Here is a 72089-nt window from a genome sequence, read left to right as displayed (position 1 = left end):
GCGCATGTTGGTTAAGCCGGGCATCTTAGGATGGCCAAACTGACATGCACATATGGATGTGTCCAGGCTGCTGCTTGGAGATATCATCAGGCTTCAGGAGCACAGGCTCCTAGTCCCTGCTGGAGCGTGAAACCAGCCCGCTCCGCCCAATTCCGATGCTTTCACCATGCTGGGTAATACCAGCATGAGCGCAGCGCCTGGATGGGTGCAGGGGAGTTTAGGAGCGTGTGTGCATCACCAGAAGTTGCAGAGGTGGCGAGTCGGCAGGCTGCAGGTAAGTTTTATTTTCCTTCGTTTTGTCCCTCATGCTGCCCCGCCACTTTTCTTTGCTAGCGGCTGCCACTGAACATTCCTTGTTGGAAATGAGGCGTTGTGCTTTAGGGGGTTGATCGAAGGCAATTGTGTCCAAGAAGGCCCATGTACTGCATTCCACGACACTTGTATTATGAGGCAAAACTAGTATTCAAATACCATAAAACTCAAGAAGAGATAAGATGGAGATTTTAAAAAAATAAGTGGAGGAAAAGAGTTTCTTCCCCATTTACTTCTTTTGAAGAGAACCCATTTTTAAGTAGGATAAACATAAATTCAAGCCATTTGTAAATTGTGAAATCCTCAGGATCCTTTCTGAAGTGGGGGTGTTGGCATGTTTGCAAACAGCTGAAGAATCATCAACCTCAGCAGACTCATAAGCATACATTTGATGTCGATGTACATCGCATCAACATTCAAGATTCAATGCATTTTTTTCGACAACGTGAGCAGAGGCCTAAATGAATATGAGGAGGTCACCAGGGGGATGTATGACGTTACAACGCACACTTTTACAACGCATACCTTTACAACGCATTTTTTACACCACAACATCCATTACAACGCACACCATTACAACGCATACCATTACAACGAATTCTTAGAAACTACCTTTACAACGCATTCCATTACAACGCATACTACATTTACAACGCATACCATTACAACGCATTACATTACATTGCATATAAGGTAAGTGTTGGATAGTGTAGGGTTTAAAATTACTATTCTAACTCCAGGGGGTGCAACAGTAGGGAAAGTTTTGGATAGTGTAGGGGTTAAAATTACTATTCTAACTCCAGGGGGTGCAACAGTAGGGTAAGTGTTGGATGGTAAGTTTTGCGTTGTAATGGTATGCATTGTAATGACTGCGTTGTAATGGTATGCGTTGTAGTGGTGTGCGTTGTAGTGTCATGCGTTGTAATGACTGCGTTGTAAATGTATGCGTTGTAATAGATTTTGCATTGTAAACGTTTCGTTGTAATGGTAGTGCGTTGTAAAAGTTGCGTTGTAAAGGTTGTATACCCACCAGACAAATGGCAGCTCTGCAGAGTGTGTAACTCAATGGCCTGGCTAGCCATCGATGCGCACTCTTTACTTATTTATACACCTGCGATTACAGCAATTTGTAACCTTGAATGTATTATAAATTTCAATTGTTTCCGATGAAAATGTATTTTGCATTATCTGTGCATTCTAGGTTAATATTTAACAACAGTTACATTTGTACTTGTTTGTTTTAATTGTGGATGTACATCGACATCAATGTATGCTTATTTGTTTATTGTGCACACCTTCCAATTTGTTATAATCTGTGTCATGTTTATGAAAAATCTTTATTGTGCACACCGTGTCTTTTTTGTCATAATCTGTGCCACGTTTATCAACCTAGGCCAGAGGTCTTCAATCTTTTGTAGCTTGAGCCCCCCCAGCTGATTTTTTTTAGATGTTGGGCCCCCCCACCACTTGACAGAAATTTCTGGACTCGACCGCCACGCGCACATTCAGGGCCTATTTAGCTCATGTCCCGGTTTATGGAGAGGGTCGACTAAAAACAGGGGGAGGTGTTTTTTAGGTTTTACAAAGCAGGGATAGTTAGCAGTTGTACCTGATTAACAATCCACTGTGGGCGGACCATTTCCCACTGGGCGATACACATTTGATATTCTTCAAATATTTTCTGTAAATCCGAGCTCCCTATTCTGGTTAATGCCTTTAAGAGGGGCGGTGGTGTGTGTTCTTCCCAAAGTTGCTGCCAAGGTCTCCTCAGATGTAAAGACCTGTTGGCATTCGATCGCCCCCCTCCCGCCTCGGTCAGGCCAACCCATGGTCTCTTCACCCATGTGCCCAGAGCTGATAATCTAAGTAACCGGGGCCCACAGCTCTGCCACTAGCCAGATCGGACCCCCTCTGCTGCTGGGTGCTAGGGTTGCATCTTTAGTAATGGTGCCCTGCGCAGGGTTGCCTTACCATCTGAACCGGTCCCTCCCATTGAGGTGAGGTGGTCTTGCTGGACACAGTCCTTAAGCCCAGTGCGGTGCCTCCTGCCAGTCTTCACGCAGTGGTCTCATGTCTGTCCAGATCTGTGCATCCCAAACTGCCCACAGCCTCTCTCCACCCAGGCGTGCCAAAGATTCTCCCCATTTCAGCCCCGCAGTCTCCTCTCAGGCTGGCACCGCTCCGCATTTCAGCCCCGCAGTCTCCTCTCAGGCTGGCACAGCTCTGCATTTCAGCCCCGCAGTCTCCTCTCAGGCTGGCACAGCTCTGCATTTCAGCCCCGCAGTCTCCTCTCAGGCTGGCACCGCTCCGCATTTCAGCCCCGCAGTCTCCTCTCAGGCTGGCACAGCTCTGCATTTCAGCCCCGCAGTCTCCTCTCAGGCTGGCACCGCTCCGCATTTCAGCCCCGCAGTCCCCTCTCAGGCTGGCACCGCTCCGCATTTCAGCCCCGCAGTCTCCTCTCAGGCTGGCACCGCTCCGCATTTCAGCCCCGCAGTCCCCTCTCAGGCTGGCACCGCTCCGCATTTCAGCCCCGCAGTCTCCTCTCAGGCTGGCACCGCTCCGCATTTCAGCCCCGCAGTCTCCTCTCAGGCTGGCACCGCTCCGCATTTCAGCCCCGCAGTCCCCTCTCAGGCTGGCACCGCTCCGCATTTCACCCCCGCCGTCTCCTCTCAGGCTGGCACCGCTCCGCATTTCAGCCCCGCAGTCTCCTCTCAGGCTGGCACAGCTCTGCATTTCAGCCCCGCAGTCTCCTCTCAGGCTGGCACCGCTCCGCATTTCAGCCCCGCAGTCTCCTCTCAGGCTGGCACAGCTCTGCATTTCAGCCCCGCAGTCTCCTCTCAGGCTGGCACAGCTCTGCATTTCAGCTCCACATTCTCCTTGCGCTGGCTCAGCTCTGCATTTCAGCCCCGCAGTCTCCTCTCAGGCTGGCACAGCTCTGCATTTCAGCTCCACATTCTCCTTGCGCTGGCTCAGCTCTGCATTTCAGCCCCGCAGTCTCCTCTCAGGCTGGCACAGCTCCGCATTTCAGCTCCACATTCTCCTTGCGCTGGCTCAGCTCTGCATTTCAGCCCCGCAGTCTCCTCTCAGGCTGGCACCGCTCCGCATTTCAGCTCCACATTCTCCTTGCGCTGGCTCAGCTCCGCATTTCAGCCCCGCAGTCTCCTCCCAGGCTGGCACAGCTCCGCATTTCAGCCCCGCAGTCTCCTCTCAGGCTGGCACAGCTCTGCATTTCAGCCCCGCAGTCTCCTCTCAGGCTGGCACCGCTCCGCATTTCAGCTCCACATTCTCCTTGCGCTGGCTCAGCTCCGCATTTCAGCCCCGCAGTCTCCTCCCAGGCTGGCACAGCTCTGCATTTCAGCCCCGCAGTCTCCTCTCAGGCTGGCACCGCTCCGCATTTCAGCTCCACATTCTCCTTGCGCTGGCTCAGCTCCGCATTTCAGCCCCGCAGTCTCCTCCCAGGCTGGCACAGCTCTGCATTTCAGCCCCGCAGTCTCCTCTCAGGCTGGCACCGCTCCGCATTTCAGCTCCACATTCTCCTTGCGCTGGCTCAGCTCCGCATTTCAGCCCCGCAGTCTCCTCCCAGGCTGGCACAGCTCTGCATTTCAGCCCCGCAGTCTCCTCTCAGGCTGGCACCGCTCCGCATTTCAGCTCCACATTCTCCTTGCGCTGGCTCAGCTCTGCATTTCAGCCCCGCAGTCTCCTCTCAGGCTGGCACCGCTCCGCATTTCAGCCCCGCAGTCTCCTCTCAGCCTGGCACAGCTCTGCATTTCAGCCCCGCAGTCTCCTCTCAGACTGGCACAGCTCTGCATTTCAGCCCCGCAGTCTCCTCTCAGGCTGGCACCGCTCCGCATTTCAGCCCCGCAGTCTCCTCTCAGGCTGGCACCGCTCCGCATTTCAGCTCCACATTCTCCTCTCAGGCTGGCACCGCTCCGCATTTCAGCTCCACATTCTCCTTGCGCTGGCTCAGCTCTGCATTTCAGCCCCGCAGTCTCCTCTCAGGCTGGCACCGCTCCGCATTTCAGTCCCGCAGTCTCCTCTCAGGCTGGCACAGCTCTGCATTTCAGCCCCGCAGTCTCCTCTCAGCCTGGCACAGCTCTGCATTTCAGCCCCGCAGTCTCCTCTCAGCCTGGCACAGCTCTGCATTTCAGCCCCGCAGTCTCCTCTGAGGCTGGCACAGCTCTGCATTTCAGCCCCGCAGTCTCCTCTCAGGCTGGCACCGCTCCGCATTTCAGCCCCGCAGTCTCCTCTCAGGCTGGCACAGCTCTGCATTTCAGCCCCGCAGTCTCCTCTCAGCCTGGCACAGCTCTGCATTTCAGCCCCGCAGTCCCCTCTCAGGCTGGCACCGCTCTGCATTTCAGCCCCGCAGTCTCCTCTCAGGCTGGCACAGCTCTGCATTTCAGCCCCGCAGTCTCCTCTCAGGCTGGCACCGCTCCGCATTTCAGCCCCGCAGTCTCCTCTCAGGCTGGCACAGCTCTGCATTTCAGCCCCGCAGTCTCCTCTCAGGCTGGCACCGCTCCGCATTTCAGCCCCGCAGTCTCCTCTCAGACTGGCACAGCTCTGCATTTCAGCCCCGCAGTCTCCTCTCAGGCTGGCACCGCTCCGCATTTCAGCCCCGCAGTCTCCTCTCAGACTGGCACAGCTCTGCATTAGAGCCCCGCAGTCTCCTCTCAGGCTGGCACCGCTCCGCATTTCAGCCCCGCAGTCTCCTTGCGCTGGCTCAGCTCTGCATTTCAGCCCCGCAGTCTCCTCTCAGGCTGGCACCGCTCCGCATTTCAGCTCCACATTCTCCTTGCGCTGGCTCAGCTCCGCATTTCAGCCCCGCAGTCTCCTCCCAGGCTGGCACAGCTCTGCATTTCAGCCCCGCAGTCTCCTCTCAGGCTGGCACCGCTCCGCATTTCAGCCCCGCAGTCTCCTTGCGCTGGCTCAGCTCTGCATTTCAGCCCCGCAGTCTCCTCTCAGACTGGCACAGCTCTGCATTTCAGCCCCGCAGTCTCCTCTCAGGCTGGCACCGCTCCGCATTTCAGCCCCGCAGTCTCCTCTCAGACTGGCACAGCTCTGCATTAGAGCCCCGCAGTCTCCTCTCAGGCTGGCACCGCTCCGCATTTCAGCCCCGCAGTCTCCTTGCGCTGGCTCAGCTCTGCATTTCAGCCCCGCAGTCTCCTTGCGCTGGCTCAGCTCTGCATTTCAGCCCCGCAGTCTCCTCTCAGGCTGGCACAGCTCTGCATTTCAGCCCCGCAGTCTCCTCTCAGGCTGGCACCGCTCCACATTTCAGCTCCACATTCTCCTTGCGCTGGCTCAGCTCTGCATTTCAGCCCCGCAGTCTCCTCTCAGGCTGGCACCGCTCCGCATTTCAGCCCCGCAGTCTCCTCTCAGCCTGGCACAGCTCTGCATTTCAGCCCCGCAGTCTCCTCTCAGACTGGCACAGCTCCGCATTTCAGCCCCGCAGTCTCCTCTCAGGCTGGCACCGCTCCGCATTTCAGCCCCGCAGTCTCCTCTCAGCCTGGCACCGCTCCGCATTTCAGCCCCGCAGTCTCCTCTCAGCCTGGCACAGCTCTGCATTTCAGCCCCGCAGTCTCCTCTCAGACTGGCACCGCTCCGCATTTCAGCCCCGCAGTCTCCTCTCAGCCTGGCACAGCTCTGCATTTCAGCCCCGCAGTCTCCTCTCAGACTGGCACAGCTCTGCATTTCAGCCCCGCAGTCTCCTCTCAGGCTGGCACCGCTCCGCATTTCAGCCCCGCAGTCTCCTCTCAGGCTGGCACCGCTCCGCATTTCAGCCCCGCAGTCTCCTTGCGCTGGCTCAGCTCTGCATTTCAGCCCCGCAGTCTCCTTGCGCTGGCTCCGCCTGGCCCTCTCCTTATGGCATTACCTGGCCCTGTTCTTATTTGAGTCCCTGGGTCTCCTCACGCTGGCCCTCCTCCTTATTTCAGGCAGCTGTCCCCCCAAGCTTCTTCTTCATTGCCATTCCCCTTGGATGGAATCTACATGGCATTTATGAGGGTTTCCCCAGTCTGTTGCTGTTAATAACCTTGATTGTCCACTTACAACAGTACACATTCGGGGACTTCAGTGCCCTTTTAAATTCAAGCCACACTATTGTCCTCTTGAACTACCAACCATCTCCTCCCTTGTACTTTTGGCTTCATGCTGAGAGAAAAGAATTGAGCTGTGTGAATTGGCGCATTCAGAAGTAGTCAGAACACGTCCGAGCAGCCTGAACACGTGGCATTTATGTACCAGGCTCTCAAAATCTTAACTTATGCTTCGCAAGTTATATTCCAGTTCCATTGCCTGTGGCTTGGAACAGCCCCCATAAATCTTAAAGATGTGGAGTTTGGACTTAATTCCAGGCAAGTTTGAAGCGTACCTTGTACTATTTGGAACGGCCTTAGGTGTCCTTCTGAAGGATTGAGTGGCAACATTTGTTTATCTTTGGATCCCTCTTGGAGCAGATGGGGTACATGCAGATACACTTTCTCCCATAATGGGTTCTCTGCAGCCCTGGCTGGGAGAAAATGCAGCATAATATAGTGACATTTGTGATCTTTCTCCCTGTCTGTGGGTGCTTTTCTGGTCCCTTATTTCGTTTCTTTGCTGCCACTGGTGAGGCTTACCAGTCTCTCAGTAGCCAGTTTCAGTGCACATATGTAGACCCATCAAGCTACTTAAATCAAAGACTGGTCTATGGCATTGGTGTCTATTACTATCCCTGTGTCCGAGTAGCATCCCTCTGATACTTTGACCTAATCTGCGTGTGTTGACTCTGTATTAGTCTTGTCACCTGATTCTTTAGCCACTTGTTTTTGTTAGGCGCAGGGAGATTAAGTGATGTGCCCAGAATCACAGGATGTTGAGCGTCATTGCCGAGACTCAAACTCTGGAAACTGTCTCCGTTTTGGAAAGAGCTAACTCTCCCAGGAGGGGGTTAATTCAGCTGCAGTGGGAGGCAGGATGTCTCCCCTGCTAAAACCGAAAGCAAACAAACAGACACGCTTTCAGTTTTAGCAGAGGAGACCCCTCGCCTCCCACTGCAGCTGAAGCTGTCAGCTCGTTGAATTAACCCCCTCCTGGGAGAGTTAACAGGACAAAAGAACGGGCACCTCCTGCCCCATCGATCTCCCCTCCCTCCCCCTTCCACATACCGGAGTCTTCTTGCACGGACGCAGGGAACAAAGGTGAGATTGAAGTGGAGTGCGCGCCCCCCCTGGGAAGGTGTCGCGCCCCCCCAGAGGGACCCGCCCCACAGATTGAAGAACACTGACCTAGGCGATGGTGGGTTACGAAGGTCTCAACCGGGGGGGGGGGACTTCTATTTTGATACATGCAAGCAGCTCCTGTAGGCTTATACACGATGCGGAAGTCGGCATACTCGTGTTTTGAGACGCCGTCCCGTTACACGCTGTCCCACTTTGGTGTGAGGTTTAGGAGTCGTACGGAGACGTGAGCCGGTTCTGGAAGAATTTAGGCAAGTACGCTCTATGGGACTGGATAATGATAATAGTGCACCCTGATTTTGGTAGTCTTATGAATTTGGCTAAATAGGGTGTTTTTTATCTCATGTTTCCCTAGAACTGAACAGGAAACACGTCCACCATCCCTGCCATTTACTGCCTTCGGGTCTTTTCTATATAAATATACTGACCCGGTGAGTCTCTTTCTTGTTAAGATGTCACGTGATACTATGTGAGTGGTTTGGTGCAGCCGTCTTTTGAGTTCTTTTTGTAATAATTATGCTTCCCCTATTCTTTTTGCATTGTAGTGTTTGGAATTAAGTTCCTCGTTTAAAGGTACCTCGCAATTGATAGCTGTCCCTCTTTTATGTGACGAGCGCTAGGAGTTAACTTGAGTCGGTTTTGTGAAGAATCCAGGCAGGTACGCTCATTGGGGTTGTGTTATGATACCATTAGACCCTTAATTCATCAATTTGGGCTAATAGGATGCTGTATACCTTATGTTTTCCCTAGAATCAACCAGTAACCCCTTCATCATCCCTGTCATTAATTGCCTTCGGGTGTTCTCAGTACAAACACACTGACCCGGTGAGTTTTCTCTCTCTTGTTTGGATGTCACATGACACTATGTGAGCAATCTGGTGCAATTATTTTTTGTAGTTCTCTTCGTAATAATTATGTTTTTTGATTTTGTTTGTATTGTAGTGTGTGGAATTAAGTTCCTGTGTTGGATGCACCTCGCCATTGATAGATCGAGGATATTTAATATTTTTATATTCACTTTGTGGGTGGAGTTCATCATTTATTGGTGAGTTCCTCACTTTCCCTCATTATTTGTAAGGAGTACTGGATGTAATCGCCTTTAGTGCCATCGCTTGAATGTTGGCGCTTAGCCCGTTTTGCGTTTTGTCTATCTTTAGGTAGCTCACCTACGTGAGGCGCTGCCTTTCCTCAATTTAGGTAATGTACCCCACCCATCTTTTGGGCAACTTTTTAATAAATAGTTTTATTTCTTATAGATCTGTGGTCTGATATTCTATTCGTTTTTATCCCAGGTTCCCTTGCCCATTCCCTGTCCTGATGAAGACCCGCAGCTGAGGTGTTAATTCTCCCACCAATGCGCCAGGGTCAAAACGTCGACAATTCCCCCCTCCCCTTTTTGTGAAGCCTGAATACCCTTCTCTCCCCTCACCGCCCCCCCCACTGTGCTATTCTGAACAATAATTTGTTCTGATTAAGATTGGGGGTCAGGTTTCGTTTATAAGGAATTGTACCTTACTTTTGTTATTTGAATCATTTGACTCTTCTACTACTATCCCCTTTTACACGAGCACTCTTTTCTGCACCTGGCAGTATCTCTTCTTTTGACATTTGTACAAAGTTTTTTATGAATTTGTAAATATCAAAATAAATGAGTATGTTCATAGTGAACATTATGTTTTTGAACTATTGATGGGTATATTCTCTTTGTGTGTGTAGACAAACGCATTGGGCTCTTCCTTTCTGTATGTATCTCGCTAAGGATTCATTCCCCAAAAAGTATTATTTGATTCATTTTTTTGAACATAAAGTATAGGTCTTGGATGAATAATTGATCACAGCAGTTTCCGCTCCATCTACTTGGCCTCATTTACCTGGAGATGAATCATCAATCACAGCAGACTCCACTTCATCGACCTGGAAATGAATCATCAATGAAGGCAGACTCCACTTCATGTATGACTCTGTTTCATCTATCTGGAGTGAATACTCAGCCACAGCAGGCTCTTCATCCATTGGGAGGCACATCAACAACAGAGCAGGCTCAGCTTCATCAATGGGTGATGTGAATAATCAACCACAGCAGTCTGCACATCATTTACCTGGAGATGGATTATCCATCACAGCAGACTCTGCATCATCGATGATAGATGAATCATCAATGACAGCAGACTCTGCTTCATCAAAAGGAGATGAATCATCAATGACAGCAGACTCTGCATCATCGATGGAAGATGAATCATCAGCCACAACAGACTCTGCATCATCGATGGAAGATGAATCATCAGTCACAGCAGACTCTGATTCATCTACAGGAGATGAATCATCAGTCACAGCAGACTCTGATTCATCTACAGGAGATGAATCATCAGTCACAGCAGACTCTGCTTCATCTACAGGAGATGAATCATCAGTCACAGCAGACTCTGCTTCATCTACGGGAGATGAATCATCAGTCACAGCAGACTCTGCTTCATCGATGGTAGATGAATCATCAGTCACAGCAGACTCTGCTTCATCTACAGGGAGATGAATCATCAGTCACAGCAGACTCTGCTTCATCTACGGGAGATGAATCATCAGTCACAGCAGACTCTGCTTCATCTACGGGAGATGAATCATCAGTCACAGCAGACTCTGCTTCATCTCAGGGAGATGAATCATCAACCACAAGAGACTCGCTTCATATTTGACTCTGTTTCATCTACCTGGAAATACATCGCCAGTCACAGCAGACTCTGCTGCATCCACAGGAGATGACTCATCAGTCACAGCAGACTCTGCTTCATCTACGAGAGATGAATCATCAGCCACAGCAGAGTCTAGAAACCTGTACATAAAGAGAGGGGACCTTTAGCCCCTGAAACTCTATGTATTCTGGTGTTCTTAGAAATGAATCCTGAGAAGTAGGACCCCTTTCGATGCTGTTGATGGATGGGTAATTCAGTACAGGGTAAATCATGTGATCTACGGAATAGTTCTTTCAAACAATTTGAGTATGAAATGGTAAATAATGGTAAATTGTTAGAAGGTGGTGCTGACACAATGGGTCGCCTGGATTCTTTGCTTATTAAGCACCGAATTGTTGAGCTTTTACTGTGGGGGAGCCCCATAAATTGGAACTCAACCACAGTGAACTCAGGATGTTAGAGACTGCACAGGGATTTACTGGTGTCCCCCTGACTTGACCAGGCCACTGCGCAGCAGCTAGAGTAAGGGACACTGGGCTGGTTACATGCAGACACATGTGTACATCCACGTGCACAGGTGTAGGGGCTGCGCAGGGGAGATTCCTAGCGTGTGCAGTCCACGAGCAGCTACAAGATGAAGGGTGTGGCAGGACTTGTGCAGAATTGGGTGGTGAGATGGAATAGGCTTCATACACTGGGAAGGAACATGCCAGGGAAAGTCAGTGTGTTTGACTGTTTTTCACTTCATTATTCCCCTAGGGGGATGTGGAGCCCATGAGCTAGATTAACTTCCATAAGGCCTACAGATTCCAGACACGCACTAAAGTCCACTGTGGCGGATGTGAAAAGAAGTGTTCTACAGAGTCCAAAGTCATATTTGTACTTCTTTTGGGTCATCCAGAAATGTCACATTGCTCTGAGTCAGTCATTACCAGGGCCAGGCTGAGGGCTGACCTCAGCTGGATGGATTGATAACCTTTCTTCCACAAGCTAGGGCCTCCTCTCCACGAAGAGAAGATGGGTGGGGCTACAGGCTCGTCCATCAGCAGCTATCACTGGGTGCAGGCACCAGACTGCACCAAGGAGGGAAGTTAGCAAGGGTTTTGTTTTCAGAGTCCATGTAGCAAGAGACCCTGGACGACGCCATCTTGAACAAGCCCAGAGGCTGGACAAGAAGAAGAGGCAGGGGCAGGGAAGTGATGTGTCGCTTTTTGATAGATTGATTGAAATGATGAAATGAAATGATGAAATGAAATGATTACGCACTTGTATAGCGCACGACTACCCGTAGGCATCTCGGCACTTGTACGAATACCGCCGAGGAACCCTTCCTGGCCTTTCCTTGTGAGGAGCCCACTCCTGGGCACCCCCAAGGTGAAGTCAGGCATCCTCAGCATTGTTGGGGCCGTTGTAGAGATTAAGCAAGCTATTGCCCAGAGGTGCAGAGTGGGGCTCATGATTAGAATAGGCACCGAAGTGAGAATTATCAGGTCCAAGGAAATAGAGCCCGAGACCCGCCGAGGCGGGAATTGAACCCTTGTCTAGGCCAGACCTCTGCATCAGGGTCTGCCGCTCTAACCATTGAGCCACACTTCTCTAATTAGGACCAACAGAGACTTCCTGCCAGCCCCCTTCTCAACTTTTAATAAGTGCTTGCACAGGAAGAGAAGCTCTCTCTGGGGTGTGGTCTGATGAGGCAGAAGGTGCTGGAGCCTGGAAATGGGTAGTTGGAATGAGGAACATCCTGACTTCCCCCCAGGGCCCTAACAGCACCAGAAAAAGAGCCCAGGAGTGGTGCCCAGAAGCAGGGGCCTCTGCACAGGGAGAAGAGAGGTCAAGGAGGAGATCCAGGTGAAAGGCTGGTGCAGGGAGCCAGTAAAGACCACTCCCTGCTGAATCCCCCCTCTCAGTCACCGAGAGGGTGAAGGAGAGTGTTCCCTGTGGCTGGGGCTGGCCAAGAGGAGCGAGAGGACATGAAAATGGGGAAGATCGGATCCCCAGGGGCTGAGATATGGACCCCGGAAGGTAGACGACCCCTAAGAAGACCAACGACGAAGCGTGTGGGGCTCCGCCGCCGATCTTACAGATGCCCCCGGGGTGGGTCAGGTCCTGGGTGCTGCCCCCAGAAGAAGGGAAGCCGGGGAGCGCTGTCACGCTCCCCGGGAAAATGCCCTGCAGGGGGGCCAGGAGCCCACCCTGGCCCCCATCGAAGAGGGAGGTGGGGGTGCACTGTTGCTCCCCCCGGCGAAGATGTAAGCCAGGGAGCGCCGTCGCGCTCCCCGTGAAGGGTGCCCACCCTGGCCCCATTAAAAAATTAAGCCAGGGAGCGCGACGAGGCGGGAGGCGGGTGTGCCATGAGCCCTCTCTGGCCCCCGGTGACCAAGTGAGGATGGGGAGCGCAGGCGCGCTCCTTGCCAAGAGGAGGCGGGGGCACGGTACCCCATCCCCGGGCCCCAAAGTAACGATGGGGGCCCTGGATCCCATTCCCAGGCCCCAAAGGCACAGAGGGTGGCGGGGACCGTATCCCCGGGCCCCAAAGCTGGAGGGAGGCGGGGGGAGAACCATTGCACTCCCCCGAAGTCGGACGGAACTGGCGGGAACCTTCGTGTCTGCCCGCCGGAGAAGGCAGACCAGAATGGATGTGCCGGCTCCCGCGGCAGTAAACGGAGGTGCGGGCCGCGCGGGGGGCCGGCCAGAGCAGCATGGGATGGGCTCCCCAGGCTGCTCACCTGTGCTGTGGTCTGGCGGGAGGTCTGAGTGGGACCGGACCTCCCGGACGAGAAGATGCACTCACCCGCAAGGGCAGCCGGGGGAGGGCTCCCCGAGATGCGAGGAGTCCCCTGGGGGTCTGGGTGGGACCGGGCCCCCCACCAACGAGCAGGATGCGGCAAAGCTGCCAGCTGGGATCGCTGCTCCCCCGACGCAGTAGGGGAGCCGCTACTTCAATATGCAAGGATGCCTATAATGCCTTGCAGGCCAGGACCGGACTTCAAGGGGGCAAACAGCTGCTTTCTCTGCCTGTGGTGGCCCCAGGAGGACGGGGGTCACCACCTCATGAATGCAAAGGTGCTGGGGGCGCTGCTGGAGAAGCGCAGTCTCCCCCCAGCACGAAGAGGGGTCCCTCCCTAGGTCACAAGGGGACTTGAAAGGAATAACCCCTCAAGGATTGAGTCTGCATTTAACCCCTTCTGGGCTGGAACTTTTGTTCCACAGCTGCGGGTGTATTGAGAAGTGCATCCAGGAGTGAAGGGCTGAGTTGGGGATCTCTGGAGAAGGGCATCCCTAGAGGTGAAGAGGTGTATTTGCACCAGAAATGCTTTTACCAATGGTTATTTCTTTTAGAGGGACTGAAGTTTATGATAAAGATGATCTCATAATCAAAGTGGGGTTATATTGCCAGACATTCCTCCTAGGGTGTTTGCCTGTATAAGCGTAATCCTGTCATTTCATCTGTGATGCCTTTAGGGGCTGTGATGCAATGCCTTCTAATGATACTCAAACGTGCTGAGTAGTGTCGTTCTAAAGTGTGTGTAACCCTGTATTCTTGCTGCTGCGCTTAGGTGAAGAACCCAGACTGTTAGCCCTTAAGACTTAGGGGTGTATAATTCATGGTCAGTAGGAAATGCGCCGTCAGGGCTGTGTGTCACCAAGGCGGGTTACCTACTTTAAATGCTTGTTGAGATACTGGGGGGCTCGCCACTGAGATGGTGCCAGTGTGCCGGGCCTTCACTCCAGGTTATTTTCAATTAACTGCATTGGGGGGCACGATAATGTGCATACATGGGAGTGGTGGTTCTAGACCCCCCCCCCTGCGGGAAGGGTGGAGATGTTATGCAATGTCACAAAGTAATTCCAACAGGTTATGTATATTTGCAAATTGGTGCATAGTATTGAGTAGTGTGTGTGTTTAATAAATGTACTCTTACTTTTATAAATCAAAGTACAGACTGGACAATTCATTATTGAGTGTTATTTCTGCGCACCTGTAATGGCGATTACTAGCCCACACCCCCTCCCTTGAGTAAGCCTCAGACTGCTCTGCACCGCGACCCTCTGAGAGTCCGGCGCTACAATGGGGCGTTTGGTTCCCAGTGAAGGACAAATGTGTCATGTTATTTGTGCCGGACTCACAGGCGCTGCCTCGTTTACCAACACACATTGTCTGTCAAATCCATACCCAGGGCGTTCTATTTACTTCACTGGAAACTAATCCCTACAAATATTGGAAGATGAATCTAGACATGCTGGACACTTTCATGAACCCATTTGGAGATAAATATGGAAAACCTCCAGTGAATGATTGCTCCATGAATGCCTGAGCTCAGCACACTTCATTCACATGAGTTGGATCTGGATCCCTGAGTACAGAGCACCCCGTGAGTCCCTGGATATGAGGGAATTAATTTGAACTGTTGACAAATAACTTCTTAGACTCTCAGTGCTTTACCCCATTTATTGGCAGATGAATCCAACAGCACATTTTTGATTCTTTTATTAGATGATTCGTCACTATATAGAGAGCGCCTTGAGACCCTCACGGGTAAGTAGCGCGCTTTATAAATGACTTAATTGATTGATTATAAATGACATGAATGATTGATTATAAATGACATGATTGATTGATTATAAATCACATGATTGATTGATTATAAATCACATGATTGATTGATTATAAATCACATGATTAATTGATTATAAATCACATGATTAAATGACATGATTAAGTTGATCTATTTGGAGATTGATTTCCACAATAATGGACCCTCGTGTCTGATCTGTTGGGGGTGAGTCCTCCATTCCTGCCCCCTCCTTCTTGCATGATAAGTCGAGCCACGGAAGCTCGTGCGCCGCTCCCAGGGGGGCGGACTTTAGCTTTACGCTATGTCTATGAGGTGCACGGGGAGTCCGTTGTCGCACCTGACAATGATCCTCTTCCTCATTCGCTCGGTTTTGTATTCGCAAATACCGTTGTTGTTCTCCCTCTGAAATATGCAATAATCGATCCAATATGGATTGTTACTTGCTCTGTTTCCATCCGGTTGACCCCGACACAAGCCCTTTATGACCTCCGGGTCATGATCGATGAACGTGTGCAGCTCTCTGCAGCGTCCGTTGCTCTCCCTGAGTTTCAGGTAGTTGATTCTGCGAGTGCAGAAGTTGACAGTTCCAAACTCACCCCCCTGATAGATGTGCTTTGTTTTAAACTGTTGCCATGTCCGGGCTGAGGCCAGGCCGAGACTGCCCAGGGCTATGAGGCTCATGAGGAAGAGGCCGAGGGGAGACATCTTCATCCAGAGACCTGTGGGGGAGAGCAGGAGAGACTGTGAGCAGAGCAGAGAAAAGGAGTGACAATGGGAGCAGAGCAGAGAAAAGGAGTGACAATGACTGTTACTGGGGAGCAGGAGAGACTGAGAGTGGGAGAACAGGGGAGCAGAGCAGAGAAAAGGAGTGAGAATGCCTGTTACTGGGGAGCAGGAGAGACTGTGAGCAGAGCAGAGAAAAGGAGTGACAATGACTGGTACTGGGGAGCAGGAGAGACTGTGAGTGGGGAGAACAGGGGAGCACAGCAGAGAAAAGGAGTGACAATGACTGTTACTGGGGAGCAGGAGAGACTGTGAGTTGGGAGAACAGGGGAGCAAAGCAGAGAAAAGGAGTGACAATGACTGTTACTGGGGAGCAGGAGAGACTGTGAGTGGGAGAACAGGGGAGCAGAGCAGGGAAAAGGAGTGACAATGACTGTTACTGGGGAGCAGGAGAGACTGTGAGTGGGGAGAACAGGGGAGCGCAGCAGGGAAAAGGAGTGACAATGCCTGTTACAGCTGAGAAATTGGACGTAATGATAGTAACTATATATTATATATATATATATATTACCTGCTGGCGGTCGTCAGTAGGTAGTTATAATTAGGATCTAGTTTCTATAGGAAAAGCATTTTTTGATTTGCCTATAACTTTGGTGTTTTTTGACCAATCGGTATGATATTTTCCCAAAAAAGTGTCAAAGTAGGTTCTGTGTGTCATGGAACGTTTGGGGGTGATCTGTGCAGTGGGGGCCGAGAAATACGGGCACAAATGAGGATGCATTTGTAATGATAATTCCCACAGTAACATGTCGTTGAACCTACAGCCCGAACCCCTGGATGGATATTCACCAAATTTGGCAGACAGGTAGATGTTGTTACGCAGATTGTGCTTTTTGATATTTGGAGCAAATCGGTTCAGTAGTTTTGGAGAAATTAAAACCAAACAATATAGAGATATCACTGGTCGTGGACATTTCACGGCTATTTAGCTTTGGCTCCAGATATTTTGCATCAATGCCAGTGTAACTCATGAATGCACGCACTAACCGGAATGCTGTGATTGGCTGGGCTCAACCTGAACAGAAAGTTGAGGTTGCCATTTTATTGATCGGGAACGGTTCTGGGGCTGAAAATGTGTTTCAAAACTAAGGTAAAGGGTCAGGGTGGAGATACTCTGATCCCATGGTTTGAAAATGGGGGTATTAGTGACACAAGTTATGTGTCCAAAATTGATGTTTTATGCAAGCATGACCAGCACTGCTCACCGTAAACCATCACGGGGACATTGCGAATACTGTGGTCACACCGCAAATATTGGTAGAAATATAAAACAAAACAAAAAATTGATATATTTATACACACTCGCTGGTCACTGTCACTGGTTCATGTACAAATTCACTAATTCACTCAGACACGTATACACCCATTCACATGTCTACTCATATACTTAGACGAACAGTCACTTACCCACTCAGATACTCATGCACTCACTCACTTACTATTTCAGGTGCTCATGCTCCCGCTAGCAGACTCACTCGGAGAGTAATGTACACCTGTAGAAACCCACCCAGGGACTCATGCACCTACTTAGAGACCCACTCAGACTCATGTGACAGTGTCATACCAACTTAGAGACTGACACCCACTCACAGACCCACCTGGGCCCTTACGCACCCACTCACAGACCCACCTGGGCCCTTACGCACCCACTCACAGACCCACCTGGGCCCTTAAGCACCCACTCACAGACCCACACAGATACTCATGCACCCATGTACTGACCCAGTCAGAGATTTATGAACCCACTTACAGACCCACTCACACACTCATCCAGACACTCACACACCCACTGGCAGACCCAGGGAGACACTCATACGCCCACTCACAGATCCACTCAGATACTCCAACACCCATAGTCACTCACACACTCATTCACAGATCCTCTCAGAGAGTTTTGCACTCAATCATACACTCAGAGGATCACACACCCACTCAAGGACTCACTCAGATGTATATGCACTCACTCACTCACCCACTGAAAGACTCACACATCCTGTCACAGACCCACAGAGACACTTGCCCTACCAGTCACAGACCCACTCAGACACTCATGCATGCACCCATTCACCCGTTCAGAGACTTATGCTCTCACTCACAGGCCCATTGAAACACTCATAGGCCCACTCATAGATCTACTCAGACACTCATTACCCACTCACGGATCCACTCAGATACTCATACACCCAGTCAGAGACTCATGCACTCACTCACTTACTCTTTCAGTTACTCATGCTCCCACTAACAGACTCACTCAAAGAGTGATGTACACCTGTAGAAACCCACCCAGAGACTCATGCGCCTACTTAGAGACCCACTCAGACTCATGTAACAGTCCCAGACCCACTGAGAGACTCTTACACCCACTCACAAACCCACCTGGGCAGACATACACCCACTCACAGACCCACACAGATACTCATACACCCATGTACTGACCCGGTCAGAGATTTATGAACCCACTTACAGACCCACTCACACACTCATGTATGTATTCACCGATCCAGAGACACTCACACACCCACTGGCAGACCCAGTGAGACACTCACACACTCACTGGCTGACCCAGGGAGACACTCGTACGCCCACTCACAGATCCACTCAGATACTCATACACCCAGTCAGAGACTCATGCACTCACTCACTTACTCTTTCAGTTACTCATGCTCCCACTAACAGACTCACTCAAAGAGTGATGTACACCTGTAGAAACCCACCCAGAGACTCATGCGCCTACTTAGAGACCCACTCAGACTCATGTAACAGTCCCAGACCCACTGAGAGACTCTTACACCCACTCACAAACCCACCTGGGCAGACATACACCCACTCACAGACCCACACAGACACTCATACACCCATGTACTGACCCAGTCAGAGATTTATGAACCCACTTACAGACCCACTCACACACTCATGTATGTATTCACAGATCCAGACACTCACACACCCACTGGCAGACCCATTGAAACACTCATACACCCTCTCACAGATCCACTCAGATACTCATACACCCATAGTCACTCACACACTCATTCACAGATCCTCTCAGAGAGTTTTGCACTCAGTCACTCAATCATACACTCAGAGGATCACACACCTACTCAAGGACTCACTCAGATATATATGCACTCACTCACTCACTGAAAGACTCACACATCCAGTCACAGACCCACACACACACTTGCCCTACCAGTCACAGACCCACTCAGACACTCATGCATGCACCCATTTACCCGTTCAGAGACTTATGCTCTCACTCATAGACCCATTGAAACACTCATACACTGTTAGACCTGTCAGCCTTAGGGTGATCTTTCCCCGTGACATTTCGCCCTAGCCTCATTTTTTCCACCTATTTTTTTGTTGGTCCTTAGGTCTTCGGGCACCTTTTTACAGCTAACCTGTGTTAGGGTGCAGGTGCTCTCTACTTTCAACATGGCTGCCACTGGCCCCTGCTACTGCAGCGTGTTTTTTTTTAGTGTAGCACCCTAGTTGCCAGGAGCAGGCTGGGTCCCCATACATTGTTGCAACACCAGCCACCCAGACCATGTCCATAGTTAGAATGAGGGAAGCTCCTGGAACCTTCCAGAATAGGGGAGGCACCAACTGCCGCTGTCAACTGCCAACTGACACTATATAGGGAAAAGGAGGTAAACTTTCTAGTCAGTTGGGGCATCACTGACCTGGGGAACCCACGCAGGAGTTTTAGGTGGGAGGGCCTAGTGAGGAACCTATGCTACTGGGAGTGACAGGATATAGGTGCTGCCTTTTAAGCTCAGTGAGGTGTCCAAAGCTATCCCCCTGATCTGGCCCAGTGGTAGGGAACCCCAGGGCGCATCTGCAGTGACTGAGGAGAAATTCTTCAGGCCTTCAACTCATTCCCCCCCCCCTCTTCTGCAATTTCAAGAATCATCCAAGCGCCAATAGACTTACTTCATGAGACAAGGTACTGGACTGAGCTGCCCTGCGCATCCCCTGCCTTCAGCTGGGCCTATATGTTTCCCCCTGACTGAACTGTGTGATAAGCGCTATAATTTGCCCCATCCTGCCACAGTTCTGACTGACTAACTTGTGGAGCGCTGTAATTTGCCCTCCTGCCCAGCGCTGTGTTTGAGGCTGCCTGCCCTGTCAGGGATCATCGAAATTGCCTCCCTGCCCTGCCGGCACCTAGCGCTGAGAAGAGCTCCCAAGCGCTACCCGCCGTCATCGCGCTGTGCACTGAAGCGCCAATTGCCCGGCCAACTCACCGCAGGAATCTCCTCAGAGGGAGTGTGTATCCCCCCTCGGCGGCTCCCGTATGCCAGGAGAGGGCCACCGGAATTCTCAATAGGTCGCGCTGGGCCTGGAAGTACCCTCCGGCTGGAGCGCCGCTTTGGCCTGACCCCCTCGGCGGCCCCCGGTACCAGAAGAGGGCCACCGCATCGAAACTGACAGGCCGCGCTAGGCCTGAAGCCGCCTTGGTCCCTCATCACGTGACTAAGCCAGGCAGCGATTGGCTGCTGCCCCGTGCCCTTGCCTACCTTCAAGGGAATCCCAAGATCAACGCGGAGGGGGCCGTGGAGCCTGAGAGCCCCCTCCGGTTGTCCCCAAACGCTAATCCAGCCTCGCCCCAGGGCCGGGGCTCCTGAACTGCCCCCGCGTCGTACAGAGACGGGTGAGGCCCCGGACGCGCTGGAGCTCCTACTCCGGTCCCCTGAGTCTGCGCAAGGGCCCCGGAGGGCCGAAGAAGTGAGGTAACCCCCTGGGGAGGAGGGCGGTAGGCCAAGTGAGGCCCGAGGTCGCCCCTCCCCCGGGGTTAACTGTGACTGGGTCCTGTTGGCCCCCCGGTTCTGAATGTGCCTCATTTAATCGTTTTGCCTACAAACTTTACCAGCCTGCATTATTCAACGTGCTGCATAATTACCAGCCTGAATTATTCTTCATGAATCGTATTTACAAGCCTGAAGTGTTTAGCGTGCACTGTATTTACAAGCCTGATTTGCTCCTAGTGCACCATATGTACAAGCCGGAAATGGAAGGGAGATTCACTTCACTGTACTGAATTTTCTTGCAGAGGTGGGCTTCCTTTAGTATTCTGATGATCTGACCTGGGTCGCAGCCGACCCACATTCATAAGAAGAAAGGCTTGTCACAAATGACTAAAGGCTGTGTTATTTGAAGTTCTTCGTTAACCTGAAAAGTACTTGCTGATATGTTTTATTCCTTCCTAGGAAAAGCGACCATGAGAGGTTTGAGGTGTTATTTAAATGCATTATAATTGTCGCTTCTTGTAGGATCCTCTAGGTTTATACCATTACCCCTTTGCCTGTCAAAGAGTTTGATGTGACAGGCGGGGTCAATTAACGTTTCAATGCATAGATGAACTAGCTGTAATTTTAATGCAAAGCCTTACTGAAATGTTTACTCTTCAAAAGAAATGCAATCTGCACATGATACATTAAATGTCTTAATGGAATGCTTATTTGAAATGCTAATGAATTACCAATGCCTTGCTCTGATTGAAAGCCTATATAAAAGATCTTGATTTTTCAAATACAACACCTAGTGTGGTCTCCATTATTGCGCCACTGTATGTTTTATTGGATGTGTGTGTTAAGTGGCTACTTTACACATAAGCCCCTGGCCGCCTTCCTGCTTGAGCCATGCTACCCCCCGGAGAACTGGCGGTCCCAGTTCTTACATTGGTGGCAGCGGTGGGATCCAGGACCTGTAGCTACTTAACACCCTCCAGTGAGACGGGGTGTGCTGCAATTAATTGGACACCTATTGTGCTGCAAGCAAAACCAATTGCTCACCACTGTCTAGCCTGCATCAAAGTGTGTTGAACCAGTATTGTTGCCCACGTCTTAGAATTTTTCTTCCAGGTTATCTAGGTCCTCACCTGATAAAATGGAGTTCCAGCTGGCTGACCTTGATAAGTACACGGCAGTGCAGTTAAGGGAGTTTTGTCAGGGGATGGGGGTGCCTGTGGAGACGAGAGCTGTTAAAGAAGAGCTCCATACCGCCTTAAGGGCATGGGTAGAGGCCCACCCAGAGGAAGAAGAGGATGGGGAACAGGTCACACACGGGGAGGTGGACACTCAGGAAGACCCAGGTTTGCTCAACATTGACGTATCAGATAATGTGTTGCCAGGACCACGTTCCAGGGCAGGGAGCAATGTATCTAGGGAGAGTGTGTCACCGCAGGAGTACGAAGAAAGGAGGGAGGAGAGGCGATTGAAGTGGGAACTTGCTAGATTAGAGCACGAGAAGGAGAGAGAAAGGGAAGATAGGCAGTTTGCTTTGGAGAGAGAGAAATTAGCATTGGAGGAAAGGAAGCTGGCGCACGAGCTGCAGCTCAAGGAAATGGAGCTGCAAGCATTGCAGTTGAGTGCGCCAGGATGTCCTAATGGTGGCAGCGGACCAGAGGCTCAGCAGGAGCCCAGATTCTGGTTACCCAAGGAGGTGATAGCGAGCTTCACCAAGGGGGATGACATTGCCAGGTGGTTGGAGGCGTATGAAGTGGCCTTGACTGCCCATGGGGTGCCTGAGAAACATTGGGGAGGTGGTTTGTATCGGTATATACCTCTTGATGTCAGGGACTCACTCCTGTATTTGGAGAAGGCAGACCAGTTTAGGTATTCCCCCATGAAGGAGGCACTTATCAAACATTTTGGCCTCACCCCTGAAAGGTATGGCCAGAGGTTTCGTGGCAGCCATAAGCTGTCCACGCAGAATTGGGTGGATTTTTTTGAGTATGCCCGAAAGGCTCTGGATGGTTGGGTGCGTGGCAGCGAGGTGCGTGATTTTGAGAGTCTGTATAACCTTTTTTTGAGAGAGCACCTCTTGGATAAGTGTTTTCCGGAGTTGCGCCAACATTTGGTGGACCGCAAGCTTACTGATTCCCGTGAGCTCGCGGAGGAGGCAGATATTTGGGTTAGCACCCGGGTGTCACACAAGGGCCCCGGGGGAGATGGCCCGAAAGGCGGACAGGGTGCCCCTCAGAAGAAAGAGGGTGGTGATAAAAGAACAGAGTTCTCACAAGGCCCACAAACTAGACAGTTTGGGAAAGGAGTAGGTACCCCACCTCAGAACCGTCCCCCAAAACCCACTTACCCTGACAAGAGTCAGCAGCCAAAAGTGGTCCGGTGCTATGAGTGCGGAGAGGTCGGACACTACAAGGGAGATTCCCAGTGTCGCAAACGACCCCCAGCCCCCACTGGTGGCAAGAGTCCCGGGGTGGCTAGTATAGCGCTTGGGTTGGAGCTGCCCCTAGATAGGGAAGGGGAGTGGACAGGCTTGACCCTGGTTTCACTTGGAGAAGGAGATGGTCCCAGTGACGCCCTTACCATCGAATACTGCTAAGTACCAGCAGAGAGTGAAGGTCAATGGGGAGGAGGTGGACGCTCTGAGGGACACAGGAGCCAGCATGACCACTGTAGTGCGGCGGCTGGTGTCCCCTGAGCAGGTTGTTCCTGATGTGTACCATCCGGCCGTATTGGCTGACGGTAGAATGAGCTACTATCCCGTGGCTCAAGTTCCCTTTAAATGGGGAGGAGTGTCAGGTCCGTTGAGAGTTGCGTTCAGCCCTGCCTTGCCTGTGGACTGTCTGCTCGGTAATGACCTTGAACATACCGCCTAGAAGGAAGTGGAGTTTAAAGCCCACACTGAGATGCTGGGATTACCAGGGTGGACGTGCGTAGTCACGCGGTCCACGGCTGCCCGGCAAGGAACTCAATCCGGGTTGGAGCCTGAGACAACGGCCCAACCCACTGTCGGTCCAGAGGAGAGTGTTGTGGAGGACACACCCCGTGTGATGCATGGGGAGCCCGCGGAAGTTACCCCGGAGTCCGTGGAGGTGGATGTCGTTCCCGTAGGGGATTTGCCAACCCTTGCCGAGTGGCATGTGGAAGGAGGTCCTACCCGGGAGGAATTTTGTCGGGCGCAAAAGGAGTGCCCCACGCTTGAAGGCATGCGGCGACAGGCCGAAGCCCAAGTGATGAACAAGGAGACCGGCAACTACCACGTGTATTGGGAGGAGGGCCTCCTGTACAGTGAGCCAAGGGTTCCGGTGCATGGATCCTCGAGGGCCTTAGTGGTCCCCCAGTGGTACTGAGCCTTTTTGATGGAACTGGCGCATGAGATACCTCTAGCCGGACACCTGGGCCAGGACAAGACCTTTGCGAGGCTAGTCCCACATTTTTATTGGCCTAGGATGAGAGTTGCCTCTGACACTTATTGCAAGACCTGCAAGACTTGCCAGGCCAGTGGCAAGACTGGGACCAAATTGAAGGCCCCATTGGAACCACTCCCAGTGGTCGGGACCCCTTTCGAGCGGGTCGGTATTGACATCGTTGGGCCGTTGGACCCTCCGACCTCTGCGGGACATCGGTTCATTCTGGTGTTAGTGGACCACGCCACTCGGTACCCGGAGGCCATCCCTCTGAGGACCGTTACTGCACCTGTAGTGGCGCGGGCCCTGATGGGGATATTCACTCGAGTGGGATTCCCCAAGGTCGTGGTGTCGGACAGGGGCACAAATTTCATGTCGGCCTACATGCAGGCCATGTGGAAGGAGTGCGGAGTGACCTATCGGTTCTCCACTCCTTAACACCCCCAGACTAACGAGCTCGTGGAGCGCTTCAACAAGACCTTGAAGGGAATGATCCGGAGTCTGCCACAAAACCTGAGGCGGAAATGGGACATCCTCCTCCCTTGCTTGCTGTTCTCGTACCGCGAGGTACCACAGAAGGGAGTCGGGTTCAGCCCCTTCGAATTGCTCTATGGTCACCCCGTTAGGGGACCCCTTAGTCTGGTCAAAGAGAGTTGGGAGAAGACTTCGAAGAAGCTTCCCCGGGATGTTGTCAACTATATGCTGGCATTCCGCAGCCAGATGGCTAAGCTGTGGAAGGAAGCCTCAGACAATCTGGAGGCTAGCCAAGCAGTCATGAAGGAGTGGTATGACCACAACGCTCAGACGGTGGAGTTGGACACTGGACAGAAGGTGTGAGTCATGGAGCCTGGGGAGCTTAGTGCCCTCCAGGACCGGTGGACTGGTCCGTACGAGATTGTGGAGCGGAAAGGCCAGACCACCTATGTCGTGGACTCGAAGACCCCCCGACAGCCCCACCGGGTGCTCCACGTCAACCGCCTGAAGCCTCATCATGAGCGATCGGAGCTTGCTCTCCTCATGATGACGGATGGGAGCGAGGAGGAGGAAAGTGAGCCTCTTCCTGACCTTCTAGCGGCTCAGGAGAAGGATGGTTCCGTAGAGGGAGTTGTCCTCTCTCCATCCTTGACCCCAGAACAACAGAAGGACTGCCGCCAGGTTTTGGCGCAGCATGCCTCGTTGTTCTCCCTCACGCCTGGAATTACGCATCTGTGTACCCATGATGTGGACACAGGGGACAGTCCGCGAGTGAAAACCAAGTCTTACCGGCTGTCCGACAAAGTAAAGAACAGCATCCAGGTTGCGGTGACCAAGATGCTGGAGCTGGGAGTAATCGAGCCCTCCAGCAGCCCGTGGGCTAGTCCGGTCGTTCTGGTGCCAAAAGCGGCACCACCGGGCACCACACCAGAACTTCGGTTCTGTGTGGATTATCGGGGGTTGAACTCTGTCACCGAGACAGATGCTCACCCGATACCACGGGCAGACGAGCTGATTGACTGGCTGGGAGCAGCCAAGTACCTCAGCACCATCGACTTGACATCAGGGTACTGGCAGATTGCCATGGCCGATGGAGCAATGGAGAAGACAGCATTCTCCACCCCTGAGGGTCACTTCCAATTTCGGGTGATGTCCTTCGGGCTCAAGAATGCTCCGGCCACCTTCCAGCGGTTGGTGAACCAGGTATTATCTGGCCTGGAGTCCTTCTTAGCAGCTTACCTGGATGACATAGCTGTCTTCAGTAGCACCTGGGAGGACCATCTGCAACATCTCCAGGAGGTGCTGCGGGCATTACAACGGGCTGGCTTGACCATCAAGGCTAGCAAGTGCCAGATTGGACAGGGCTCTGTCGAGTACCTGGGACACTTGGTGAGAGGAGGTAAGGTGCAACCCCTCCAGGCCAAGATTGAGACCATCATGGCCTGGGAATCCCCCAAAACTCAGACCGAGGTCCGAGCTTTCCTCGGCCTCACTGGCTATTACCGCAGATTCGTCAAGGGGTATGGTACCATCGTGGCCCCCTTGACTGAGTTGACGTCCAATAAGCAGCCCCGTCAGGTCATCTGAACGGCTGCTTGCCAGGAGGCATTTGAAACACTGAAGCGCACAATGTGCACTGCTCCGGTGCTGGCCACTCCGGAATTCCAAAAAGAATTCATCGTGCAGACAGATGCCTCAGAGCATGGCGTAGGCGCCGTGCTGTTGCAACTCAATGATGATGGTCAAGACCAACCTGTGGCCTTCATCTCCCGAAGACTCCTTCCTTGGGAACGGCGATGGAGTACCATCGAGCGAGAAGCCTTTGCTGTGGTCTGGGCTTTGAAGAAGTTGAGGCCATACCTCTTTGGCTCTCACTTCCTGGTTCAAACCGACCACCGACCCCTTCGCTGGCTCATGCAAATGAGAGGTGAAAATCCAAAGTTGCTAAGGTGGACTATTTCCCTACAGGGGATGGACTTTAGGGTGGAACATCGACCCGGAGCTGACCACGCCAATGCTGACGGTCTCTCCCGGTTTTGCCGCCTTAGTGACGAGAACTCCCTAGAGGTTGGGTAGCTCTCCCCACTTTCAGCTGGAGGGGACGCATGTTAGACCTGTCAGCCTTAGGGTGATCTTTCCCCGTGACATTTCGCCCTAGCCTCATTTTTTCCACCTATTTTTTTGTTGGTCCTTAGGTCTTCGGGCACCTTTTTACAGCTAACCTGTGTTAGGGTGCAGGTGCTCTCTACTTTCAACATGGCTGCCACTGGCCCCTGCTACTGCAGCGTGTTTTTTTTAGTGTAGCACCCTAGTTGCCAGGAGCAGGCTGGGTCCCCATACATTGTTGCAACACCAGCCACCCAGCCCCTGTCCATAGTTAGAATGAGGGAAGCTCCTGGAACCTTCCAGAATAGGGGAGGCATCAACTGCCGCTGCCAACTGCCAACTGACACTATATAAGGAAAAGGAGGGAAACTTTCTAGTCAGTTGGGGCATCACTGACCTGGGGAACCCACGCAGGAGTTTTAGTCGGGAGGGCCTAGTGAGGAACCTAAGCTACTGGGAGTGACAGGATTTAGGTGCTGCCTCTTAAGCTCAGTGAGGTGTCCAAAGCTATCCCCCTGATCTGGCCCAGTGGTAGGGAACCCCAGGGCCCATCTGCAGTGACTGAGGAGAAATTCTTCAGGCCCTCAACTCATTCCCCCCCCTCTTCTGCAACTTCAAGCAACAAGCAACCAAGGGCGCAGAATCATCCAAGCGCCAAGAGACTTACTTCATGAGACAAGGTACTGGACTGAGCTGCCCTGCGCATCTCCTACCTTCAGCTGGGCCTATATGTTTCCCCCTGACTGAACTGTGTGATAAGTGCTATCATTTGCCCCATCCTGCCACAGATCTGACTGACTAACTTGTGGAGCGCTGTAATTTGCCCTCCTGCCCAGCGCTGTGTTTGAGGCTGCCTGCCACCGGGGTTAACTGTGACTGGATCCTGTTGGCCCCCCTGTTCTGAATGTGCCTCATTTAATCGTTTTGCCTACAAACTTTACCAGCCTGCATTATTCAACGTGCTGCATAATTACCAGCCTGAATTATTCTTCATGAATCGTATTTACAAGCCTGAAGTGTTTAGCGTGCACTGTATTTACAAGCCTGATTTGCTCCTAGTGCACCATATGTACAAGCCAGAAATGGAAGGGAGATTCACTTCACTGTACTGAATTTTCTTGCAGAGGTGGGCTTCCTTAGTATTCTGATGATCTGACCTGGGTCGCAGCCGACCCACATTCATAAGAAGAAAGGCTTGTCACAAATGACTAAAGGCTGTGTTCTTTGGAGTTCTATGTTAACCTGAAAAGTATTTGCTGATATGTTTTATTCCTTCCTAGGAAAAGCGACCGTGAGAGGTTTGATGTGCTATTTAAATGCATTATAATTGTCGCTTCTTGTAGGATCCTCTAGGTTTATACCATTACCCCTTTGCCTGTCCAAGAGTTTGATGTGACAGGCGGGGTCAATTAACGTTTCAATGCATAGATGAACTAGCTGTAATTTTAATGCAAAGCCTTACTGAAATGTTTACTCTTCAAAAGAAATGCAATCTGCACATGATACATGAAATGTCTTAATGGAATGCTTATTTGAAATGCTAATGAATTACCAATGCCTTGCTCTGATTGAAAGCCTATATAAAAGATCTTGATTTTTCAAATACAATGTTGAAAATGGCAATGTATATGCACATAAGCGGCGTTCATTTGTGTTCACTGTACCCCTTGTTGTAAGCAGAACGGATATCGCGAATCACTGACTGTGTTATCCCGCCAGCGTAGACCCATGCACACACGTACACGACAGCCATTTTAGGCACCATGGCCTCTCTGCCCGTTTGTTAAACCCCCGGCACCCCTCCCCGCGCGCACTGCTCATGCATCAGCCATAAAACCCACTCCCTCTGCGTGACCCTGCTCTAGAAGTAACACTCCTGCTTGACCCACACCCCCCCATTTCCTCCCAAGAACACCCTTCCCCTCTGCTGACGAGCCCCCCCCCCCCCCAGCTGCACTTGGCCTTTCGACCCGGTCCCAAGTCCTAAGACCAAGCCTCGTGGATGTACCCCCCCCTTTTTTTTCTGCCCAGCATAACAAAACCGTGATACACCAACCGAAGTGCCCGATCTTATCGCCTGCCCAATCTTTGATCTGATCATCCCCTCCTGCCCTCGTGTCCTGTAGGAATGTCCGGCTGAGAGATCACAATCTCTTGTTACATTCAGGAGGGGAGGATGACATCTGAGCGACTGGTATGGGAATAGGCCTGAAGCTGGGATTCCAAGCATGTTTTTTCCTACTTCAAAGCGTCTTTATTGCAATAAGGAATGTTTGTGCATCATAAACATGTGTATAAAAGACGAAGCCTCAGAGAAACTTGTTAGAGCACCTCCTGAAGACACTATGCGAGTGTCCGACATGACAGGCTCTCCTCATGAGAAATAAAACTCTGTTCTTGTTTTCCTGCTTCCAGCGCCCGTCTCTTTATTTGTTAATTGTTCAAGATGGGAACTAAGAGGCGTCTTGCGCCAGCAGCCTGGGCATCAGGTGCGTTATGGGCTGACTTTTCCACAATTGGCGTCCCAACGCGGGGTCCATCAGCGACATAAGGTCCGGTAAGAGAGGTCCAGACGAGGGGGTGAACAGCTAAACGATTGGAGTATACCTGCCTTGAGAGGGCCCTCGTCCGGCTGCCGATTGAATGAACTTCACCGATTCCGAACGGACCTCTCTCAAGTGACCTACTGTCCTGACTGGAATCCCACAGGAATGCTGCGGTAAAAACATGGAGAAAGAGAACGATCGGGCGCTGGAAAAGGGAAGGCGAAGAATTGCCCACACGGTCCAGTCCGGGTAAGGTTAAGTAGGACGTCTTTACGTCCGATTGGTAGGATGGCTTTATCCATCTGATTGATTGATTGATTGTACTTGAAGTATTGGTTCTCTTTGAGACATTTTCTATTTGCAAACAGCGATGAATAGGAACGTTCCTCTCTCTTTGCAAATAGTAAAGGATAGGTAATGCAGACTTTTGTCCCCCATTGTAATCCGTCATGCCTATTTTTCTCCCCACTGATTGTTTGTTATCGATTTTTATCGATTATTGCTCTTTGAGATATTCCCTGTCTACAAACAGGGAAGAATAGAAATATTCTGCCCCCCTTTGCAGATAGTGAAGGATAGGTAATGCAGATTTTTGTCCCCTATTGTAATCCGTCATGCCCATTTTTTCTCCCCACTGATTGATTTATTACTTGGACATTTTTATTGTCCAAGGAATAGTTCGTTCGAGGCATTCCCTGTTTGCAAATAACGTAGAAAATAAATATTCTGTCTAAACTTTGCAAGTAGTGAAGGGTAGGTAATGTGGACCTTTGTCCCCCGTTGTAATCTCTCGTGCCTATCTACTCCCCACTGATTGGTAAACTAGTTCCACCCGGACCATTTATTAGAGGTAGGTCATCTGGCTCGACCGGAGGGCACCCCTAATAAAAAGGACATATGCAACAATAACGAAGTAATCACTGTATCCTGTTAACAGAAACTTTAGCATGAAACACGCTAGAAAGCAAAAAAAAGAAAAAAAAATGAAGAAGAAAAAAAAAAGAAAGAAATAAGAAAGCAAAATCAGTAGGCCACTGATAAGTTTTTGATTTCGCTACAAATAAGAAACGTTAGAAATAAGCCCGTAATAAGAAACATGAAAATGGTGAGAGAAGCCAAGCTTGACATCGCGACGGCCACGAGGCAACTAGGCTTCGCCACCCCTCACTGCTCCAAACATGTCTGTCCCACCGCCTGCCACGCCCCAATAACGGTAACATGAGATAGATACAAGTCAGCAGATACCTACCCCCATTCTGGAAACTCCCGAAGTGCAACAGGTTCGCGGCTACGCCCATCCAGAAGACGAGATCTTCGGCACGTGTAGGGCGGGTCCTGCTGCCAGCCGTCGGCCGGGGAGATCGTCGCATAAGGTGGGCCAGAAGAGGAGCCGAGGCCGACGGGATCCGGGCGTCCCCTCCTCTTCTTTCTTCAATAATGGCTGCGACAACACGGGGGGGGATGTCTTGCTCATGCCATCGACCCCCCCCCTCGTATCTCCTGGTCCAGCCCCGGCTTGGTATGAGCTCCCCGTTCGGCCCTGAAGCGGCGCCTTGCAGGCCACCGGGGGGGGATGTCTTGCCTATGCCTCCGAACCCCCCCCCCTCATCGTCTGGTACGGCCATCATGAATGTCAACGCCGAGAAAAACGGCATGGGGTGCGCTGGGAGGGAGAGGCGTGTAAACAAAAACAAGTTCCCAACAGGTATTATTGAGAGACAATTTCAATTATGTATGCTTAAAGACATTACTGAGAACAGAGACAAGGAGTCAAAATGGATTTTGAAGAAAGGTGGTATTATTCACCAAGGACAAGGGGTATTAGGTGTACATTTACAGTTAGGAACAGCACTGTAAAGATTAGATCTTCTGACAACCCAGTGGCACTTGGTGCAAGGTGCTATATACAATTTAAAGTGAAATAAAAAAGTGCAAGTGCTTAAAAAACAGCATTTGGTGGCGCATAGAGTATATAGTGTACATCAATTACAGCTTCAATTACAATACAAGTTACAATCACTTGGAAAGGGTTAGTTTCTTGTAAGAGCTGAATGTGTCATATGCGTCTTTTAATTCAAGCTGTGTGGTCGACGGCGTTTCGATCCCCATTGGTCGGGATCGTCATCAGGACGGGGTTGTCGATAAATACAGTGCTGTGGAAGGAGGAAGGCTAGAATGAATAGGGTTCGCCTGGGGGGCGGGAAGTGAGGGTGCAGCAGCATTCAAGGGGGCTAACTCGTAAAGGTATAATGTGTTTAGGGAATGGGGGTGGTGGTGGCCAGACAGGGAAAAAGAGTGATATTTGAGGTGCCTATTGTGCAGGTTGGGAAAATATCTAGGTGGGAAAGTGTTCCACAATAAAAATGATTGGATGAACACTTACAGGAAGCCAGGCAGGGATGCGTGGCTTGTGGCATTCGGGGGAACTTTGCGCCGATAGCTAGAGGAAAAAAGGGAAGGTGTAAATATAGGCACGATTGTGTGCGAATAACCATGGCCGCCGGGGGAGTTACTACCTGGTCGCGGTGAGGTCCTGGGTCTGCTCACGTAGTTGGGCAGCGTCTGTGGGAAGGGAGACAGATAGCGTGTGGTCAATCGGGAGAAATGCCACAGTTTGTGAAACAGGCGTGCATTTGAGCAGACCGCGCTAAGGGCGTAGTCTCTGTTCAGGAGAGCGGCGCTTACCTGAAGAATTGAGGGCACAGAAGGCGGAGGCTCATCTGGCGAGGGCAGTCAGCAATGAATGCGATAACAGACCGCATCTGCACCGTGTACTTGGTGATATGAAGCCGCGCAGGAGAGGCGGGGAAGGGGGCGTGTGCCGGGGGCGGGATCCGCAGCTGAATGCAGATGTGTCGCGAGGTGATTGGAGTGATGCTGGGAGGTGGGCGGGGTCAGGGCGGGGAGGCGAGCGGTTCCTAAGGAAACCGGAGAAACAGGAAGTGTCTGAACCAGGGCGGTTCCTGGAGGCGAGCGGTTCCTAAGGAAACCGGAGAAACAGGAAATGTCAGAGCCAGGGCGGGCACACTTGTGATTGGCGCTTGGTAGCGAGACACATGATTGCACAAAGAGGCCGTAGTTACATATCAAAGTGAACGCAAAGATTACAGTAACAATTGCACACATTGATAAATCAGTTGGCGCTGAGAGGCAAAGTTACGTTTGTGATGTCAGCAATACAGATTCACAGTACATTACTGGTTAATTAAACCGGGGTTTGACATAAAGAAGGTCAGGGTATAAAACCGGGTGGTTAATTACAAAGTCACAATATGGGTGGGGCAAGGCCTCTCAATTAGAGAGGGGACTAGATTTCAGCAGAGGTCAACCACCAGGTGCCAGTGCAGGGATAGTATCTTAGACCATTAGTGTTGACTCTGGGTGTGTATGCAGGGGGGCAAGGGGTTAGATGGAAATAGTGCTTGTCCATTCGTCAAGGGTATTGAGCCCATGATTCACCGAGTCCACCCTCGCGATCCATTTGCATTCGGCTCTGTTGAGTAGGGCAGTCATGTTACCTCCTCTGAGGGGTAAGGTGGGTTTCTCAATGACTTGCCATCTGAGATCCGAGTCCATGTGGGAGTGTTCAATGAAATGTGAGACCAGGGGTGCTGTGAGTACCTTACAGTTGATTCTGCTCTTGTGTTGGATGATCCGTAGTTTCACCATTTGGGTTGTTTGACCGATGTAGATCAGGTCACATGGGCATCGGATAGCGTAAATAACGTTTTGGGTCTTGCAATTGGACTGATGGGTAAGAAGGTGTGTTTGGTCTTTATATTTGAATTCCTTGGTGTTAGATGTCAACTCGCACACGCTGCATGATTGGCATTTGAAGTGCCCGATGACCGGGGGCAGGCCCCAAGCCGCTGTGATGGTGTTTTTTTCGGCACCAGACGACGGCCAAGTGATGGCACGAACGAGGTGGTTGGCAATGTTGTTACCTCTCTTGTATGAGAACAATGGTGGTTCATTAAATTGTTCCTCTGATCGTAGAACAGTCCAGTTCTTTTTGATTATTTTGGCTACTTTATTGCTGTCTGGGCTGAAGACTGAGACAAAGGGAATCCTCTTCAGGGTGGGTTTGTTAAGGTTTGGCTTCAGTAGGTCCTCCCGGTGGTTGTACCATGCCCTTTTCTTGGCCTGCTTAACCAGTCGTTTGGGGTATCCCCTGTTGATCAATTTGGAGCCTAAAATGTCCGCTTCTCTAAAGTAATCTTTTCTCCATTTGCAATTTCTTCGAATGCGGAGGAATTGGCCAAATGGGAGACCATCGCGTAGGCCTCTGGGGTGGTTACTTGAGTAGTGCAAAAGGGTGTTGCGTTCAGTTGGTTTGCGGTACAGAACCGTTCCAATTTTACCATCTTCCGCATGTATAGTTATATCAAGGAAGTGTAGGTCGTTGGTTTTGGTTTCGTGGGTGAATTTAAGGTGTTCCTGCGAAGAATTTAGCCAATCAATGCAGGGTTGTAGAGAGTTGGCTGAGCCATTCCAAAATATTAAAATATCGTCTATGTATCGACGCCACAGGTGGATCTGGGGTCGATGTGGATTGATTTGGTTGAGGAATAGTGATTTCTCAAGGGCATGTACATAAAGGATGGCAAAATTCGGAGCAAAGCAAGCCCCCATCGCTACTCCCTTGATTTGTAGGTAGTAGGTATTCTTGTACATAAAGTAGTTGTTTTGGAGTGCCACTCTTAGAAGGTCCATTATGAAATCAGTTGGGGTCTTGGATGGTTGTGGTCTGGAGTTAAGAAGATTTTTGATTACCTCGAGTCCTTCACAGTGGGGAATGTTCGTATAGAGGGACTCGATGTCCAGACTGGCCATGATTTGATTGTCCATATCGAACGGTTGGTCTTCGATCGTGTTAATTAGATCCATCGTGTCCCGGATGTAGGTGTCTGTGATCGGTACAAACTCTTTAATCATAGAGTCCACATATTTGCCAAGGGGTTCCAAGATGGAGCCGCACCCTGATACAATAGGGCGGCCAGGGGGGTTTTGGGCATCTTTGTGTATTTTTGGAAGTACGTAAAGGATCGGGGTCCTCGGGTGTTGGTTGTTCAGGAACTCAAATTCTTTTTTGGTGATGATGTTGTTGTCCCTCGCCGAGGTAGTTATGGAGAGAATCTTTTGTCTAATGTCTGTTAATGGATCTTTAGTCAGAGCACGGTAATGGTCGTGGTTCGTGAGTTGACGTTCCACCTCTCGATCATACTCGGTATTGTTGAGGACAACAATACCTCCTCCCTTGTCCGCGGGTTTGATGACTATCCCTGAATTATTTTGGAGAGTGGTTAGTGCTTCTTTTTCTTCTCGTGGCAGGTTGTAGGGGACGTAGCGTGGAGAGGTCTTGAGTTCCATGACTTCTTTAAGGACCAGCTTTTCAAAGGCCAAAATTTCGGGTGGCATGTGGTGTGAGGGTGGATTAAAGGTTGAGGGGGGACGAAAAGGGGAGACTTCTACCCAACTGGTGTCTGGTTTGTCCGAGAAGAAGTATTTAAGTCTGATTCTTCTGAAGAATTTCAGGAGGTTCGCTTGCAGATCCAGGAAATTTGTTCTGACCGTTGGCACGAAGGAGAGACCACGTGACAGAAGTTTCGTTTCAAGGGGTGTCAAGTTGTGGTCCGACAGGTTGAAGATGGGGATAGATGTTACTGTATTTGTGGTTCCCGTGTTCACTGTTGTGGTTGCCCCCACTGGTAGTATCGGTTGCGGGTTTGTCTGTTGCCCGGTGTTGGAGGCTGGTACTGCTTGGCCCTTGTTTGACGATTTTGTGGTTGTGGATGTTGGCCGCGACCTCGGCCCCGTCCTAAAAAACCAGGAGGGAGTAGTGGCTGTGGGCCAGAGGTGCTGGCGTCTGTGTCTTCGCCTGAGCTGTTTGAGGAAACTGAAAAGGTAACACGCTGGTTGTTTCTGTAGCGGCCCCAATTTTGTGATCTGGGCTGGTTCTGATGTGTGTTATAGAACTCCTCGTTCAGATAAGGGTATGTATTTTCATTCTTATAGTTTTTTATATCTTTCTCAATTTTATTGATCTTCTTGTTGACCTCGAAGGTGTTAAAGGTTGCGATAGAGTTGTGTATTTTTTCCAGGAGGTTTTTTGCGTCAGTGATGGTAGAATCTTCTAGGATGCGTTTTTCCAGTTCTTCAATTTCTTGAAGTTCTTGGCGGCTATGTTCTATCGCTGTGTCTATTCCCAAGACCATCCAGTGGCGAGAGCAGGTCGTCGCTAGATGGCTAAAGCTGACTCGAAACTTGGGGTCCTGTGTGAATATAGCCGGGGTGTTCCGGATTTGTAGGCCTAGAGGAATTACACCAGACCGTAGGTAATCTGTAAGCATACGTGCATGTAGATCCGTTCTGATCTGTTTCTTCTTTAGTTTCTCCAATTGATCCAAAAGGACTCGGGAGGAGTTGGGGGTAGTGGGGGTAGATGTAGACTGTTGAGGGCCTGACAATAATGAGGGCCCCGTAAGTCTAGATTGGATGTATTCCTCTGAATAAGTGAGGGACTCCTTGGACATCTTGTGCAGGCCAGGGGGTCCTGGGCAGATGTGTACCTAAATTAATGGGGTAAACCAGATCGAGTACACAGAGGTACTCCTCCTTACATGGGATGCCGAATGTATCATGCGAGTAGAAGAAGCATTATGGAAAAGGAAAGCCAGACAGTCACAGAAAGATGCCATCGAGTTATGGCGTAAGGAAGCGCATAGAAGAACGGAAAAGGAAGTCAGAAAGTCAGAGTTAAGTAGAGAATCCCAAGAACGAGCCCAAGAAAGAGAATTAATCGAGATAGGTGAACAAGTCAAAGCCGAACAGTCAGACAGACAGAGGCATGCCCTTATTAAGGGTATGTATCCTCTCCTTGCCGAAGGCTTGCCAAAAGCGACCCCAGAGGCACCCAGTAATTTCCCGCCACCATTAGTTCCGACCAAGCTACGTCACAAACCGACCGCAGCTGATATTTTTATTTCGTCCTATTTGGACGACACAGTCCCAGAATATGCAAATCCAGTTCGCGCTCCACCTGTCCCTGTAAATCAGGCACTTCCCGTTCCTCCAGACACCGGAGTACCTGTTACGGTACCCCCGGGTCAGCCTGCCATACAAGTTCAGCCCACGTTACAATTACCGACCCTGCAAGCACGAAGAATGTCAGTCGACGATTCTAGTATAGGGGCCGCAGGGGGAGGTACTCCTCAAACCCCGCCGCCACACAAGCGTTTATCAGCACTCGAATTACATGCTCAAGCATCACAGCGTACTCCTAAAAGTAATAAGTCTGTTACAGAAATCAGACAAGCCCTTGCCGAATGTGTCTATGACACAGTCCCAGGCGAGTATAATATGGTTTTATATTCCGTACGCGTAAGAAGGGTGACCGAGTATCTAGTCACCTTACCGAATATGAAAGAAGATCTAGACAGAATATATCGTTTCATCCGTACAGGGGATGATCCAGAAAGTATTGGCGAGATTATGTTTCAAAGGAAAGCCGAGATTCAGCTCATGATATTAAAGTTCCTGATCAATTGTCTAATAAGAGAACAAGATTACCCGTCTAAAGATCCCGCCGAAATGAGAATCCTAACAAGGTGGAGTGATAACATAGCCGAGGGTAAGCACAAGACCATTAGTGCCATGGAAAGTATGTACAAGAAAATTCGTAAAGAAATAATAAGGTTACACGAACAGCGTAAAGCAGCACAAGTAAGCGAGAAAGAAAGTATCTCTGATCCTGAAGAGGAAGACGAGAATCCCGCCAGAATAGCGTATGTAGGAAAATCCAGATTTCCAGATTGCCATTTACGTCCAGAACCTAAGTCTATTTTTCATCATCCAGCACCAGAACGAGGCTCTCTAGAACAAGTATTTCAAGCTACCGATCACATTCTGAAATCACGAGTCGGTTATAGCGAATTAAGTACCATGCACGAACAAGAACTAGCCCGATCAGCAGTCCGATGGATTACTGATTCTACCACTTTTCCAGACGAAATAGTGGCACAAATGTTTCTGAAACTGCCCCCAGCCGAGCAACGACTGGTGGGTATGTATATGATCCAGCACCTCATTACCCTGTATGAGGGTCAACATTCTGATCCAGGCCCGTTACATGATATCCTGAACGAGTTACTCCAGTACAGATGGAGAGGTCTAGGTACCGATTTAATTAGTGTCATTCTAGAACAGCGTCACAAGTATAGAACGTTCCTGAACCCGCATTTTGTTCATGTCTCACCCCCAGAAAGTAAACCATTCTACATAGACAGACAGAATCCGCTACGAGAAGTCCACCCAGTCCAAGGGGCGGGTGGCGTAATGCAACGAGTGTTTGTATACACTCCGATATCAAAGATGGAACTTCTTGAAATGAAGAAATTAATCCCCTGTCATGACAAAGATCCAGCGGGGTTCCATAGAGAATTAAAAGACATGCTCCGTATGGGAGAATACACATACCCAGATATCATTAAAATGTTAAAGGTTCCTACGTGACTTTAAGGGTCACTATGTATTACGAGATTTTGATTCAAGATTGTCTAATGTTCCGCAGCATTTATGGGCGCAAGGTCCAACTGATGTAGGTTACATGCAAATCACACCCTATCGTGTGACTCTCAAACCAGGTGTAGTGTTACCACGAATCAGGCAGTACAGATTGCCACCTGAGGCTGTAGCAGCCTTATCCAAAATTATTGACGAGCTCATGGCTCAAGGAGTAGTTGTAGAAACTGACTCCAATGTGTGTAATTCTCCGATCATTCCAGTCATGAAACGTACTGATCCAAATGCACCGCCAGTATATCGATTAGTGATTGATTTACGAGAGCTTAATAAATGTATTATTCCTCAGTACCCAGTTGTCCCAGACATTTCTTCCCTGTTAACAGCCATTGATTCCGAAGCCATGTTTTTCACTGTTATTGACCTCAAGAATGCATTTTTTAGTGTTCCAATTCATCCAGACAGCCAGTTTCTTTTCGGATTTTGTTTAAATGGAAGGAGCTATATGTTTACACGCGCTCCTCAAGGTTTCACAGAAAGCCCTAGTATTTACAGTCAAGCACTCAAGAGACAACTAGACAACATTCACATGCCAACTGACACTGCCCTGCTCCAGTATGTCGATGATCTACTGATCACAGCCCGTTCTGAACGTGACTGCGAGCGTGCATCACTTACAGTTCTGTATTTTCTAGCCGAGATGGGGCACAAGGTGTCACCTTCGAAGCTTCAATTCTGTGTCCAGCAAGTGGTATACTTAGGACACTTGCTGTCCAAGAGGGGTAGGCAGTTGACACCCGACCGTATCCAGTTAATAGCGAGTCTTCCCCAGCCCAGAACCCAGAAGGAGGTACGTGCCTTTATCGGCCTTACTTCTTATTGTAGACAATGGATTCCCCAGTATGCATTCCTAGCCAAGCCACTGATACAGTTAACGACACAGGAGGCAGCCGTGTCGACTGTCCTCCCTTGGACATCTGACCATACACTTAGTTTCAACGAGTTAAAGAAAGCCCTATGTCAAGCTCCAGTTCTAGCTACACCGAACTACAGTAAGCCTTTTACACTTTTCGTTACAGAACGCAAAGGTACAGCATTATCTGTTCTCACACAAGATCAAGCAGGTCAATACAAGCCCTGTGCTTATTTTTCGAGCACATTAGATCCAGTCGCCCAGGCGTTGCCTGCGTGCCTCAAGTCAGTTGCAGCCACAGCACTAGCTATCAGACAAAGTGATTCTATAGTTTTAGGACATTCCCTGACAGTACAGGTCCCACATTCAGTAGAAGTTCTTTTAAACCGAACACAAACTCAGCACTTGACAATTGCACGTTTAACAGGTTATGAATTGACACTGTTCCAGCCACACATAGAAATTAGACGCTGCAACGTCCTGAATCCTGCTACACTGTTACCATCAGTTAGTTCAAATCCAGACACACATGATTGTGTGGAAGTAGTTAACATTACGACAAAGCCAAGACAAGACCTGACAGATATTCCGTTACCAGATCCTGACCTGACACTTTATGTGGATGGTTCATGTATGAGAACTAGTACAGGAGAACTAGTCGCCGCGTATGCAGTGACTACTGACACTGAAGTTATTGAAACACACCGTATTGATACTCTGTCCGCTCAAGCAGCAGAGCTAGTCGCTCTGACACAAGCCTGTATACATGCCAAGAACCTGAAGGTTAATGTTTACACAGATTCACGTTACGCATTCGGAGTTGTACACGACTTCGGAGTGCTCTGGCAGGAGAGAGGTTTTATGACTTCTCATGGAACCAAGATTCAGCATGGTCTCCTTATTCAAGCCCTGTTAGATGCCATACATTTACCGACATCTATTGCTATCATGAAGTGCAAAGCACATACGAAAGTCACTGACATTATTTCCCAAGGTAATGATTTAGCAGACCGCACAGCCAAGCTTACAGCACAGACTCCAGACATTCCAGTTAATCAGACACATACTCCAGATCTGACTACATGCATGACAGTTAAGGACCCTACTCAAGATGTCATAGATATCCAGTCACATGCTACTCCCGATGAAATCAAGAAATGGTCTGTACAAGGAGGGGTCCAGACAGATCAAGGATGGTTAACGAAGGGTAGAGCCACATGGTTTCTCCCCGATTCTATGGTTCAAGTCATTATCAATACCGCACATAGTCCAGCACATTTAGGAGAAAAAGCTATGTTAGACAGTATCCAGAACATTTGGTTCAACAAGCATTTACGAGCTGCAGCCAAGCAGAAAGTCCGTACCTGTATGATATGTTGTCAGTTTAATCCAGGTAAAAGTGTCCCGGTGGAACAAGGTGGTTTCCAGCCCCCTGACCACCCTTTTGAGGTCCTCCAGATGGATTATATTCAAATGGAGCGATGTCGAGGTTTCAAGTATGTCCTTGTAGTTGTATGCGCTTTGTCCAGATGGACAGAAGCATATCCAGTCCCAGATTACACAGCCGCGACCACTGCCAAGCAGTTGGTTCGTGAATTCTTCCCTAGATATGGACTCCCTAGAGTCGTATATTCTGATAACGGCCAGCCATTCTCATCTGAACTCATGAAACACGTTTCCCTTTTGTTAGGGTACCAGTGGAAGTTCCATTGTGTACGCCATCCAGAAGCAGATGGACTAGTCGAAAGGCATAATCAGACTCTGAAAATCCGTATAGCAAAAGTCTGTAAAGACAAGGGTGTGGACTGGTTAATAGCTTTGCCAGTCGCTCTGTTTTACATGCGTATGGTCGCACATTCCAGATCAGGTCTGTCCCCGTATGAGGTCGTTTTCGGCCGCCCCCCTAATATGTGGGGTACTCCTAGACCCCGAAGTATTACCGATGTTTCATGTAATATGCTGACAGATTACCTAGCTTCCTTGATGTCTGCCCTCAACTCATGTCGTTCACAGGTTGCCGCCGCATTTCCAGACAATACCGAGGTGGCACCGCACGAGATCGTTCCAGGCTCCCTTGTGATGATCAGAAATTTCGACAGATCAAGTCCGCTGGAACCACGTTGGAAGGAGCCACGTCAGGTCCTCTTGACCACCCGAACTGCCGTCAAGTTGGAAGGCAGGAAGGGGTGGGTCCACCTTTCTCATGTAAAACTTTTCAAAGGATCGAAACCAGTCTTCAAAAACATTTCCAAGAACATTTCCCAGGATTCGAAGGATTGCCAGAACATTGTTTTTAAGGACTGTCCCGCACAAGACATTATTACAACCCCTCCCTTGTTAGAGAAAACTCCGCAACAGGAGTATAAGTTAAAGCTCAGGTCTAATAAGTCAGCCAGTTTGATTGTATAAGTCCTCCCCTAGGTGAAACGGTTAGACTGTTTCTGACATGTATAAAATAGACCCCCATAGTGAGAGAGTCAGTCAAAGCTCAATCAAATGTATCGTTTTTCTGAGTTTCGTATTATTCATCAGCATAATGATTTCCTGCACCAGCTATGCTTTCTATCTGTGTTTTTCAGTTCCTCATGTAAATATGTCTGCTCATGCTACAGTAGAGCACACGTTTAGTGATCTGCCTCCTCACGAATATTCATACCGCCTCGCAATGCGTAATAACACATTTATCCGTATGTTACATTATTCACACCAGACCAGCAATGCCACTAATTGTTGGGTGTGTGGTCGACTCCCCCCTTTCCAGACACCGAAGGGAGTTCTGCCACTCTTTCCTTATCCATTCTCACACAATGGTTCGTGTGGAGCATGGTCCACGTTAACGTCATCCTCAACAGATATGTCTTTTCTTAACAGTACATGTTTCCCAGACAAGCAAGGTCTCCCCCACAGAACAGGTTTAGATTTAGAAAATGAAGTATATAATTTAGGAAATTATTCGTCGAATTTCATGGTTCTGAATGTTCAGTCTGATACTACTCCAGACTCACCCGCTATTTCAGTACTACCAGTCAAAGGCGAATTATGTGTCCGTAGTTATGGTTCTGTACATATAGGTCATAGTGAATGTACTACTGTTATCCAGTATAGTGACAGTAGGAAATCTATTTTTAAAGCTTCACGTCATTCTTATTTTATTTGTGGTCAAACTGCATATGTCCGTCTGCCCCTCGATTGGGAGGGAACCTGTTACATTGCTTTCCTACTGCCACCTGTTTTTCTAGCCCCACCTGACTATCATAGGAATTCTTTCTTAGTACACACTAGACACAAGAGAAATCTCCCGATTGTCGATTATACTGAAACCGCCGCAGAGCAATTCATTGATATAGATAAAGGTGTTTTCCCTTATTTAGGTACAGTTGTAAATAGTAAGCTCATTCGTAGGTTAACAAGAACCCTTGAAGCAGTAGTAGATGAGACTGCCTCCGCTCTAGGTAACTTAACTGAAGAACAATCCTTTATGAGAATTGTCGTTTTACAGAATCGTCTCGTCCTTGACGTCATACTGGCCGATAGGGGCGGGGCCTGTAGAGTTCTCGGATCCAGTTGTTGTATTTTCATTCCAAATAACGCGCCGTCTGTTTATTCAGCTATAACTAGACTCCATAAAATTGCCCATCTGTTACACCAAGATCCAGGCACCTGGACATGGTCCGGTTGGTTCTGGAATATAATTTCCGCATGGGGTTGGAAAGTCCTGTCCTTTCTAAGTATTGCAGTAGCGATCATATTTAGCTGCTGCCTCTGTATACAATGTGGCCCTGCGATTTGCAGCATGTGTGCTACCTCTTGTATTCCCCGTCCCAAGCCCTGTTCTAAATCCCGTTCCAAGACAATTCGAGACGAGCAAATGGTACTGTATGAAATGATAGACGGTATCATGAATATTGATGTTTCCTGATGGAAACGTAGTGACAAGGAGGGAATGTGGAAAAGTAAATGTTGCCATGTTCTGTGTCCCTACGCCTCATCCATCATATGTTATGTGTGCATGATCAATATGCATATGTTATTCCCCATTTCTGATTAAAGACGCAATTACAGTTGTGTCCACCTCTAGTATGTTAGTTTCCAGTCCTCGTGAATACTACGAATATCAGGCCTATGTAAGTAATGTTGCCACGTTTCTCAGTGTGCACGTTATTCAATTATAAAGTCTCCGTTTCCAGGCCTCAAAAGGGCCCGGACCACAGATTCAGCTCCTGTCTCCTGAAAGCCTCGCTGAGGAGCGATACAGCCCCCACCTGTATCCTCGACCCTTCACTTACTTCCTGCCTTGCAGTGCCCGGTGCACCCCGGCTCTGCCTCTGAGTCTGCCAAAAGTATGTTATAGTTCCTGCTATCAGTTCAGTCCTCCTCCTCTGCATTCCTGAGCTACTGAACTGCATCAATAGTTTCCGTCATTGTCTAGCCTTCTCGTCTCCACGTTAGAGAAATACTGTATTTAATGGTCATTTAGTATTCTTCATCACGCACTACATATAGAATAATGCATGGTCCAGTCTTAGAAATCAGGTTAGCGTCTCCACCCATGACTTCTAGTTTATATCAACATGTTCCCTAAACATTAGATACCAGATAGGGTCTGTGTACTCGATCTGGTTTACCCCATTAATTTAGGTACACATCTGCCCAGGACCCCCTGGCCTGCACAAGATGTCCAAGGAGTCCCTCACTTATTCAGAGGAATACATCCAATCTAGACTTACGGGGCCCTCATTATTGTCAGGCCCTCAACAGTCTACATCTACCCCCACTACCCCCAACTCCTCCCGAGTCCTTTTGGATCAATTGGAGAAACTAAAGAAGAAACAGATCAGAACGGATCTACATGCACGTATGCTTACAGATTACCTACGGTCTGGTGTAATTCCTCTAGGCCTACAAATCCGGAACACCCCGGCTATATTCACACAGGACCCCAAGTTTCGAGTCAGCTTTAGCCATCTAGCGACGACCTGCTCTCGCCACTGGATGGTCTTGGGAATAGACACAGCGATAGAACATAGCCGCCAAGAACTTCAAGAAATTGAAGAACTGGAAAAACGCATCCTAGAAGATTCTACCATCACTGACGCAAAAAACCTCCTGGAAAAAATACACAACTCTATCGCAACCTTTAACACCTTCGAGGTCAACAAGAAGATCAATAAAATTGAGAAAGATATAAAAAACTATAAGAATGAAAATACATACCCTTATCTGAACGAGGAGTTCTATAACACACATCAGAACCAGCCCAGATCACAAAATTGGGGCCGCTACAGAAACAACCAGCGTGTTACCTTTTCAGTTTCCTCAAACAGCTCAGGCGAAGACACAGACGCCAGCACCTCTGGCCCACAGCCACTACTCCCTCCTGGTTTTTTAGGACGGGGCCGAGGTCGCGGCCAACATCCACAACCACAAAATCGTCAAACAAGGGCCAAGCAGTACCAGCCTCCAACACCGGGCAACAGACAAACCCGCAACCGATACTACCAGTGGGGGCAACCACAACAGTGAACACGGGAACCACAAATACAGTAACATCTATCCCCATCTTCAACCTGTCGGACCACAACTTGACACCCCTTGAAACGAAACTTCTGTCACGTGGTCTCTCCTTCGTGCCAACGGTCAGAACAAATTTCCTGGATCTGCAAGCGAACCTCCTGAAATTCTTCAGAAGAATCAGACTTAAATACTTCTTCTCGGACAAACCAGACACCAGTTGGGTAGAAGTCTCCCCTTTTCGTCCCCCCTCAACCTTTAATCCACCCTCACACCACATGCCACCCGAAATTTTGGCCTTTGAAAAGCTGGTCCTTAAAGAAGTCATGGAACTCAAGACCTCTCCACGCTACGTCCCCTACAACCTGCCACGAGAAGAAAAAGAAGCACTAACCACTCTCCAAAATAATTCAGGGATAGTCATCAAACCCGCGGACAAGGGAGGAGGTATTGTTGTCCTCAACAATACCGAGTATGATCGAGAGGTGGAACGTCAACTCACGAACCACGACCATTACCGTGCTCTGACTAAAGATCCATTAACAGACATTAGACAAAAGATTCTCTCCATAACTACCTCGGCGAGGGACAACAACATCATCACCAAAAAAGAATTTGAGTTCCTGAACAACCAACACCCGAGGACCCCGATCCTTTACGTACTTCCAAAAATACACAAAGATGCCCAAAACCCCCCTGGCCGCCCTATTGTATCAGGGTGCGGCTCCATCTTGGAACCCCTTGGCAAATATGTGGACTCTATGATTAAAGAGTTTGTACCGATCACAGACACCTACATCCGGGACACGATGGATCTAATTAACACGATCGAAGACCAACCGTTCGATATGGACAATCAAATCATGGCCAGTCTGGACATCGAGTCCCTCTATACGAACATTCCCCACTGTGAAGGACTCGAGGTAATCAAAAATCTTCTTAACTCCAGACCACAACCATCCAAGACCCCAACTGATTTCATAATGGACCTTCTAAGAGTGGCACTCCAAAACAACTACTTTATGTACAAGAATACCTACTACCTACAAATCAAGGGAGTAGCGATGGGGGCTTGCTTTGCTCCGAATTTTGCCATCCTTTATGTACATGCCCTTGAGAAATCACTATTCCTCAACCAAATCAATCCACATCGACCCCAGATCCACCTGTGGCGTCGATACATAGACGATATTTTAATATTTTGGAATGGCTCAGCCAACTCTCTACAACCCTGCATTGATTGGCTAAATTCTTCGCAGGAACACCTTAAATTCACCCACGAAACCAAAACCAACGACCTACACTTCCTTGATATAACTATACATGCGGAAGATGGTAAAATTGGAACGGTTCTGTACCGCAAACCAACTGAACGCAACACCCTTTTGCACTACTCAAGTAACCACCCCAGAGGCCTACGCGATGGTCTCCCATTTGGCCAATTCCTCCGCATTCGAAGAAATTGCAAATGGAGAAAAGATTACTTTAGAGAAGCGGACATTTTAGGCTCCAAATTGATCAACAGGGGATACCCCAAACGACTGGTTAAGCAGGCCAAGAAAAGGGCATGGTACAACCACCGGGAGGACCTACTGAAGCCAAACCTTAACAAACCCACCCTGAAGAGGATTCCCTTTGTCTCAGTCTTCAGCCCAGACAGCAATAAAGTAGCCAAAATAATCAAAAAGAACTGGACTGTTCTACGATCAGAGGAACAATTTAATGAACCACCATTGTTCTCATACAAGAGAGGTAACAACATTGCCAACCACCTCGTTCGTGCCATCACTTGGCCGTCGTCTGGTGCCGAAAAAAACACCATCACAGCGGCTTGGGGCCTGCCCCCGGTCATCGGGCACTTCAAATGCCAATCATGCAGCGTGTGCGAGTTGACATCTAACACCAAGGAATTCAAATATAAAGACCAAACACACCTTCTTACCCATCAGTCCAATTGCAAGACCCAAAACGTTATTTACGCTATCCGATGCCCATGTGACCTGATCTACATCGGTCAAACAACCCAAATGGTGAAACTACGGATCATCCAACACAAGAGCAGAATCAACTGTAAGGTACTCACAGCACCCCTGGTCTCACATTTCATTGAACACTCCCACATGGACTCGGATCTCAGATGGCAAGTCATTGAGAAACCCACCTTACCCCTCAGAGGAGGTAACATGACTGCCCTACTCAACAGAGCCGAATGCAAATGGATCGCGAGGGTGGACTCGGTGAATCATGGGCTCAATACCCTTGACGAATGGACAAGCACTATTTCCATCTAACCCCTTGCCCCCCGGCATACACACCGAGAGTCAACACTAATGGTCTAAGATACTATCCCTGCACTGGCACCTGGTGGTTGACCTCTGCTGAAATCTAGTCCCCTCTCTAATTGAGAGGCCTTGCCCCACCCATATTGTGACTTTGTAATTAACCACCCGGTTTTATACCCTGACCTTCTTTATGTCAAACCCCGGTTTAATTAACCAGTAATGTACTGTGAATCTGTATTGCTGACATCACAAACGTAACTTTGCCTCTCAGCGCCAACTGATTTATCAATGTGTGCAATTGTTACTGTAATCTTTGCGTTCACTTTGATATGTAACTACGGCCTCTTTGTGCAATCATGTGTCTCGCTACCAAGCGCCAATCACAAGTGTGCCCGCCCTGGCTCTGACATTTCCTGTTTCTCCGGTTTCCTTAGGAACCGCTCGCCTCCAGGAACCGCCCTGGTTCAGACACTTCCTGTTTCTCCGGTTTCCTCAGGAACCGCTCGCCTCCCCGCCCTGACCCCGCCCACCTCCCAGCATCACTCCAATCACCTCGCGACACATCTGCATTCAGCTGCGGATCCCGCCCCCGGCACACGCCCCCTTCCCCGCCTCCCCCGCGCGGCTTCATATCACCAAGTACACGGTGCAGATGCGGTCTGTTATCGCATTCATTGCTGACTGCCCTCGCCAGATGAGCCTCCGCCTTCTGTGCCCTCAATTCTTCAGGTAAGCGCCGCTCTCCTGAACAGAGACTACGCCCTTAGCGCGGTCTGCTCAAATGCACGCCTGTTTCACAAACTGTGGCATTTCTCCCGATTGACCACACGCTATCTGTCTCCCTTCCCACAGACGCTGCCCAACTACGTGAGCAGACCCAGGACCTCACCGCGACCAGGTAGTAACTCCCCCGGCGGCCATGGTTATTCGCACACAATCGTGCCTATATTTACACCTTCCCTTTTTTCCTCTAGCTATCGGCGCAAAGTTCCCCCGAATGCCACAAGCCACGCATCCCTGCCTGGCTTCCTGTAAGTGTTCATCCAATCATTTTTATTGTGGAACACTTTCCCACCTAGATATTTTCCCAACCTGCACAATAGGCACCTCAAATATCACTCTTTTTCCCTGTCTGGCCACCACCACCCCCATTCCCTAAACACATTATACCTTTACGAGTTAGCCCCCTTGAATGCTGCTGCACCCTCACTTCCCGCCCCCCAGGCGAACCCTATTCATTCTAGCCTTCCTCCTTCCACAGCACTGTATTTATCGACAACCCCGTCCTGATGACGATCCCGACCAATGGGGATCGAAACGCCGTCGACCACACAGCTTGAATTAAAAGACGCATATGACACATTCAGCTCTTACAAGAAACTAACCCTTTCCAAGTGATTGTAACTTGTATTGTAATTGAAGCTGTAATTGATGTACACTATATACTCTATGCGCCACCAAATGCTGTTTTTTAAGCACTTGCACTTTTTTATTTCACTTTAAATTGTATATAGCACCTTGCACCAAGTGCCACTGGGTTGTCAGAAGATCTAATCTTTACAGTGCTGTTCCTAACTGTAAATGTACACCTAATACCCCTTGTCCTTGGTGAATAATACCACCTTTCTTCAAAATCCATTTTGACTCCTTGTCTCTGTTCTCAGTAATGTCTTTAAGCATACATAATTGAAATTGTCTCTCAATAATACCTGTTGGGAACTTGTTTTTGTTTACACAACATACCCATCCCAACGTGGTTTATGGGTTTCCTCCTGTTCTTCCTATAACGGGAGGGAGAGGCGGCGCGAACGAGCCTCTCCCACCTCACCAGGTGGAGGCCCCCAGTGGCACCCCCAACGCTCCACTCACCCGACAAGGGTTCGTCCACTCTTGTGATGCAGTGACTGCTGGAACTCATAAAATGGCGGTCGACCCTGCAGGAGCGGGCCCGGCACGAAGGGATGGTCCAGTTGCTTGTTAATTAAGAAATGAGTCCCACAATCAGAAGTGTTCTCCTCGACTTTGAAGATTCTATAAGAGCCACGGGGGCCCCCGACCCCCGCAGACACCCCCGATGGGGAATGACTGCCATGATTGCCCGCGGAACGATGAAAATGTAGCCGCGAGACGTCGGCGCTCCCATGCTGGCGCCAGCCTCAGTTTGAATGACTAAAATCCTGCAGACTACAGTTCGGATCAGTTCCGGTGAAAACCCAGTATGACCCGGTAGAAAAAATTGTTGCCTCCCTCCCACTTTGACTGATGGTTCATACCGCCGATCCTTTCTGTTTCCCTTTAACGGAACTTTCGGACTGCCGAAAGAGGCTCTGGGCCAACCACGAGTTGGTGGAGATTTTGACTATGCCTGGATCTGCCTGGCTGCACCCAAAATGGCGCCGGTACAAATGAAACTTTCAACTCCTTGTTGTACCCCGATTGCTCAGCCTTGGTGTCATGAGATATGTATGCAGTTTTTTTAAACACATGGATTGATATAGGATGTGTACTGATTATATGTTCGGACAATGAATTGATATGGGATGTGTACTGTCAGTTCGGACAATGAATTGATATAGGATGTGTACTGATTATATGTTCGGACAATGAATTGATATGGGATGTGTACTGTCAGTTCGGACAATGAATTGATATAGGATGGGTACTGATTATGTGTTCGGACAATGAATTGACATGAGATGGGTACTGATTGAACATTCGGACAATGAATTGTTGTTAAGTTTTGGCGCATCATGATTATTGAAAGTTCGAATTTCAACACTTATGATACTCGCTCACACTGAAGTTTCGATATGATTTTATTGCACTTGTCGCACTTTTTATTATGAAATCAACGACCACCGACTCCATTAGGTCTTCCACTAATAAATATCCCCACATGTACAGTTCCAGCCTGCTCCGTGGCCGGCCCACGGAGTTGTAGGCCCGTATTTGTGCACCGACATTCTTATTAAAGATTTTTGGAAAAAGCAAACGTAGTTGTCACGCGTAGATTGGTAAGTTTCGAATAAATGACCACTATTTCCGATATAACTAAAATACAGGTGAAATGGCTCAGCTCGATTAGTTAAGGGTTAAAAAGTATAGTACGCAGAAATATTGCAAATATGAACGGTCCAGGTTTTTGTTGTATGTGTTTCTCATTTTTGTACAGCCTAAAACAACCGCTAAAGATCCTGGTATTTAGCCTATACTTTATATGCTAACTGTATCAGGAAAGTTATTTTAAAATGCCCCTAAGTCGCCCCGAAGGAGTGCCACCTGACCCCCCTAGTACGAACGACAACGACCCCGTACCACTGTAGGTTATCCCTCTTCCTCAAAGGAGAGCACGAGCTCGCCCCCCCACTTTACACCGACTGCCCTTTGTTCTGACCCCCCCCCCCTGCACACGATCCGTAATACCACACTTGGGCGACCTATGCTATCCACAGGCTTCCGATAATCATCTCTCCCACAGTAAACGGTCCACCTGGGCTTAAACGCCAAGTTGGCAGGGACTGCATCCCGTGGAGATAGGCCGAGTATGTAGTAAGTAAAAGCCTTTTCGGGTTTATGCGTGCTAATGTGTTTTTAAAGGCTGCCCCCGCCCCCCCCCTTCTTTTTCCCTCTTTCTGCAGGTCACATCGGAACGTCGATTAAAGTATAAAAAATGGTGATCTAGCAGACGAAGAGATGGGAAAAAGGGGTTTGATTATGGTGCCTACACACGACGAGCAAACAATGACTATTTCTCTCCCTGAACTTAGCGCTTGGGAGGACAGCCTGAAGCGGAAACTACAAAATATAACTTCGCTTGGCACCCCGAATAATACAACCAAGAATGACGTGCACTAATGAATAAATTCCTACGTTTAACTAAATAGGGAAAGTTTAAGGAATATTCTGAGGTGAGGTTTACCCAAGTACCCTCCGCCTGGAGGACTAGGAATGTTGCCAATGTTTAAAATCTACTACCTCCTTTTCGCACCCTCATAGACAAGAAACTCAAAGCTGCCCCATTGTTCTCCCAACTGGCACCCACTGTTGCCTCAGCCTGGAAACACATTGAGCATTAGCCCGACCAGGTTAGTTCTTGACCAATTGGCAAAGGTGTAAGTGTGTGCAACCAAAGCCACCAGTGAAGGCAGCCGACGATAAAAGAGAAGAAAAAGGTAAAAAGAGCTTAGGATGCTAAGGATGCACAGCATACAGGAAGAGATCATTTTGGCCAATAACTGTTCTATGTTTTGTCTTGGATTTTTGTATATAATACCAATAACTGTTCTATGTTTTGTCTCGGATTTTTGTATATAATACATGTACTGTCTCCCCCGCCTGAGTTTGTGTGTACGTAATGTATGGATTTACGTCGTCCCTCTACCTGTGTTTCCGTATTACTTGACCCCTGCTGTTCTGTGTTGTGTGCGCACTAAATGGCCTATTATTGTACACGTTTTCTCTCTCTCTCTCTCTCTCTCTCTCTCTCTCTCTCTCTCTCTCTCTCCATGTCATACGTGCACCGAATGGTTCGTTTAGAGTGCGGACGACTCACTCTCTCTGAGGGTCCCCCTGTTCCCTCCTCCCTTGTGTGGTAACGTTGTGCCCTACCGGCACAAACCTAATTGGGTCTCTTCGAACACAAAGGTGTTCGGCAAAATTGACAGGAACTAAAACGATTGTAACTTGCCATATTACTACCTCTCCTTTCTGCAAAACGATAGAACCCGAGTTGGTAATGAAAGAAAGGACAGGTAAGACGACTGATGTCCCCTAATCTGGCCTTTTTATAGGGGGACTATAACGTCAATGGTCTTCTGTTTTTCAGTTCGTTAGAAATGCAATCCCCAATGCCCAGATTGCCCCACCCCTCTGCACTTAAGTGCGGATGTCCAAAGCGTCCTCGCTTCTCCTGATTGACCCCAGCTCCCTGTCCAAAGCGTCCTCGCTTCTCCCGATTGACCCCAGCTCCATATCAGCTATCCCCGAAGCGTAATTGATTACCTTGATTAACCGTCGCTCCCCAAGAAAAGCATGTTTAGCCTCTGCCCCCCTCTCATGATGATAACCCCCCTGCTTGCAAGAGTTAGCCGACCCCGAAGGGAAATGTAAGATTGTCAGTACTTGGGTTAAAAAAAAAAGGCGAGTCTCTACCTAAGGACTCGATTTCGAGTTTGATAGAATACACTGTCGATGGGAGTCCGATTTCTCTCCACGTACGTCACGAATGAACGCCAAATAGGCTTACGAATTCAATGGAAATGCCCTCCTACATACTCCATAAGTGATGACTTCTGACTGTGACCGATGAACCTATCCCCCACCTACTTAGGATTGGGGACGGAATTGAGATGTATAAATGTCTTCTCCTGCCAGTTTTTCTAAAACTTGTTTTGTACCCATTTAAAGATACAATCACCGGAGGAGAGGAGCTGGACGTGACGCACAGCCTGGCCACAGATCATGAAGCACGTGTGACCTCAACCAAAGGTGGAGTCGCAGAGCAACGAGACGCGGGACGAGGCACCACTCTCACACTCGGCAGATGAAGGAATGAAGGGCTGCCTTGAAGCCCTCGATTTGCTGACCCACTCGTGCCTGAAGTCCCCGTCCCTTTTGAGCCCGACTGATGGGCCTGCCTGCTCGTCGTCCTTTGCTCCCTTGGTCCCTTGGTGTGTTCAAAGATCTGATCCCGCTCCGCCCTCTCTTCCCTCGATTATTCAACAACGTCACCCTTTTCGCATAACTTTTGACTCAGAAAAGAAGAGCAGCATTTAGATAGAATAAGGTTTTGCCACGGAAGAAGAAAGACACGCAGGTGCCCAGCATGAGGCACCCCTAAGAAGATCAGTTAGGAAACAGGACTGTGATCTAACAGCAGAGGACTGATCGCACCCTGCAACGCGTAAGGATGGATCCGAGCTTGACCTATAGCTCCACCGCCGGTGCTCAACAGCGCCAACGAATGAAGACGGACTACCAGAGCCTACCCGTGATGGCTCGCTGTTAAAAAGACATTGTGACGAAGACCCCCTTCCTGAACTTTCTACCCACCCCTTGACTAATTGCTTGTATCGAACTGAATTTCTCTCTCAACCATTTTTGTATTGCTTTAAAAAAAAAAATGTTACATCGGTCACTCATGTATTTAGTTTTCCAAAAGTCTCATATAGCACTGACAAGACCCGAAGGTATCAGAGCACTTTACTGTATGTTGATGTCACCGGAGAGAAAGTCAGAACCTGATTCTATAATGTGTCGGAACCTTTTTCTTGATTGGCCCCGACTAAGTATTATGCCGATCTCTAGACTTGTATGAATAACCCGACAAATGTAAATTCATATGTACCGCATTCCGCCAATCGCATCGACTGCATATGGTCACACGCAATCTACTAGTATTGACAAACGCTATTTCATTGGCCACACATGGCTATATGTACACTCCGTCAGTTGGGGTAAACACCGAAATGAACTAGCTTATGTTAAAAAGCGGCGACTGTTGAAAATGGCAATGTATATGCACATAAGCGGCGTTCATTTGTGTTCACTGTACCCCTTGTTGTAAGCAGAACGGATATCGCGAATCACTGACTGTGTTATCCCGCCAGCGTAGACCCATGCACACACGTACATGACAGCCATTTTAGGTACCATGGCCTCTCCTCTCTGCCCGTTTGTTAAACCCCCGGCACCCCTCCCCGCGCGCACTGCTCATGCATCGGCCATAAAACCCTCTCCCTCTGCGTGACCCTGCTCTAGAAGTAACACTCCTGCTTGACCCACACCCCCCCATTTCCTCCCAAGAACACCCTTCCCCTCTGCTGACGAGCCCCCCCCCCCCAGCTGCACTTGGCCTTTCGACCCGGTCCCAAGTCCTAAGACCAAGCCTCGTGGATGTACACCCCCCCCCTTTTTTTTCTGCCCAGCATAACAAAACCGTGATACAACAACCGAAGTGCCCGATCTTATCGCCTGCCCAACCTTTGATCTGATCATCCCCTCCTGCCCTCGTGTCCTGTAGGAATGTCCGGCTGAGAGATCACAATCTCTTGTTACATTCAGGAGGGGAGGATGACATCTGAGCGACTGGTATGGGAATAGGCCTGAAGCTGGTATACCAAGCATGTTTTTTCCTACTTCAAAGCGTCTTTATTGCAATAAGGAATGTTTGTGCATCATAAACATGTGTATAAAAGACGAAGCCTCAGAGAAACTTGTTAGAGCACCTCCTGAAGACACTATGCGAGTGTCCGACATGACAGGCTCTCCTCATGAGAAATAAAACTCTGTTCTTGTTTTCCTGCTTCCAGCGCCCGTCTCTTTATTTGTTAATTGTTCAAGATGGGAACTAAGAGGCGTCTTGCGCCAGCAGCCTGGACTTTTCCACAACAACACCTAGTGTGGTCTCCATTATTGCGCCACTGTATGTTTTATTGGATGTGTGTGTTAAGTGGCTGCTTTACACATAAGCCCCTGGCCGCCTTCCTGCTCGAGCCATGCTACCCCCCAGAGAACTGGCGGTCCCAGTTCTTACATACACCCACTCACAGATCTACTCAGACACTCATTACCCACTCACAGATCCACTCAGATACTCACACACCCAGTTAGAGACTTGCACACTGACTCACAGTTGCACTCAGAGACCCACACGCCTGACTCACAGAACCATTCAGACACTCACGCTCCCAGTCATAGACCCACTGAGAGACTCATGCATTTAATCTATCCCTGGGCGTAGTTCGCGAAGTAGTGCTATGCCTAGCTACACGAAGTGCACTTCGCACTACGCGAGGTACGCGTAGCACTACGCAAACTGCGTAGTACCCTGTTCGCACTGTGTGAGATGCCGTTTTCAATGATTGCACAGTGCTGACAAGCATCCATTGTGCAATCATTGAAAACGGCATCTTGCACGGTGCGAGCTGTAGTTTTCTGCCGCTCAAGTAGGTTTTTACTCCAGTGGCAGCTTTCTCAACGCGGACTGGTAGTTTCTCATCGCGAGCGGTCGCGAGCATACGTGACCACTCGCAATGAGAAACCTGACCTCCCCGCATTGAGAATCTTGCCGGGAGGTTTATTTTCCACACTCGCGATCAGCAACTTGATGTTGCTGATCATGAATAAGTAAAAAGTCTTGCCGGGATGTCATTTTGCTTGCTCGCGGTCACCAACTTGACATTGAGGACCGCGAGCAAGCAAAAAATGACCGCTGCACTCCGCTACGCGTGTTTGCACTGTGCTACGTGCAGTTCGCGTAGTGCGAAGTAGCGGAAACTTCGCAAACTATGCAAGCATAGCGTAGTGCTTTGCCCAGTGTTAATTTAATCACAAACTCATGCCCCCACTCACTCACCCACTGAGATATGCACGTAGACACTCATGTATCCACTCACAGATCCGGTCAGACAGTTATATACTTACTTACAAAAGCACAAAGGCAATTTTAATAAAAAGGAGGGGGGGCGCTCAGCCCCTTTACGAACCGATTTTGGTTCCGGGGACCCCATTCACCGGGGCCTGCCCTCCATTTTGGGTGCCTTGGTTCCACCTATGGCACCCATTGCATTTTTTAGGGACCGCGAGGAGAGCCTCAAGGGCAGGTCCCATAGGTACCTGCCGGCTCCCCGCATCATGTGGGAGCCGGTATTGACTTCACAGACAGGGAGTTGCTGAAAAGGCAGCTCCCAGTCTGTGAAACCAATTCTACTCCACTTTCAACAAGCCTTTTTTGTTATTGCTCGCTGAAAGTGGACTAGAGTGTGCTCTGATTTGGCAGTAGTAGTAAAGTTCCTGCCAAGTCACAGCAAACAAGTTATGTCCTAGTGTGGGTATCCCGGATTATAGCGGAGCTGGCCCTGGTGAGTGGTGGTACCCAGGCCATTAATGGCTCTTATAGGGAGGATGCCACGTGACCCGCTCCACCATTGATTTTAGTCCCGGGGCTGGGGAGCCACGACAAAGCCCCTTCATTGTTTACATTTTGCCCTAGGGAGTGGTGGTCCCCATGGCATGCAGGGTAGACTGTAGGGCCTTCCTCGCATTATTTTTTATTTATATCTGTGTCTCAGGGAGATGGTGGTCCCGGGGGGCTGTGGGAGAGGCCATACAGCTTTTTGAACCTCACCCTTCTCTTTTGTTTAGCCCTTTTCACCCTCTATGTAACTTGCGCGTGAGCTGCTTATTTCCCTCACATCCTTTTCACCTCATCTCCTCAACAGTTTACACTACTTGTAGCATTCTTATGTCCCGTTGGTATGAACTTTCTTTTGATACCACCCACAGTCATATTTCCTTTATTTTCTTTTACTTGTTGTGTCATTGAGATGTAGATCGCACATCAACCTTCTTATCTTTGTATATCTGTATCATTGCTATATTGTGACATTTGTTTATGTTCGTATCGTTCTTAGATGGTGCTTGTTGACATACTCTCTCCATATTCTTGTACTAGTAGGGCTAGCCTTTTTGAGTTGTATACAACATAGTAATCATCTTGACTTTGTATACCTACAGTATCTTTGTGTGACATTGTTTAGCTATATTATGATAATTGTGAATTCTATCTTCCCCCTTCACTCTCCTCTGGGTCTTTCCTCCATTTTCTGTCATTTTCCCCTCATTTCAAGCTCCTCCTTCACGGTCCTTCTGTGTCTTTCCTCCGTTTTCACTCGTTTATACCCTCATCTCAATCTCCCCCTTTCACTCTCCTTCCTCCACTCTTTCTTGAACTTTTGCGGCCTTATTTGCACTTTTCTCTCTCTTTTTGCCTTTTCCTTTTGCCTTTTTCAGACCGTTTTTTCCCTGCCGCTGCTACCCCTGCAGCCCCTACCCCCCGCACGATCAGTACGACCGCCGCAATCCAGCTCCCCTCCCCACTCCCGCCTCCCAGCTGTCCAGTCCTCCCCGACCCCTACTTAATGGCGCCCGCTGTGGGGACAGGCAAGCAAGACCACTGACTCATTGTCAGTGAAATTGCTCTCCATCCCTCACAGCTTGACCATCAAGTGAGGCCTTCCCCCGAGCCCCTGCATTCTCGAAGTTGGTGTTCTAGGCCCTCCTCCACCCACAGGTTTCACCTGCGCCTCATCGCTGGTGGTCCAGTGGACCTCTGTCTGCATTCTCTCGCTCCGCTTTTTCTCTCCTTTTTCACTCATTTTTTCCCCTCACTTCTATCCCTCCTCTTCACTCTCCTTCTGTGTCTTTCCTCCATTTTTCACTTGTTTTTACCCTCATCTCAATCTCCCCCTTTCACTCTCCTTCTGTGTCTTCTGTGTCTTTCCTCCACTCTTACTTGCACTTTTGCTGCCTTATTTGCACTTTTCTCTCTCTTTTTGCCTTTTTCCTTTTGCCTTTTTCAGCCCGTTTTTTCCCGCTGCTGCTGCCACAATGGCCCTTACCCCCCAGCACGACCAGTGTGCCTGGGCCAATCCAGCTCCCCTTCCCACTCCCGCCTCTGAGCTGTCCAGCCCTCCGCGACCCCTACTTAATGATTATTATTATTATTAAAACAGTTTTGTATAGCGCGTAGTTACCCTTGAGCATCCCAGCGCTTCACCAACCATAGTATCAGATAAGAAAGAAGAGGAGCAGAACAGTCTAGGAGAAGAGAAAGGTTTTCAGTTGTTTACGAAAACGCAAAAGGCATGTCTGTGAGCGTAAGCCTAGGGGAAGTGAGTTCCAAAGAGTAGCAACCCTAACGGAGAATCTCCTCCCTCCTGAGCGGGCCTTTTTGACCCTGGGGATCATGAGCAAGTGCTGTTGGTCTGACCGTAATGATCTACCTGCCTTATATGGGGTCACCAGTTTATGAAGGGCAGGGGGGCCTCTGCCTTGCAAGATCTTGTGAGCAAGGCAGAGGGACTTAAATTTCAGCCTTTCTCGCACTGGAAGCCAATGCAGCACCCTCAAAGCGGGTTTGGCCGAACGTGACAAGGGGATGTTATGAAGCATTCGTGCCGCTGCATTCTGCACTTGCTGGAGTTTGTTCAGGGTGATCTCAGGGGCACCCAGATAGATTGCATTGCTGAAATCTAATCTAGATATAATCAAGCCCTGGATCAGGAGCTTCCGCGATAGAAAAGGAAGCAGAGGCAACACTTTGCGTACCGATCGGAGAAGACCGAAACAAACACCAGCCAGTTTGGTAGCCTGGGTCCTGAAGGAGAGATCTTGTTCCAACCAGATACCCAGGCTCTTGATCTCAGCCTTGGGTTTGGGGGGGGGATCCCAGGCAGCTGGGCCAGGCAGACCGGGGAAGTGAGGGACTTTTCATCCCCATCAGCATTATCTCGGTTTTTGAACCGTTCAGCTTTAGTGCTGATTCCCCCATCCAGGTGTGGACTTTGGATAGGCAGGAATGTAACACCTGGGGATTGTCCGTGGCCTGGGAGAGGGCAACCACCAACTGGGTGTCATCGGCATAGCTCACGATCTTGATGTTAAAAGGAGCCACCACATCCTCCAAGGGGGCCATGTACACATTGAAGAGTGTAGGGCTCAGGGAGGAGCCCTGGGGCACTCCACAATGGAGGTGGGTGAAAGCCGATCGTGCACCTCCTTCCCAGACCTGGAAGGTCCGTTCGCTGAGAAATGACCTAAGCCATTTCAGCGCTGTCCCCCTCACTCCCGCCTCAGACAGTCGCTGAAGTAGCACGCGATGGTTAACCGTGTCAAACCCCGCACTAAGGTCCAGGAGGATCACTGCCACTGATCCTCCTGAATCCAAAATGCATCGTGCCTCTTCTGCGACAGCCAATAAGGCAGTGTCAGTGCCTTGACCCGGGCGGAAGCCTGTTTGAGAACTTCTCAGCACACCGTTGGACTCGAGGAAGTTGGATAGTTGGAAATTAACCAACTTTTCCGTGATTTTACTGAGTCCCGGAAGAAGCGAGATAGGTCTGTAGTTCGCCATGTCAAGGGGATCTATGCTGGGGTTTTTTAAGAGGGCTTTAACTATTGCACCCTTCCAATTAGGTGGGACCACACCTGAGCCTAGCGAGGCATTGATCACCTCCTCGATAGGCTCCACGACAGAAGGGGCAACCATTTTGAGGATCCTCATGGGAACAACATCCAAGGGAGAGCCACTCTTAATAGACGTTAAAACCCTGAGAGCTTCGTCAGGTGCAACGGCACACCAAAGGCAAGCCCGTCTGCGCCCGACCGCGACCAGCGCCAGGAACCCTGGATCTCTGCACCGCCAATGCTACGACCCAGCGGCCCTCCACGTTCTCAACCCAGGCCGCCACAACAACTGCAAGCTAGCATCACCAGTCGACACCTACAGACCCTTCAGCTGTCACCGCTGCCGGCACACCTGCAGCGCCGCCAAGACCACGGACCCAGCGAAAGCCCGCCCGCAAGAACACACCTCCTCAACGTCCGATCCCTCCACAAGGATTCCATCGAAATCTGAGACCTCCTTGAAGGCACCACCCCAGATGCAGCATTCTTGACCGAAACCTGGACCAACACCACCTCTGGACCGGATATCGCCATCGCCATTCCCTAAGGATACAAGATCTCCAGGAAGAACCGCCATACCCGCCCTGGAGGAGGAATCGCCATCGTCCACAAATCCACCCTTAGCCTGAGCACACCCCCGATGAGCCCACAGACCTGAAGGAACACCTTCACTTCAAGATACTGGCCAGCCCTTCCTCCACCCTCCAAGGAACCCTTATCTACCGACCACCTGGACTCCGCTGACTTTTCGCCAACTCCATCACGGGCATCATCTCCCCGCATGCCATCGTGTCTACCAACTACACCCTACTGGGAGACCTCAACTTCCACCTCAACAACCAACTGGACCCCAGCACCACATCCCTCCTGGACAATCTCCAAAACATTGGACTCCACCAGATTGTGACTGAACCCACGCAGGACACCCCCTCGACCCCCTCTTCACAACAGGAAACTACATCACCGTCAGCCACACCACCAAACTCCCATGGACTGACCATTTATGAGTCCACTTCACCTTCAGAACACCCACCATCCACAGACAGCAGCACCTGCTCCCACAAAGAAACTGGACCAGAATCACCGACGACCAGCTAACCTCTTCACCCAGCAACTCAACCCTAACCATTGCGGAAAACGGCGACACCAACACCGCAGCCCGAACCCAGCACAGATGGATGTCAGACAGCGCCAACACCATAGACCCACTCAAGAAAAACAACAACACCCACTCCAAGAAAGCTAGATGGTACACCATCGAACTTCGAGAGTCCAGATGCACTTGCCGCCGCCTCAAAAAGGCCTGGAGGAACACCAAATCCACAACAGCCCACAACAACTTCAGAGCCGCCACCAACACTCACCACCAACTCATCAGAAAAACGAGGAAAAAAGCAATTGAAAACAGAATCTCCACTCATGCACACAACAGCAAAGAAGTTCGCCCGACCCACCAGCGAGTCCACCAACATCCCTCCCTCACAAGACCTCTGCGACAAACTCAACACCTTTTCGACCAAAAAATCAAGAGCATCTACAACAACTTTGACGAAGACAATCAACACACTGAACCCTCACCAAACACCCCTCGACACCCTGAAGCCAGCGATCGACAACTGGACAGCCCTCACCACCAAAGACACACTGAAGACAATTAAGTCAATCCACTCCGGGGCCCCCACGGACCCCTGCCCCCACCACATTTTCAACTGAGCTGGCGACACCATCGCATCCATGCTCTGCCACACCATCAACTGTTCACCCTGGCAACCGCCTCGTTCCCTGTTACCTGTCACCTGGAAAGATGCTGAGATCAACCCCCTTCTGAAGAAACCCTCGGCGGACCCCATCGACCTCATAAAGCACAGACCCATCTCCCTGCTCCCATTCCCAGCAAAACTCATTGAGAAAGCCATTATCAGCCAACTCGCCACATTCATCGAAGAGCACAACTTCCTCGACTCCTCCCAATCCGGCTTCAGGAAAAAACACAGTACGGAAACCGCCCTCCTCGCCGCAACAGATGACATCTGTACCATACTGGACAACGGAGAAACTGCAGCCCTCATGCTCCTTGACCTCTCAGCGGCGTTCGACACAGTCTCTCACCGCACCCTAATAAGCAGACTCCACAACACAGGGATCCAAGACAAGGCCCTTGACTGGATCCACTCCTTCCTCTCCGGCAGAACATAATGGGTCAGACTCCTCCCTTTCCTCTCGGACCCTATACCTACCACCTGCGGAGTACCCCAGGAGTCCTCCCTCAGCCCTACGCTCTTCAACGTCTACATGGCTCCGCTCGCCCCCATTGTCAGAACCTATGGACTCAACATTGTGTCATACGCAGACCACACCCAACTCATCCTCTTCCTATCCAACGAACCCAACACGGCCAGACACAACTTTTGAGAAGGCATGGAAGCCACCGCCAAATGGATGAAAAACAGCTGCCTACAACTAAACACCAACAAAATGGAAGTACTCATCATGGTCCCAAAACCCGAAACCTGGAACAACACCTGGTGGCCCCCCTCCCTCGGAAGCCCGCCCACCCCCAGGAACCACGCATGCAACCTGGGAATCATCCTGGACTGAGAGCTCAAATGGACCACCAGATCAACTCTGTCTCGTCCTCCTGCTTCCACACCCTTCGCCTCCTACGTAAGACCTTCAAATGGATCCCCCTCGAACACAGAAAGACTGTCACTCACGCCCTGGTCACCAGCAGGCTCGCCTACGGCAACGCACTCTATGCTGTAATAAACAAAAACTTTACCTGCAAGCAACAGAACATCCAAAACGCCGCCGCAAGACTTGTCCTCAACCTGCCAAGACACTGCCACATCTCCCAGCACCTGCGCACACTCCACTGGCTCCCCATCAAAGCTAGAGTCACCTTCAAGATGCTAACCCACTCTCACAGGCCGGCCCTCCATGACACCGGACCAGCATACCTGAACAGCCGACCCAAATTCCAAGCACCCCAAAGGACCCTACGATCAGCCCAGCTCTCCTACGCCGTGGTCCCCGGCACCAGAAAGACCAGATCGGGAGGCTGCTCCTTCTCCTTCCACGCGGCCAGAGCCCGGAACGCCCTTTCTCTCCACCTCAGACAAAAAACATCGCTTCCCATCTTTGCAAGAAACCTCAAAATCTGGCTCTTCGACAGACTCCCTCCTTGATGGACTGGAACCTGCAACCCCCCTTACCCCCCCCACAGCACCTTGAGACCCTTACGGGTGAGTAGACATGCTTAACAAACACCAGATTGATTGATTGTGTACGCCGGTATTGTTCTAAAATGGCGCTCAATTGTTCACAATTTGCACTTGGACCGGTTTCAGTCCTCTTTCACTGGCCTCTTTATTTGTAGAGAGCTACAATCATCCCAGAGGGATATCAAGGTGTTCATAACAAATAAACTGGTTAGGCTGATGAGAGGGATGAACACAGACGATCTTAATATTTCGGGAAAAGATGAGTTTTTAGTTTATTCCGGAATGTTAGATAGTTGGAGGTGAGGTGTAGATCCAAAGGCAGTTCGTTCCATTTCTTAGCTGCCAAATATGAGAAGGATCGCCCTCCGGTCCTAGCTTTCGATACCTTCAACAACACTCAAAATGTGATGCGACTCGTCGCACGTGAGTACTTTAGGTCACACTCAGTATACTTGTGTATGTTATTTTTGTGCATGTCATTTTTATACGCTCTTGGGAGTATGTTCATTATAGTCACGCAGCATATCCATCTATGCACGTTGCTACTTGGCCCCTGTTTAAGATTCACAACTCTGCTTTTCGTCTATTTTCTTGCATGTAACTCGTGATTTTTTCAAAATTCACCGACACCACGGTGGAGTTTACTCTTCTCTTCACAAGGCCTATCCTTCTTCATATGCATGCATTTGACACCGTTCCATTTTGAATATTTGCACTAGCATACCTCTACTCATGATACAGCACACACGCTTTATCTTCTTACTTAAATCTCATGATGAGCGCGGTTTTTGCACCCGGATCGTTTGATTTTCATGCAGTCATCACCTTTAGTATTTTGGCAACTTGGCAATACTATCTGTTGGTTGGTTTCCTCATACCATCATTGCTTTGTGATTTTTTATAGAGTTTGTCCCCCTGATGAAGAGCTGCAATAGGCCAAAATGCATCGGGAGAAATCTGCAAAAACGTTTTGATTGATGCTATCAAAGTTCATTTTGATGCTTAGATATGAAGACAACAATATCAAACGTTGAATAAATGCAACATACATTCATCGTTTTATTGAGGATCAAAGTTATTGTTTACGTGCTTCTTCTTACAACTTAAACACCCGTGTTGTGGGTTGAACAATGGGGTCAGGGGGATGTCTCCTAACCAGGAGACGTTACTTGTTGTTTTCTTATAGGGGGGATGCCACACGGCCCCCTCCACCATTGATTTTAGCCCCGGAGCATAGTCCCCAGGGTTGGGGAACCACGGCGGACTCCTTCATTGTGGAGACATAAGTTATAGTTAGCTCAGGTAACTATAATTGCTGAATTTAACAGGTTTTGTGTGAGTGCAATCTGACCCTAACTTTAATGTCCCTGTAACCTTTGTTTTTTTCAGTGAATTTCTAAGGTGCAGGGGGCAGGGAGCCAGCAGGGACCGCCTTTCCCCATTGTCTCCAATGTCATGGCCCCCCTTCCGAGGCTGATTTTGGCTACAGGGACCCCATCCCCAGGTCCTATCCTCAGTATTGTGTGTCCTGTTCCCAACCAAGGCACCCAGTTTTTTGACGTTTGGGGACCACGGGGGGAAGGCTGTCCCTGCTGGCTCCCTGCCTCCTGCAACTTAGAAATTCACTGAAAAAAACAAAGGTTATAGGGACGTTAAAGTTAGGGTTAGATTGCTCTCGCACAAATCCAGTAAAATTCAGCAGGTATAGTTACGTGAGCTATCTATAACTAATGTTCCCATAATGCACTGCTTATGACCTTACATATTACATCATTAATGACATGGTCAGTGACATCACTCATAACATCCCTAATGACATCTCAAATGACATTACTGATGACATCACTGATGACATCATTCACAGAACCACTCACACACCTACTCACACCCCCATACAATCTCTTGTATACCCACTCACATACCCATACGACTACTGACATACCCATACACAGACCTATACCAGTACTCACAAACCCATTCACTCCTCCATAAAGCCACTCACCTACTTGTATAGCCAATCATATAACCATTTACTCACTCATACCGCCAGTCTCATAACCACACACTCAGCCATACCGCAATTCCTACACCCACAAAGTCACACACCCACTTAGTCATCCAAACAGCCTCTCAACACAGAGACTCACCCACCCATACAAGCCCTCATACACTCACTTACACAACCACTTATATACTCATTCACACATCCATACAAGTACTCACACATACCTGTTCCCACCCATTCAGCCATTCACACAGATATTCACTGTCCAATAGGCATTCACACACAAAGTCACTTAACAAAACACATACTCAAAAAACCATTCACTCACCCATACAACCACTTACACACTCAGTCACTCACTCGTACAGCCATTCAAACACCTACTCCCTCACCCATAGAGCCACTTACACTGTCACTCACCTACCCATACGGTCACTGACACACCCACTCACACCGCATCTCACTCACAAACTCACTTACTTACACTACCACTTATACACCCATGCAACAACTCACACACCCAAGCGCACAAGGATACTTAAAATCATACAGCCACTCACATGATATATATTAAAAGTAGTATCACTCATTAGTAGTACACCTAGTATACTACTTTAACTTTTGAAGTACCTTAGTATGTATGTTTAACAATCATAAACTCTTACAAAAAACTCATTGGATGGTGTCATCAGTGATGTCATCATTGATGTCATTTGAGATGTCATCTGTGATGTCATCAGTGATGTCACTGACCATTTCATGAGTGATGTAATTTGTGAAGTCTTTAGAAGTGCATTGCGGGGGCGTAAGTTATAGTTAGGTTTGGCATCTAACCCCCTAACTGTCCACTGTAGCACAAAGGTCCTGACTATCAGCTGGAAACCCACAGACCATGAGGTAACAACCCTGCAAAACAACATTTAGGGGTCACAATTTCCATCATGCCACCTAGCACCAGGGAACTCTCTTCCTTGTCACTCTCACAGCCTCGGCTGAACAGTACATTGGCATCAAAAGACAACCTTTCCATTATTTCCTGGCTGGCCTCAATGCTACGATCCAATCAGGCACGTAACTTCCTAAACAGTGGTGACATCATACGCTTCCAGGAGACATGGTCACTGAATACCAAGGTAATTTATGGATTTTACGACATATTTCAACCAGCAACCTAAATAGGTTTTTCTGGCGGCCTTCAGGAGGCCTCTCAATTTTTCAAAAACAACCTCCAATAATATCGATCTCCCCATCTACACAACTTTACAAGAATATACAAGCCCTATCAATCGAAGGCCTAAAAATAGGTCAGAGGACCTTCTCTTTACTAATTGCTACTTGAACCCCACAAAACCACAAAGGCGCACGCCATGGGTGAATGATTTCGAAAATAAATGCAATTATCAAATCTTATCCGACCCATGAAATTGTGCTGGCAGGGAATTTTAACATCAAACACCTGTGTCACTATCACAACCTTGTGCAAGCGAGCAATGAACAAGAGAAATTTAACGATCTACTCACCACATTTGGTCTAAACTCAACCGATCAGTCCCCAATGGATGCTGGGAGGGAGACCTGCCCCACATTCAAGAAAATCACCATAATTGATTATATATTCTTATCAAACTGTTTAACAAACCATCTGCAGAGCTTCAACACACTTACCCGCACAGAGGATGATCATAACCCTCTGGTCATAGGTCTGGATCTAAATAATCAGATAGCAGACACTGGCTTTGAGTTAGGCCACTCGACTTGAGCAGAATTAAAGACCCTAGGATGAAGAATTAAGTGGCAACCTCACCACTCACTCCAGGTAGCCAAATGGCTCGACGAAGGGAGACTTTGGTACCTAGATCACCCAGGGTACCGACTTCGAACCAACTGGGAATGCATGCCCACATAGCTGGCAATATCACTTTTTGGACAACTGGGGGCCCCCTAAATGTACTAACCAAATGCAGCAGTCCCGCAATCATTCAAACAAATCTCTGCAGCAGCGGTGTATCAACACCACATGGACAAATTTTAGAAAGAGATCCAGGCAGCTCAAACTTAACCCAACAGCACAAAAACTATCGGCTGTCAAAGATGCTCGGAAAGCACACAAAAAAAATGTTTGGGCTCTGAAACAATTACGACAAGAAGAGGACTGGAAAAAAATCTTCGGAATGCTCAAAGAAGGATCTCTAGCTCTATTTTGACAGTATGTGAACAACTTAAAATCTTTTGGGACCCCAAGGGCAAACCCAGTTCCAGCACAAGTGTGAAAAACCTATGTGATAAGCCAGTTTCTTGCACACCATCCCACAGACATCAAGACCTATGTCCCACCGAAAGTAGAAGAACATGAAGACTTGATTCCACCCATCGAAATAGTTAAACTAATAAAACCATGAGGCTAGCGGGGCACCTGGCCCGAAGGGGCTCCATGCTGGGATTTTTCAATCAGACCCAGAGGGCTGGGCAGCGTTATTAACCCAGTTATTTAACATCGCTCACAATTTGGGCAAAACATCTGAATCATGGAGAGGCTCAATATTATGCCTGATCTATAAAAAAGACAAACTCCTCAACCCAAGCAATTAACAGCTAATTGTCTTATTGGATCTGAGAAGCACAGTGACCCGCACCAAGGAAATTATACACAAATAATAATTTTTATATCTTGAAGCGCCGAGGTGAATGGCAGCGTAGTCCCGCAGCTCCGGAGCCCAGACTCGGTTTCTGGATGATTTTTACCGTTTTTTGAAGCCGGAATCCCCTCAGCTCGCACCAGCAGGCATCGGAATGTGAGGGGCACTTGGTGTGTATCTCTTTCTGCACTCAGGCGGCTTCTTCACGAAGTTCGTCTGCCTCACTCGAACTTTCGCGGTAACGGCCGCCATTTTGTGCGCGCTGCGCACCTTCTCACCTGAGGAACTCTGATGCTCGTTTCTCGCTGGACTCCTCACCCGGGCCTCAGAACTTGCTCTTCCCAGTGAGCGGTGAGTCTGCCACTATGTGCCTTCACATTTTAACCCTTTCATGCCTGTTTATCTGAAGCGCCTGTGCCTACACTCATGACCGCCATTTTGTACAACTACCACTGACTTTCTACATGTGGATACCTTCTGGCTGCCCTCTAACATCGTTTTTCACTGGTTTTGCTTTGCCTGTGTCTCCTAAAGGAGTTTCCCATATCGTTTTTTGTTTCATATGCTATGCGCCGTTTGTCTTCTTTGCCTGCCAACGCCAGAGACTGCCTTTCTTCTCATCACACTCGCGTCCAGCCGCCTATGGAGGTTTGCCACCTGCTTCTTATGGATTTGCACCGCCTATCTGCTATATCTATGAGAAAGATGCCTCTTTGAAGCTCATGCTGTTGTGCACCTTTATATGAGCTATGCAGCTTCCTCCTCTTGCTCTGCAACGGTGTGAGATATCCTTCTAGCGACTTCTTTTCATTTGCTCTCTCTGCATTGGTTTCGTCGCAGTTGCATCTCTACTGTATTTTATTGTCCGGCCTTGGTCACACCACCTGCTGTATAGTGACTCTTTATGGGGAAACTCCGCAATCTGAAGCTTGCCGCGATTACCAAACTTCCTCCTGGCTCTGACTCCGACTCGCCTCTTCAGGACACGGATTTATCCAAAATGTCAAAGCCGGACGCCACTTCTGGTGCAATACCTAAAGCTCAAAATGGAGGGAAGATCTCCTCAACGTCGCCTACTATCAAGCGCCTCAAAACACACCCCCCTTCACCTGACAATAGTGTCTCCCCTTCATCTTTAGACACTATTCTGGAGGAAATTCGGGCCCTTAAACCATTTATAGAGGCCACCACGAGCAACATGCAGGCTATGCAAGACAAATGGTCGACTCTGGACTCTCGGGTCTCACTACTGGAACAATCTTCAGAGGCTCTCCATTCTACCTGTTCAAGATTTCCTTCTTTGGAGGCTGAGGTTCTTCTGCTCAAAAAACAAACAGAGGATTTGGAAAATAGGAACCGCAGGAATAACCTTCGCCTTTACGGACTTCCGGAACTGTCAGAAGGGTCCAATCCAACAGCCTACTTCCCAACTTTTCTCTCAAAAATCCTTGATGTTCCTGCCCTGGCCTCCATCAACATACAGAGAGCTCATCGTCTGGGCCCTAGAAGTTCTTCCAAACCTCGAGGTGTCATCATGTTGTTCCTCCAATTTACTGACCTTCTGCAGGTGCTCTCAGCTTCCAAGGCCAAGAAGCAGGTCGTGTGGGAAGGCCATCGTCTTTACCTGTCACAGGATGTTTCCAAGGCCACTGCAGACAGAAGAAAACAATTCCTGGACCTCCGGCCTCAACTCAGACTTCTTGGTGCACGATATGGTCTCCTTCACCCCTGTCTTTTTAAGGTCACCTATAAGGACAGGACCACCACATACGAAGATCCTGCCATTCTTCGGGAGTTCCTACGTCGTCAAGGCTCTGATGTTATGGACGTTTCCAGACCCCCTTGAATGGCTTTTGTAATTCCTCCTGTTCTGTTTGCGATTGTTTCTCTCTCATTGCCACTTGTGACAATGCTTTTTTAGTCTTTTTTCATGGTTGTCTGCACATATTGTTCTTGTGTTAACTTTTCCTCATGTTTTTATCGAGTTTTTATTCCTATTCTGTACTCATCTCGTTTTCTCCTTTGTCTCTGCAGGTCCTATTGTCCCTCACCCTCTCCTGATGTACTCGTTTCTGTTTCGTACAGTATTCCCTGGATTCCCTGTTTCCCGAGTCTTGGTTCCTGCTCTGGATAGTGTCGTTGTTCCCCTTTCGGTGCTACCACCCCCCTTCCCGCTAGTGTTTTTCGTTTTTCGTAAGTATGATACTCAGTCGTCCGTTTTGGATGTGTACTGTCTTCTTGATCTTATCTGTCCTTGTTCTCCCTCTCTCCTTTCTCTTTTTTTCTCTCTCTTCTCTCTCTCCTTCCTTTCTGTCTCATATCTTTTTTTCTATTTATCTGATCTCCCTGTTATCTCTTGCAACTTTCTTATCTTCATTTTCTCATTTCTCTCTTTTCCTGGATTTAGTAAGCAGTTTTAAGCATTGTTGTATATTTTTCCTGTTGTCATTTCATTCCGTGTAGTTACTTGGAATGTCAAGGGTTTAAATAACCCTATCAAACGACAACGAGTACTGACTCATCTAGCTAGACTAAACACTGATATAGCCTTTGTTCAAGAATCTCATCTCACTGAGGCAGAGTCCTTAAAGGTGAAGCGTTGTTGGGTGGGTCATGTTCTCTTCTCCCCTACTGATTCTAAGAAGGGTGGGACTTTAATTTTATTACACAAAAAGTTGAATGTTTCTATTGTTTCACAAGAATGTGACGACCAAGGTCGTTGGGTTTTAGTTCACTTGCTTATTGATAACATACCGATTGTTTTATTCAATGTTTATGCCCCCACTGGTACTGATAAGCTGTTTTGGCCCTCGATATCTACTAAGCTTTCTTCCCTTACTGAAGAATATATTATTTTTGGGGGGACTGTAATTTGGTGTTCGACCCCTTCCTTGATCGTCATTCTAAAGTCAGGTTCTCCCCTTCCAAGATGCATGCTCAGTTTACTAATACTGTTTGTAATAATGCTTTGGTGGACATTTGGAGATTGTGCAACCCCGACCTTCGAGAATATAGCTTCTGCTCTCCCGCTCACAATTCACAATCACGAATAGACTATCTCTTCCTCAGTAAATCCCTCACTCAACATGCTATACACTCCAACATAGGGTCTATCCTAATTTCTGATCATGCCCCGGTACTCATAGACATTGACCTCCTTCCATTCTCACCTCACTCTGGCAGGTGGAGGTTCAATAATTCCCTTCTTCCCGACCCTCTCTTTAGCAAAGAATTCTCTATTTTTACCACTGAATTTTTCTCACTCAACGCCATCCCTCCTACCTCTGATGTTTCAGTCTGGGACTCTTATAAGGCAGCCTCTAGAGGTTTTATCATTAATTTTGTCTCCCGTAAGAAACGTGCCAACGAGGCTAAATCCTCTTCTATACTTGCTAATATCAAAAAGTTGGAACTTGCCTTTTACTCCACGAACTCGGAATCTTCTCTTAAAGAACTTATTGCGGCCAAGGTTTCTTTTAATAAATTTACCACCGAAGCTGCTTCTAATTCACTCTTAAAATGCAATGCCCGTTACTATGGCGGCCAAAACAAGATGGGAAAATTACTCGCTAACTACCTTAAAATCCGGAAGGAACGCACAAAAATCGAACAAATTAAATCCTCCTCTGGCGGTACTCTCTTTAAGGATAAAGACATTCTTCATGAATTCTCGCTTTTTTACAAATCTCTCTATACACTGGAATCTATCCCTTCCCCTGATGATCTCTTTACTTACTTCCAATCTCTCTCACCCCCTCCTTCCTCACATGTGAATTTTGAGCCTTTGACTGCTGATATTACCCTTTCTGAGGTCTCCAATGCAGTTTCTAAACTTCGAAGTGGTAAAGCTCCGGGCCCCGATGGTTTCACCATTGAATTTTATTCCCATTTTGCTTCCCTTCTTCTCCCGAAACTTCTTTCTCTCTATCACACCTTTCTGGCCTCTGGTTCCTCTAGCAGATCCTTTCAACAGGCTCTCATCTGCCTTATTCCTAAAGACGGTAAGGATCATTCTTTGTGCAAAAACTTTAGGCCCATATCATTAGTTAACACGGACTATAAAATCCTGGCCAAAATTCTAGCTCTAAGATTGGACCCTATCTTGCCAGCCCTGATCGGCCCTGAACAATCCGGTTTTGTGAAAGGTCGTCTCGCTTCAGACAATTCAAGAGTATTTTTTAACATTATCAGCAAAGCTTCATCGTTAGACCTTCCGTTCGCCGCTATCTCCCTTGATGCGGAGAAGGCCTTTGACAGGATTGGGTGGGACTTCATGTTTCGCGCTCTTTCTTGGTCCGGTATACCATCTAAGTTTATCTCTCTTATCTCACTGCTGTACTCTTGCCCTCAAGCGTCGATTTTCGTCAATGGCGCAGTTTCTGATTATTTCACGCTCAGTAGGGGGGTTCGTCAGGGATGTCCTCTTTCTCCTTTATTATTTGTTCTCGCCTTAGAACCCTTCCTCACCAAAATCCGCCAAGATAGTTCAATCACTGGTTTCCCCTTCGGTCCTCAACAGATTAAACTTTCGGTATACGCTGACGACATTCTTCTGTACTGTTCAAACCCACTCTCTTCCCTTCCCGCCTTTTTACAACAGGTTTCCTCTTTCTCAGCCGTTTCGGGTTATCGTCTCAATGTCGACAAATGTGAAATTCTCCCCTTAAACTCGTCCTGTCAGAGGCATCTCTTTGATGCCTCTGGTTTCTCTTGGCAGCCTACCAAAATTAAATACTTGGGTGTGTGGTTTGCCCCCCTTTTACCTGACACTTTGAAATTTAACTTCGATTATATCTCCAAAAAACTGGATTCCGCTATCACTCGCTGGCATCCACTTTTCTTATCCTGGTGGGGTCGCCTGAACTCCATCAAAATGATGCTCTCCCCCCTTCTCCTCTACACTCTTTCAATGATACCAATTCATATACCCGATTACTACTTTAAAAAAGTTGACTCTCTCCTGTTGAAATTCCCCTGGAAGGGTAAGAAGTCCCGTATTGCTCTATCCTCTTTGCGTAAGGATAAATCTCAATCAGGGGTCCGCTTCCCTGACTTCAGAACCTACCATCGGGCTTTTTCTCTCAAACAGTCGGCTCGGTGGCTCTCTACAGACCTACCTTTTTATCCTCCCCTATGGCTTTCACTTGAGGCTTCCTTTCTCTCTCCCTTTGAGTTTCGTGAATATCTCTCTTTTACCTCCTCATTGACTCGTTTTCGGTTTCCCGTTCTCTCTCACTCTCGCAAGCTTCTGTTTCCATTTCTCTCCTCCACTTATCCATTCTCTTCCTCAACGCATGATCAACCTATCTGGCATAACAAATCACTCATGTTACACAACCGTACTTTCTTCTGGAAATCCTGGCATTCCCGTGGTATCCGATGGATCTCTCAATTACTTTCTCACAATGTCCCTTTACCCTTCTCAGTTCTCAAATCTCAATTTCCTTGCCTGCTAGCTCACGATCCCAATATGACGCTCTTTATCCCGTCCTCGTCTCATACCTTGCATCTTTGCCAGATTCTCAATCCATCCCCCTTTCTCATCGTTCCATCGCCTCAGTTCTGGACTCTTCCCCCTCGGCTTCCTTTCTATACCGCTCACTTCAAGTTTCCATAGACAGAACCAAGACGAAGGTCGAATTGGCCTGGGAGCAGGACTTTTCCTCAGTTTGGCCTATTGCCCTTTGGGACAAAATATGGACTAAGATACATAAAACTTCTAGAGCTGCCAACACAACCCAAACTCTTTTCTTTCTCTATAATCGTTCTCTCTTTACTCCCACAACGCTATCTTCTTTCTCAGCAGATACCCCTTCCACTTGCTGGTCTTGCCCATACCCTGTAGCAACTCTTTTTCATATGCTTTTCGAATGCCCCTCCACTCTCCATTTTTGGCATCTGGTTTGGTTACATCTTCAAAAGATTTTCCATTTCTCCACTCCCTTCTCACCTACTCACGTTTTTCTGGGCTCCCTATCTCCAGCACTTCCCCAAGGACGCTCTCACTACCATCTCATGGATCTCTTTCTGGCTGTTGCCTTTCACCACATCACTTCTAACTGGAAGCAGTCCTCCTCCATTTCCTTTAAGTCGTGGTGGAATGCAATCTGTTTTCATCACAGACTAGATACTAACTTTGTCTCCCCTATCTCGCTGGCCATTAAAAGAGACCTTCTCTGGCTT

This window comes from Lissotriton helveticus, chromosome 10, assembly GCF_964261635.1.
Source record: "Lissotriton helveticus chromosome 10, aLisHel1.1, whole genome shotgun sequence".
Classification (NCBI taxonomy): domain Eukaryota; kingdom Metazoa; phylum Chordata; class Amphibia; order Caudata; family Salamandridae; genus Lissotriton; species Lissotriton helveticus.
Note: the sequence above shows the minus strand (reverse complement) of the source record.